This window comes from Abrus precatorius, unplaced genomic scaffold (assembly GCF_003935025.1).
Source record: "Abrus precatorius isolate BTA unplaced genomic scaffold, Abrus_2018 Scaffold4, whole genome shotgun sequence".
Lineage (NCBI taxonomy): Eukaryota > Viridiplantae > Streptophyta > Magnoliopsida > Fabales > Fabaceae > Abrus > Abrus precatorius.
In genome coordinates, this window is record NW_020874384.1 from 2,428,767 (window position 1) to 2,480,398 (window position 51,632).

Consider the following 51,632-nt stretch of genomic DNA (forward strand, 5'->3'; position numbering starts at 1 on the left):
ATAAAATGTATTAGGAAAAGGTAGGTAATTATGTTTAGAAGGTGGTATATGATGCGTTTTATTTGTAAGAAAGTGTATCTATCAAAAAGTAATAAAAGGTTTTTGAATTAAGTGTTCTCAAATTATCGTTCTACAAAAATTATTTTCAAATACCAAGAATAATTTAATTTAATTATTTAAACATAACTAAATTATAACAAATAAAAAACAGAGCTTAATGTTAACAATAAATTAAAAGAATAATAATAAAACGTATAAGAAAATTTGGATGAGATGAGCATAAGACATATGAGTTCACCTACTACACTTCTTTATGTTATAATTAATTTAATCCCGATATTGGTATCCAAATATTTGCCAACCACTCATAATTAGTTCTATTAATACCCAATGATTATGCAATGTTAATATTCTTTTTTCTGAGCAAACATTTTCAATGATCATGTAAGGTAATTGATCGAGAAAGCATGAAGATCCTATGAGTTAGTTAATTTAATAACAGCTAAAAGAAAAAAAATTAAGTGTGATTAATCTAGTCCTTTGTCTCGTTTTATCTTATAGTTCTGTTAATTACACATCACACGATCGCCTATAATGCAACTAACTATTGGATGCTAAGGGTAATCAAATATTAACATACACAATATAATCTAATAGAATAAAAACCAAATATTAAAGAAAAATCAATACCAACATTAAAGTAAAAATCACACAAAGTTTGTAGTAAGATCCACCATAGCCTTAGTTATGGGTTTAATTACTCATAATAAAATAAACTTGAAGAATGTGGTAAATAAACTCATAACCACAAAGGAAAACTTAAACAAAAGAAACATAGAAAGGTAAAAGATGAAGAGAGTTCTCGTTCTCTTCAAAGGGCGTTCAATCACTTGTTTGGACTCCAAGAAAAAGCTTGTCATCCTTGCCAATGATTTTTAATGACTCTAAAAAATGAGTTTGGTTAGAACTAAGAAAGGAAAGAAGGTGTGTAGAGAAGTAGAAGTGTCTCAAGTGTGGAGCATAACGCCTTTTTATATAGGTTGTGCCCTGAGTTTCCAGTCGGTTGGGCTTTACCTTTTCAAATCGATTTTATCCATAGTCAGAATCGTTTCAAATCTTCATACCTAAGTTTAAATTTAAAATTTAAAATGCAAATTCAACTTCACATAGCACTGCTAAAGGCTAAAAATATCTACTTTTTATCCATAATATCTCCATAATGCATTAATAACAACTTCCAGCTACACTACAATAATTAATAACATAATTAGTGTAAATATATATAAAATAAAGTTTCAGTGTATAAATATAACTCATAAAATATATCAAAATATGAACTTATCACGTTTGAATTTAGAACTTTTGATCCACGTCTGGTTGATATACTTATTGTAACATCCTGATTTTTACTCCTGCCATGTTTATGTGCGTTATCATGATTTCATCTCTTTCAGAAGTAATTCAATATATCAATTTGTCTTTAAATACATGTTTGATTTATTTTTGAAAGATGAAACTTTCTAATACTTTAAATTATTTACAATCCCTTAAGTATAATTGATTTTCAAATTTCTTTCACACCAATAAAGGTGGTGTAGTGGTGGATAGGTTAGTCTTACTCATTTAGAGGACCTAGGTTCAATTCTTACTAAGACAAATTTTATTTTTTCAGATTTTTAACTATGTGAAATTACCATAATGCCCTTGCATGCATAATACATTACACAGTTCTCTTTTCCTCTCTCACCTTGAGACACATCTCCCTTACGTGAAAGTCTCACTCACTCATTCTTGGTTTTTGTCTCATCTCTCCCTACCATTTTCTCTTATCTTCCAGCAAGCTTAAGGCTGAAAACCAACATCCTTCCATAGCCAAAAACCTTGAGCATTCTCCCCTCCATGCTTTCAACAAGATTTTCCTACTTTTCCTTCTACAAAGCTTGAAACCGCAACCTCCATTGCACCAAGGAAACTCATTTCTTTTGCCCTTACATGTTGAAAGGAGTGTGTTGATTGCTCTCTGAACATCCAAGTAAAGTAAAAATACTCTTTCATCTTTCTTTCTCAATGTTTTCAGTAATCAAAGCAAGGAGATGAAGTTTGTGCACCTCCTCCATGAAAAAGCATGGAGCTTCCTGCGTCCAGCTACTGTGTGGGTCAATTTTGACCATCTGAATGTATTTTTTTTTTTTGGCCTAACCTCTGCATATTTGGATTATGCAGTGAAAAATCTTTCAAAGGCAAGTGGTTTCACTCAAAACGGACATCAAAATCACAAGTTATAGTGAAAATAGTAAAATCACTCCTTGTTTTGCGTTTTCAATGTTTCAGCAGCAAAGGAGACTATTTTTTTTAGTTCTATGATCTCCAAAACCTGACATGCAACATTCCTATGTGTTCCTTGCAAAATTATCTTTCTAACGGTGTATCTTGAGCTCAAATCCGATATCGTTTGCCCCCTTAATCGCCTAGAATATGTGAGGACCTTCATTTTTACATTTTTTGCAGAAATAGTATAAAAAAATATTTTTCATGTCCTCTGTATTGATCTATTTCAACCTGAAAAATTAATTTTCATAAACTACATGAAAAAAAGCTTTTTAACGCATATTTTTATGTTAATTTTGGACTTCGTTTGAATAACTTACGAAATAAATTACAAAAATAGTGCGAAGCTGAAAAACCTGCATGAACAGCAGCGAAGTTTGATTTTTTTGCACTTTCCTATGAATGAAAACTTAATTTTTAAAAGTTTATTTTGACCCTTAAGATCTTAGCTTTCTAACAAAATTTGCGGATCGATTTGGACTTTGTTTGAGTCCGTTAAACTTAATTTTACAAATCAAAGAGGGTTGTCCCTTAACTCTGAGATCTAGAACACATGTATTATGAGACGTGTGCTGTTTGAATTACATGTTGACATTTTTGAATATAATTATGAGTATACTTTAATTTTGACAAATTTTGATCTTTGAGTGAGAATTATTTTCCACTTGATGTTTGAGTAAATATTATTTTGTGAAAATTGTAAATTATTTTAAGTGAACTATTTACCCAAAGCTTGCCGAAAACCAAAGATCAATTAAACATAATGCTTTATTGAAATGTCCAATATGAGTAATATGCATGGTGTATTTAAACAGGATATCTTATGTGTTGTGCTCTTTGAGAATATACGGTTTAGCGCATAAAGCACTAAGAATATGCATATAGGCATATGCATGCTGAGTGGACACTATTTGTGAACTTGAGCCCTTTGAGGGTGAGAAATGCGTGATGATACGCTGAGAGTAAATTGGTATGTCTATATGCGCTCTAAGAAGTTTGGCCATGGTTTCAGCTCCAACCTTGAGTTCAATAATTGAATCCAATGACTAAAAGTAAACCTTTATGAAAACTTTGTTTTCTTTCTTTTTGAAAATAAATGAGTAGTGTAACTCTAGCCGAATAATGATTGAAACTCGAAGAAAGAGATGAAGCTAGTGAGCTTGAAACACTTAGAGAAAGTGCATTGAGGCACGAATATAAGTACTTACCAATTCTCTATATATATGTGGTTCTGAATAGTTGATGAAATTATGTGAAATCTTAAATTTGGCCAGCACTTGTGTGCGTGATTAAGGGCGTGAAACTCTGAAAGTATGCATGATTATTTAGAAGGCAAATGTGTGCGAATTCTCACTCTCCTGTAAAGGAAGTCACGAGGTTATTTTATAACTGTTGTTGGTGAAAGATAGGAAGGACCTCAACGTCTAAGGGATTTAATGGAGTTGGGTGACTTACCAATAGCCCTATGAGTGTCCTAAGCCTCGGAACTCTGGCTGAAAGTCTCCACGCAATGCTCCTTTATCCTGAATTTTTTTTTAGGCTTATGTTGTTGGTCAAGCTAGATTAGTCGATGAAGGTTCGAGTCCTATCATACATGCGAAATGTAGGTTGGCTAGTGAAACTCCCAACAATTTCCGAACAATAGGATTGTTATGGATCTAGAGTCGCATAAGCATGAAAATGAGATTTTGCCAAATCAAGAGTTATCATTTGCATTAATTATGCATCATGTAATTACACTGACAATGTGCTCCTGTTTATCAAAGCATTACCATTTTAGGTCTGCTCTATAACCTCTTTACTTGCAAAATTTAGTGAGGCTTCTGGATTGTTTTTCAACCCTGAGAAATCTAAGGCTCATGCTTCCAAAGGTGTGCTTCCTCGGTGTAAATAGAAAGTTTCAACAATTACCAATATTAGGTTTACTAACAATATTAGTGAGTATCTTGATTTTTATGTGGTTCATGGGAGGGTATTGCGTAGGGATTTTGACCATCTTTTTGATAGGGTGAATCAAGGTTTAGCCTCTTGGAAATGAAGACTTTTAAGCAAAACAGAGAGAGTTTCGTTGGCCAATTCGGTTATGGCAACCATACCAGCGTATACCATGTAGTTGAGTTAGCTTCCTCAAGTTGTGTGTAATTCTCTAGATTGTCTGTCTCGAGAGTTTATTTGGAATGGTGGAGGAGTTAGGAAGTTACATCTTGTGTAAAGTGGGACACTCTTGTTCAACCCTGTAAGAACGGTGGCCTTGGCATTAGAGTTGCACATCTCCAGAATATTTCGCTCCTTGGTAAACTATTATGGGATCTTTTTCACAACCAGGAGAAATTTTGGGTTCATCTAGTCTATTGAAAATATCATTAACCTACTATTGCTCTAATGCTTGATGTGCAGGGATCCTTTTTCTACAAGTCCCTTAGGAAGGCACTCTTGGAATTAAAGAACGGTTTTCGTCTAAAATTAGGCAATGGTCAAGCTAGCTTTTGGTATGATGTTTGGTTTCAGGGTGTATGCAGGTTCCATATGTACACATTCATAATGTAGATTTTCGTATATGTGACTTCGTTCAAGGAAATCGTCTTCAACTTTAGCAATTATATACTCCTATTCCTGAGGACTTACGTGCAACCTTAAAGCGTCTACTAGTTGTATTTCATCTTGTTGTATACGATATGATGATCTGGGACAATAATATTTTTGGGCACTATACTACCAAGGATGCTTATTTGTGGCTGTTGCACGAAAAATTTGGAACCCTAGATAATTCATGGGGTTGGTTTTGGACATTACAAGTTTCAAAAAATCTTCGCTTTTTCACCTGGCAACTTGTGCATGAAGCTCTTCCTACGCGTCATTTCATGGTTTCACGTCATTGTGAGACTTCCTTGTTGTGCTCGTGTTGCTCTAATGTTGTTGAAGACCTATATCACTTGTTCTTTGAATACTCTATTTTGTTGCAGGTGTGGCAGAGGTTTGGGGTTGATGTGCAGTCTTACTCTCGGGATACCTTGGTGTGGAAAGATTAGATCTACTTTCGGTTCATCATGACAGTCTACTTGTGATCATCATTCTTTAGGAGTTGTGATTGTTCCCCTATCCTCCTATTTAGGCTTGTTTTGAAGATTCAACATCTTGTTTATGATATTGGGCGTGTTTATCAACCGGGGGGAGGCTCTTGCTTCTCATGTTGCTAGATGGGTCTCCTGTATTCATGCGGTTGATTTTCAAGTGGCTCTCTTCATATGAATGGTAGCACACATAGGTGTCCTAAAGTTGCTAGGTTTGGGGGTCTAATCCGTGATAGTCGTGGGTGGTAGATTGTTGGCTTCTATAGAGATATTAGTGTGGCGAGTAATCTTTATGCGAAGTTGCAAACTATTTTGCATGGTTTATAGGTAGATTGGAGCAAAGGTTTCCTAAACGTTATGTGTATTTCGGATTCACAACATGCTTTAGAGTTTATAAAAGTAGCTTGGACCCTTGTCATAAGTATGTAGTAGTGATTGCTTCTATTCAGGACTATCTTTGTCAATCTTAATTGGTACTTTTACATTACTCCTTATGGAAGGAAAATCAATGTGCATATTTTTTGTCTAAGTTAGGACCTTGTTGTGGTAGTGCCTTGGAGATAGTGAAACTATTTATGCTGAGTTGTTTTTACTTCTTCAAGCAAATGAGGCAAGAACCTTGTCTCTAAAGATGTAATTTTTTTTTCTATTTTTTGTTCATGTTCCCGTCTCACATTACCAAAAAAAAAAAAAAAAAAACTCCATTGTCCACTTTTAACATCCAAACAAAGGAAATTTAATTTCTTTTCTCTTTCCTTCCTCTCCCTTCAAACTCTTTCCCTCCCTCTTTTCTAAACCCCAAAACAAATATTTTTAATAAATAAATTAATTTTATAAAATTTATATAAAACAAAATTAATAGATATTTTATCAAATTATTTTTTATTTTAATATATATTATATTTTTAAAATATAAAATTTTAAATAATATATATACAAATATTTAAATTATACAAAATTTAATATGCATAATCATTAAAATAATTTAACAGTAAAATTAGTCAATTTCACAATTTATTAAAAAATATTAAAAATATAAATATTTGAATTTAACACAATATAAAAATATCTCTATTACATTATTAATTTATTTTATGTTTTTTATTTGCCAGTAAAATAATATTTATAGAAATACACAAAGAAGTATATCTCACTCGTGATTCTTGATAAGTAAAAAATGCAGTATTTTAATTAAATATTCTAACAAATTTTTATTTAGTAAAGAGAATAATTTCACATGTAATATAATTTTTTAAAAATTAATAAAATTATATAGTGGAGATTGAAATATAAATCAAATGTGTTTTTTTTTTCAACATACCAAAGTTTAATTCTGATCCTATCAATTATTTATTATAATTTTATATTTTAAAAAACTATTATTTTTAAACTTTAGTTATTATTAAACAATGATATGTCTAACCTTATCACATGACTATTGTATCGTATGTCATTTCTTTTTAAAGTATGAAGAAATAAAAGCAATATCTTTAAAAAATAAAGACATTAATTTTATAAAGATCAAAGTTAAAATTAAATTCAGTACATTTCTAAGGAAAAAATATATATTCAAGCTTGAGAATATTGAAGATAAAATTACAAAGGAGCATAAACTGTTCCAATATTTTCGAACAAATCTAACTTTTACGTTGCAATTTTACTTTTTTGCTTCAACTTTAACATTACATAATTAAACAGTTATTAGCGTAATAGCATCTCTATGAGGTTAATTAAAGTAATTGTAGCTTAAGAGCAGGTAAGAAGCTTGGTAATTTCGCACATTTCGCAGGCTTTTTAAGCTAATTTTCATTTCAGTTATACTAATAATGTTCACCTTGGAACAGTAGGAGAGGGTAGAAGGCACTATTATTTCACAACAGTAACACCCCACAATCTAGACCTTACTTCTAACTTCTATCTGATCTCACTGCTCCACAAAAACAGGTACTAACTCACTTTCCCACTACCCATCAACTCCATTTTGTTTTGTTGATCTCAATGTTTTTCTGGGGATGAGAAAATGCCACAATCGTCAAGGAAGGTGAGGACAAATATGGTATTCATGGTGCTCAACCTCATTGTCTTCACCCTCTCATAGCTAAATGCCTTAATGAATGGTTTTGTTGTTTCCCAATGGTGCAAGAGATCACTGCTCTTTTCCAATGCTTGAAGCCTTTTTTTGTGGTAAAGATCCAAGCTTTGGCTTGTCCCATTAGCTACTGTACAATTTAGGAAAGTGGGGCTTTTGTTTTGTCCCTTGTTTTCTAAATGCCAAAAAATGAAAGGAGGAGGAAAACCCTCACCATTTGCATAATGTGGCTTTGTTTTGTACAGAAGGTCATCAACAGTTTCCCCAAAGTGATCAGGTTTTTTTGTTGTGATCATACATGGAAATCATTAGCTATGCTTTGCTAGGGTGATGGATGCATAACTTTTTTTTTTTTTATTGTTTTGGCATGTTTATGATCTTATTCCCTATCTTGTGTTAAACATGCATGAGATGGAAGAAGATTGTGATGTGGGTCTTTAGTTGCCATTTTGTCTGAAATTTGATTTCACTTTCATATCGACTTCTATGATGCCTTGGGGTAAGGATCACAAGAAAAAACAATAAGGAGAGATGCTGTCTTGTAATAAATTTGGATGGGTGTTTGTAGCTTAGTTGGCAGTGAAATCCCGATTATAGTGCATCATGTCTTCAGGGTATTAGAAGAAATGCATTCTTTTTTATGCTTATTTACTCTCTCAACCAATCAATGGTGTTATTATTATGATAGTGAAGCTGTTTGAATATCACCGCAGAAAATCCCTTTTGTATCACAAGGAAATTATTTCACTGGTATTCTAACACATGCTGGACGATCTGACCTCCTCTCCTATTGTTATAATTTGAATGATTTTAACCCAACAGGAAAAGAAGCATTACTCTGCCATCCTTCCCTCATACATTATATCATGGAAAGATTGATTTTTATTAAGGATACAATTTATTTACTCTTTAATCCTTTTCTAGTTAAATTATAGAGGTGTAACCTTTATGAGCAATGATACCTTGTCATTTATGTTCTGATAAATTCTATAAATATTTGCCTCTCTTCTACTATTAGATATGCCTAGACCATTTTCCTTTTTGTTCTCTTTGAACTTTTTCTGTTCTCCACTTTTATGTTTCATGATACTTGATATTCTTCTGGGTAAAGATATGATATCCTCAAATTTCTCCCAGGTACGTTCATTTTGAGGGCAAAATTGAAAAACCACTCTCGTATTGGGTGATGACTGATGAGCTAAAAGGACAAAACAGCTAGCAGAATCCACCTGTTTTTTGTCTGCATCACTGAATGACCGGGGCAGTTATTTTTTAATTCTTGAATTGTAAAAGAGGCAGTGCAGTTATTTTACTTTTGTAGGTGTGGTTGCTTTAGATATAACATATGGCAGTTCTTAGACCTGCAAGTTCAAGTTTTGTAGCAAAGTATTATTCTCTAGCTCCATTGAGGATTTTACGTGGTCTGGTGTGCCTGCTTGTGCTGCTTTCAACAGCATTTATAATGTTAGTGTACTTCGGCTTTATAAGTGCTGTTATAGTGAGACTTTTTAGCATAAGTTACAGCAGAAAGGCAACTTCTTTTTTCTTTGGTGCTTGGTTAGCTTTGTGGCCTTTTCTATTTGAAAAGATCAACAAGACTAAAGTTGTATTTTCTGGAGATATTGTTCCTTCTAGAGAACGGATCTTACTGATTGCAAATCATAGAACTGAGGTTGACTGGATGTATTTATGGGACTTTGCCTTGCGGAAGGGATGCCTTGGATACATAAAGTATGTACTTAAGAGCAGCTTGATGAGACTTCCAATTTTTGGTTGGGCATTTCACATACTGGAGTTCATCCCTGTGGAAAGAAAGTGGGAAGCTGACGAGTCAACCATGCGCCATATGCTTTCAACATTCAAGAATCCCCAAGATCCTCTCTGGCTTGCTCTTTTCCCAGAAGGCACTGATTTTACGTAAGTCACCTGTGATTCTTTTTCCTTGTTACTAACCTTATGGTAATGGTCTAAAACTTTGTTACATTACTGCATACCTTTGCTTGTGATCATGATGCTGGAAAAGAGTCAGGTTAATTTATTTGAGAATCATATGATTTTCTCTTGAAACAACAATAAAAAAATAGCAAAAGTATGCTGTCACCACTCTTCAAATGGTGACTTTAAAACAGAACTTGCTTCACCCCCTACCCCCAGTTTGAGTTTATGTAGCATATGTGACTCTGTTTGTGTGTGTATTCTGCTAAAAAAATTCTTGTCACCTATCTCTCTCTTCTTGTAGCGAGCAAAAGTGCCTTCGGAGTCAAAAATATGCTGCTGAGCAAGGGTTACCAATTCTGAAAAACGTTTTACTTCCGAAGACAAAGGGCTTCTGCACCTGCTTGCAAGAGTTGAGGGACTCTCTCTCTGCAGGTTGTCATGTTTGTCTGTATTTCCTCTGTTAATACAATATTATTGGTAAATTATGTAAGATATATTTTATTTCTAGTTAGTCCTTGTTCTCATCCCAGAATTGTGCATCATCAAGTTTGTCTTTTTCCTCTGACATGATCAATGGGAAGCAGTGTGCCATCTGTCTAATGTCATTTAGCACTTGTCAAACGAAAATTCTTGTGTCATTGGTTTGAGTTCATAAACAGGCCACCTATTGATTGGAGACCTTGGATTGCCTTGTATGGAATCTTTTTTATTTTTGGATAAATTGATGTATATAGTTTGTTATTTGCAAAAATATCAAAGTTATGGAGGTTGGAACATGGAAGTGTAATAATCATAAATCATATTATCCTGCCACTAAGATTTTTTCAATTTTTCATTGTCAGTTTATGATGTGACCATTGGCTACAAATACCACTGCCCATCTTTCTTGGACAATGTCTTTGGGGTGGATCCTTCTGAAGTTCATATTCATATCTGCCGCCTCCCCCTTGATTGTATCCCAGAATCTGAAGAAGAAATTTCCATGTGGTTGATGCATAGATTCCAGTTGAAGGATTGGTTACTTTCCAATTTTCAAAGTCAAGGTCAGTTTCCCAATCAAGCAACAGAAAGGGACCTCTCTGCTGTGAAGTGCATTTTAAATTGTATGACAATCATTATGTTGACAGGCACATGCATGTACTACAGTTTTTCCTCTGTTTGGTTTAAACTTTATGTGTCTTTAGTCTGTGCTTATTTGGTTCCAGCCACATATTTCAATATTCGGCCACTGCCCATTCTTGGCCTTTTGAATATGCGATCAAATTGCCTCATTTCAAATACTTGAACAGGTAGAAGGCACTGACTATAATCCATGTTTGACTGTTGTATTATTGTAAGTATTGGACTTACCATCACATGCAATTATATCTTGTTTAAAAGTTGGCCTGATTAATTAATTTGATAGAATGTTGGACAACCAAGTTTTGCTCAGTTATTGTTTTTCATTGCTTTTTCTTTTCTCTAAACGAGAAAATTAAGTTTCTGTTCATTCTTCTATGGGTACAAAAATGGTGCATGTGTGCTCCTTGCAAAGGAGTGACTAGAGTGAAATAGCCATGGCACCAAAAGGGTCATCAAACTCATGTCTTACTTGTAATTCAGTTTGAAAACTCCTCTGAGCCTGGCGATGGAGGTTGCTTCCTCAATTGTAATGATTTGCGAATCATGCCACTCTTCTTGAGTTTGAGCTTAAGATTACAAACATAGTTTTTTCCCCTTGCAACTTGCAAGAAGTCTTCACTGGTAAAGCTTGATGACTATCATGTTCCAAATGCAATTAAAAAACACACTCAGCATTGCCTCTACTTATGCTGAACATGAACTAATTTAGGAACACACTAGATCAGTTGAAGTTTATTTTTTTTATAAAAAATATTTGTCTGTGGGTAACATACTCCGTGGCTATACTATATTGATGATAAAAATAAATGGAATGGTGTAAGATAAAATAAAATCACATTAGGTTCAATTGCTTGGTTTTTTTAAATAGGATTTTTATTTATTCCTAGTTAAAATAGGATTGATTATTTTTATTATTTTTTTAATTTCATCCTTTCGTAATCAGCCCAAAAAAGTATCAATCCAAGTACCGAAATCAACATGAGTTGATGGGCCTCTTTTGGGTCCATTAACTAAAAAACAAAAAATGTATCATTAAAATGGTGGTGTTTTTCCATAAAATGAAGAGAAGAGAACATGAACATCTTTGCACAACAACAAAGTACCACCCAGAACCAGTGTTATTCTCCTTCTCATCTGACTTCTTTTATTGGTATAAAGCTCTCACTTTTCCTTCCTGTTACAAAAATTAAAATGAGTAATTTAGAAATTATAAAAATTAAAATGATTTAGAGGTATTAACGTTGAAGATAAGAGTAATTTGTGGGGGAAACATCCAACTATAGTGTACATTTAATATGTTTTTGACTTTTTTTTCTGTGTATTTGAAGATTTTTAAGCATGAATTTAATATAAAAGTTTTAATTGGTGGCTAAGTAATCTCAAATTTATAAGAATTTAAATGCAATTGAATGTGCACCTACAAAGAAAATTTCTTACACAATGAATGGAAATTATCACTTATTTTTCTAATTATTATTAAAAGACTAGGGTGAAAGATAATGTTATATCCATTGAACGTGACATTTATCCTATCATGATTAGAACGATGGGCACCTAATTTGCCATCCATTTTAAATTTTTATGCTTTAACGCCTTCATTATCAATCACCGACTTCCGTGTTACTTGCTTTTCTTTTCTATCTAATTGGTTTGTTTTACACACGGGAAGGAAAGCAAGTCATAGCTTGTAAGATTCTAGATATGCTGCTTCTTTCATCTTTCAATTGTTCCTTAGGGGCAAAGTTTATCCACATTGAACAATAATCAATCCCCTTTTGAAGATAATAATTTTATATTCTTTTGTATCTACCTTTCAATTTCTACTTTTGGATTTAACTCTCAGGAATTAATATATATATATATCATTAAATGATTGAAATTTATTTTCTTTATGATGTCATCAGTGATTGGTGATTTTGATTTCTTAATTCGATTTGGATGAATAGTCTATTGTGTTTTTTCTAATCTATTATATGTATTTATTGAGCTTAAATATTGTGTACTGAACTTTTATGTAAGACTTAATGAATGAATATATTATCCATGATAGATATTGAGTTACATGTATTGTATAAAGAAGACGTGATCCCTATTTAACTATGTGCGCTGTAACTAATCGTAGTTTCATCATTGAAATGAAAGTTATAATACAAGTGTACCAGCAAAACATTCTATTACTAGCATATGCATTTTGATCACGTGATTTCAAGAATCTCAACTAAAAAGAATGACGTCAAGAAATATGTAAGAATATTGCTTGTTTACAGCTCATTTCAACAGCTTTACTCCTCTATATCATACTTTATTTATTTTATGAATTTAATTAAAATATATCTAACATTGGGTGTAACCATCACCTAATCACAAATTATTATATTATTGAAAATTGTTGTTAGCCTCTATAATAATTACTTTTAAAATCATATCAAATGTAAAAAAAATAAATTTCCATATTTAAAAAAAATTGAAGCCTTGTTTTATAGTTAGAAAATAAATTTTAGTTTTTTTAATAAAAAACACATTTTAATGGAAATATTTGGTTTAAATTAATTTACACACGTATTCTCATCATATTCAACATTTTTCAAATCAACCTCTTGTCTAATTATTTTCTCAATGTATTTCAAGATATATAAAGGAATCATAAATTAGTTTGACCTCAGCAAACTATAAACAAAATGGAATCATAAAAAGAAAGGGAAAAATATACATTAGTAAATTGTATGAAAAGAATAAAAAATTTAGCTGCCACTGTTAAGACATACCAAATATGCCCGGTTATTATCTTCAACATGAACCTATTTGTGTGTGGATCCATGAATCAAGGAATTTCAAAAGATAGACAAGGAAAATGATGTATTCTCCAACACAACAGTTACTGGCTAGCTAGACATAAATATTGTCTTCAATTGTGGGGATGCTTTATGATTCTTTGCAGGACCACAGTTCTTGCCCTCCTAATGTCCCTGCTACACATATCAGCTTGAACTCCTAAATCTTCAACATTCTTCATAAACACTCCCAACTTCTTCTTGATCTCCCCTATTGCAATCTTCACAGCTTCTTCTTCAATTGCAAAATCCACATTATGCAACAAAGATTCAATCTCAATTTCAAGCCTATCAATGAGAATGCGAATGTTGTCCAAGTCCTTTATAGCAACATAGGTACCAGCTTGCATTGAGGTTATTACTTCCTTCTGCCCTTTCAATGCATTTTCATAGTTCCTCCAAAGAGAATCAATCCACTTTCCCGTGGAACCAATTGGGATTGAGGTGGCGGCAGCTATAGCAGCAGCAACAGGTGGAGCTGCAATAGCTGCTGCCACTACTGAGCATATCAACACAGCAGCAAAAGTAGCCACAAATATCATGCTTGAAACCTTCCTCCAAGAATGGATGTATTTCAGTTTCTTATCAAGCTTGTTCTTTCTAAGTTGTAACTTTTCAAGCATGAGTATGTGGTGCCTATAAACGGATTGAAAGATTTGAAAGAATTCTTCAGTGAAAGGGTCACCAGCTGCCTTGAAATTCTTCAATTCTTGTAATGTCCTAACATAGCGGTTGTCTCCTAACTCTGATTCCTCCTCAAACTGTTGAAGAGCCACAAGGATAAGCAACTGGCTATCGCGTGCTCGCTTTAGGCACTTCTCCAATGCAGTGCAGAAATCTAGTGTTTGAAGACTGTTCTCAAAGTACTCTTCAACCAGTTCAAACAGTTCTTGGCTCTTCCATATATCTTTCTTGCAGTCCAAGATTACCTTCACAACTTCCTGATTCATCTCCAAAAGGCATTCTGTGACTTGCTTTAGAGAATCAAATGAAAGAGACCGAACTTCAACACCAACTGCAAGAGTATTGATAACCTGATTTGTTCGAGTTTGAAGTGTGCTGTCAAAGGACTGCAAATCAGAATCAAGCTTGCAAGCAGCCTCATAAGAACTCAACTCAGTTTTGTAGTGCAATTCACTGCTGAGGCTAATAACTGATGAAGTTTCAGGGATCTTCTTGCTCATATGACTTCCCATTGAAATGATCTAACAATAACAAAAAGAGAGTGGAATCAATTTAAGTTAATGAAAACCGAATTATGACCTTTGGTGCAATTATAAGAGAACAATGAGAAAATACTATTATATTAGTGTTTTAAAAGAAAATTCAAAGGGTGGTTTATCAAAGAATTGCATAAATTAGAAACATTACCATTCCAGTCACACAAAAAGCAAAAAAAAGATGTTGAGATTATGAAGGAAGTAAGCGGATCAAACAGACCCAGATATTGAATTTGGAAAAGCTCAAACCTTTGAAAGCGATTGAAGAAGATAAGAAACCAAGGACAAGGACAACGAAGAGCGCAATTGAGCTAAGTGAAAGATTTTGATTTTGATTTTGTGATTGCTAAAAGGAGAGAGGAAAGGGAGATAAAGGGTAGAACTTGAGGTGGAAGGGGAATGCAGAATCTTAAAGAGAATTAAAGGTGTTAAGAACCAAGAAATGTGGGTAGGGTGAGATTTGAGAATGGCTTGCACGCATGAGAAAAATGAGGTATTAAAAGATGGAAAATGCGAGAAGCAATGACCCTTCTCTCTCTCTCTCTTCTGTGTCTCCCTCTTCCCGTTTACACTACATAGTGCACAATTTTAATGCGCAAAGTAACAAGGATTACCTATGAGAGAAGAAGTTAGAAGCAACCTAAACTCCAAAACAAAAAGCACAGGCTTCAGCTAATTACGACTCGTTAACCACACACAACATAGTTTCTGAACTACGGACAATGATGGAATGGTGTGGGTTTTTTGTAGAACAAGTTTCCAAAGGAAAATCAATGTACCTCAAAACACGGTCTGCTAAAGTCATTCTTTGTAAAAAATTAATTATTGTTTTACATCATTCTTTTAAAGAAAATAAAAAGAAGATTATAACTAATGATAGGATAAAGAAAAGAGAACAATAAAATCAGAAAATACTATAATTAAAAAATGTAACAATATAAGATTTGCTATCAAAATTATTAAAAATAAATATTTTTAGTTTTGTATTTATCTATGTTCAATTAAAAAAAAATAAAGTTAAGCATAATTTTTAAAATATTTTTTGTGTTGTTTATTCATTAAAATTAGAAATTTTCTTAAAAAAATTATATTCAATATTATCTTTAGTTACCAAAATAACATTTTAATTTTGATTGACCATTTACTTAAAAAACTAGTAAATATACTTTTGCAATGCACATATTTGTACAAATATATTATATTTTTATTAATTAATTTAATATAAAAATAATTATTTTTAATAAGATAGAAAGATAAAAAATTAAAATTTAAACAATTTTAATATATATATAATATAAAAATTAAACTTAATTTATGTATACCTTTAAACAATTTAAATTTTAATAATTATAAATTTAATTATAAATGAATAAATATATTCATGCATGTATATATTTGCTTATATTTTATTAAATTATTTATTTTAAAATAAATAAAAATTTAAACTTAAAACATAAAAAATAAGTAATACTAAAATTTTATTATATTGAATAATATTAAATATAATTATATTAAAAAATTTGATAAATATTTTTTTATATACAATTTTTTATATATTTTTCATCGTCTTCGATAATAAATATTTTTTTCTTTTTAGTTAATGTAAACATAAAAGAAATAAAAACAAATTCAAAGAATGGTAAAAGTGAAATTAAACAGTAAAAAAATTTAATTATTTTTAAATATAAGTAATGTAAATTTATTGTATTATTATTGTTATTAAATATTTTAAAATAAAAAATCCATCAAAAATATATACTATTGATTAAAAATATAACAATTTTTTTTAATAAATAATGAGGTTTAATACTATATTAAAGTAAGATTTATTTGAATGAAGTCTAATTTTTATTTTTTAAAAAATTTAAAATAAATATTAATATAAATTTATTCAATAAATTATGTATAAAATTATTATTTTATAATTTTAAAATAACATATTTAAACTTGATTTATAATAATTAAAATTACTCTAATAATTAATAATTTTAATTTAATTTTTTATATTTTTAAATAAGTATTAACTTTAATAATATAATATCATAAATAATTATATCAATACAAAAATATATATTTATTTTAATTTTAATTTTACTTATAATTTAATTTGTAACTTAAAAATAAATTATAAGTACATAACATAATTGAATACTTCAAAAAATATTTTAAAAGCATTTAAAATTTATTTATAATATGTAAATTTACTATTTTTATATAAAAGTGACTCTAAATATTCTAAATTTTAATAAACATAAATTTTATTATAAATAAATAAAATAATAAATATATGCAACATATATAAGTAAATTTAAACTTTTTAAATTTTAATAATAAAAAATTTGATAAATTTTATTTGAAATTTATCTTCACTTAAATATTTTTTAATATCTTATTATAATTTACTAGTCTTTTTATAAAAAAATTAAGTTAATAATATAAAATAATAATTTTATAAGTGTATTTTTAATTCAAAGTACATTTTAATATTTAAAATATATATTTAAATATATAACATATTAAAATAATTAATAAAATAATTTAAATTAATACTATTTAAATTTAAATAAAACTTAAATCAAAAATAAAATTTTATTTTTAATTAAAAAATAATTTAAAAATTTTATTATATTTTCGTAAAGATACTTTCTTGTAAATTTAATCAATATTTTTTACTCTATTTTCAGCATTTGTTAATTAATTTTTTAATATAAAATGTTACTAATTTTTTTATTAAATGTCATTTATAGAAATTTTATTATTGTCATTTTTAACATTATATAACCATCAAATTTTAATAAACTTGCTTTAAATATAATTCAAAGATAATAAATATAAAACACTTATAATTTTAATTTTTACATTATGAAAAATACTATAATTAATTTTAATAAATTTTAATTTAATATAATTTATAATAAATTTGTTTATCTAATATATTTTATAGTAATTAAATATTATTGTAAATACATAAAATAATGAGCATATACAATGTATAGAAGTGATTTAAAACTTATAAATTTTAATAATCATCAATTTTGTTATAAATGTATATAGTAATAAATAAATTAATAATTATAAATTTTATAATTTTTTTTATAAATTTACAAAGTAATAAGTAGATGTAGTCATTAGATACACTTTTATTTAATATAAAATTTTTAATAATTTTTTATTAAATATTATTCATAATAATTTTATTATTACCGTTTTTAATATAATATAATTATTAGTTCTAATAAATTTTCATTAAATATAATTTAAAGATAATAAATATAAAATAAATATAATTTTAATTTGTAAATTGTGAAAAATATTATAATTAATTTTAATGAACTTTAATTTTAGGCAATTTATAGTGAATTTGTTAATATAAAATATATAAAACTAATTAATAAAAAATTTAAGTTAATACAACTCAAATTTGAATATAATTTAAAATAAAATATATATTTTTTATAATTGAAAGGTAACTTGATAACTTTATTTGATTTTTACAAAAATATTTTTATTTAATTGTAAGAATTTTTTCATTTCATTGAATCAATATTTTTTTTATTTTTAATAATTAACAATAATTTTTTTAAAAAATTAAATATTTTTTAGGGGTTATCATTTGCAGCAACTATAAACTATAATAAAATTTCTTTAAATACAATTCAAAGATATCAATCAATTATAATTTTAATTCATAAATTATAAAAAATATTACAATTAATTTTATTAGTTTTTATTTAACACAACTTACAATAGATTTATTTATAAATTTTGTTATAAATGTATAGAGTAATAAATAGGAATAGTTAATTATATATATATATGATAAATATAGATAGATATTTAAGAAATTACATCTACATTTTGTTTTTTTAAAAAATGGTTATTAATAAGTGTTCATTAATGTAGCAAGAATATGATACTAGGCACTGATAGAACAAAATGTTGGTGTTATTGTTTAAATTAATAAAGGAAATGTTTTTATGACAACTTTTTAAAAGTTTATAATTAAAAAATAACAGTTTATTTTTAATTTTTTTAAACAAATTACTAATTTACATTTTTTTTGTTAGAATTACTAATGTAAATATTAAACTAACTACTATAAATTATTTATATTTTAATAATAATTTTATCATAACAAATTGAATTTTTACATAATTTAAATAAGCCACGACATTACAAAAACACTTTTTTTCCTGTAGCATATATCAATATAAAACTTCTTTCTTATAATCAAATAAATAAATAAATTACATCTAATTTTTTATAATATTGTACATGATAAAAATATATATAATAAAACTTGATTAAAATAAACTAATAAAATTGTATTATATGTAACTTTTTATTTTATGTAATATTACAGCAATTAAACAAATATATATCTATAACTAATTATTGCAATAATTTATATCTTACTAGTAATTCAAACATAAAGTTGTTAACAAGTGTTATATATATATTCGTTTAATTTCTGTTAGAATTGAATTTACCTATACTTGTAAGTCTGTCACAAAAATATTCTAATTCCCAAATTTCATTGGGAAGTTTATAATCATAATAAATTAGATTAAACAGAAAACAAACTATTATAGGAATGTAGCTAACTTTAAACTTCTGCTTGCAGAAGAGTATACATGTCTGTCAATATCTAACAGCTGCTAAATATGTCAATGAACTTCTAAGTAGTAATTAGTTTACTATTCAAGACAGAAGCAGTAATGGAACTATTTCCCAAAATTAGAAAAATACATTTCCAAACTTTAATAGTACCTTAGTAGTATTAGTATAAATATATGTGAGAGTAATATATATTGTTTCTTTATCAACTTATGAGAAAATTGAAAAGTAATTTTACTCTAAAATATGAATTATTAGTTATGAAAGTGGGATCAGATTAAGATCAGTTAAGAGATGAGAGTTTTGTCAAAATGAGAAAGTCAAGTAATGTTTGTGTGTAAACTGTAAACAGGTCAGTGCTATATTTTTATAATCACAAATGGGGCCTCTTCCTGCTGACACGTAATCACTAGCTAACACGTGTTGGCAACATAGTGATTTTCCATCACCCCACGAATTGAAGTTGAAAATAAAAAACACATTTCACGTTACGTTAACGGGCTTCTCTCACAATGATTGATGGTTAATTTGCTTTGGCTTATGTTGAATTATGTCAAACAAGTGCTTTCTATCTCTGCTTAGAAGATAGAAATATATTTTTTTTAAAATTAAAACTTTCTCAATCTAGAAAACTTCCAAGCCACGCATACTCTTCCCTCCTCACAACTAGTCATTTTTTTTACTTTTAATGAAGAATATTTCTTGAGGGAGAAAAGGTTTTAAAAAATGTGATAAATATTAAATAAATTAATAATGTTAAATGAGCATTGATATTAAATATTAAATTATATTTTAATTAATCTAATGGGTGACGAAGAAACTTGATATTAACCATGCATATGAAGTGGATAGAGACGGCCATCGACAAATTGACCCAATTTATCTAACTGAATAATAGTGATTCTTTCTGGCAAGATTAAGTTAAATGGTAAGAGATGGACCAAACTTTGGAATTCTCTTTTCGTTTTAATTAACTAATTTCTGTCTTCACTTTTGGCACGCAACCTGATTTCGAGTAAGATCAATGTAAGGTTATTACGCATTTGAATTTGAATCGTAGTTCTTGCACTTGCATAGAGCCAGTCTCGTACATTTAGAATAAAATGTATCCTTAATTAAAAAAAAAGGGTTGAAAGATTTGAAATTAAATAACTGGCATTTATTAATCTCATAAACTCATGAGCTTGATCTCGTCAACTATGCATGGATGTTCAGGGTTGAGATTGTGTAGTGTAACGGAACAAAAGTGGTCCTTTCATATTACACAAAAGCAATTATCTCTCGTAAAGCAGACTAAATTCATTGTCTTAGTTTGCTTACCTGAATAAATAATGTAAATTAGGCTCTCTAATTAACATTTATAAACACTAGCAGTTTTGGATCGTTTAGTTAAATTGTCTGCGAGTTAAGAGTTTGTCCATTTAAATTACAAGCCGCCTATTATTATTTGTTTTGTTCTTTTTTAATGCAATTTTAATGTGCAATGTCTAGTTAATTAGTTGAGATTGATGTTGATTTCTTGATAATTTGTCATTGATATTTGAGATAAGCTTTGTAACTAATTCATGGTTACTTGTATCTCTGTTAATGGAACATATTGTAAGAGGTTAAACTCGATTATTAACAATTCAAACTCACAACTTGACTGATTGAAGTGATTCAAAGAGGAAACCATATCTTTTTTTTTTTTTTTCATAAGTTGAGTATGTATTTTGTTTGTAGAAATTTTGACGATTAAATTTTTTTAAATGTGTAGTTAAAAATTACTGTCCCTTCGAAGCAGTTTGCTTGTTAATTCTTAAGTAATCTAATAATTATATATATATATATGGATAAGATCTTGGTGTAAACTTAAACACTCTTACACCTAATTTGAACCTTTCATTTAACTTATATCTAACGGTCAGTAAAGTAATAAATTATAACTCATTAAATATAAGTTAAATAAAAAATTCAAATTAAGTGTAAAATTTTTTAAATTTATACTGATGTAAGAAAATTCTTCACCATATATATATATGTAGAGATGAGAAGTATTAATAATAGTTGGGAAGAGAGAGAAGAAAGAAAGTGAACATTGAGATAGTAACATCAATTTTTTTTTATTTTAATTTAATAATTATTATTAATATATCCCACCTCTCATAATAATAAACTTCTCTCACTTGAAATGCTTCCTATATATATATATATATATATATATATATATATATATATATATATATATATATATATATATATATATATATAATTTCAACTTACATTAGTATAAATTATAAAAAAATCACACCGTTTGATAATTTTATTCTAAAATTTTATTCTAAAATTAATGGTTGAATTAAAAGTTTTTATCACTTAATCTGTGTCTATAAAATTTTATATTAATCTATTTTTTTATACCCATTCATGTATGGCAAAGTTTATATATATATGAAATAAAAATACTATTATATATTAATGACATGTTTATGGTTTGTACCTGCGACATGGCATATTATAATTATTATTCAGAGGATGTAATGATGTAGCTTTCCTCGTTTTGTAGCTACTTAAGGTTACTCTCCTTTTCCACCAAAAATATTATCTCAGGTAATAGTAAAACTAATTACATATGTAATTCAGGTGTAAGTGCCACTTTATCTAATTACGCTTAATTTTCGTGTTTTGTCTGGAGCTTTGGTATGTTTCAAATATTTTTAACTATCCTCATCTCGATCATCTAATCCTTGGAGATAAAAGTTTGCAGTACAGTTTCATCACATCGTTTCTCCTATCCACTTTGAAGCTTCCCCCGTGGGAATCTAATGCTATATGTTCACACTTCACATGCTACTATTGCACGTAATTAGAGACCAAAGACCCAATTTATTATACATTAAAACAACTAAAACCTCTTATATTACATGCTAAAATCCAATTCCCTTAAAGCTCCCAACACTTGCCCGTGATATATTGGCCCATGGTACTCCCAATTGGCCAGCACACACTTTGTCACGGGAGCTCTATATGCTCAATATAGTATTAATCCTGCAGAAGTTTACGCACTATTGCACCAACCTTCAATGATCACTATACTCTCTATATAAGCCCTTAGTTCTATTCTCATGACAAGCAGTGGAAGAGTGAAGTTAGAGCTGAGAGAAGATATCAATCATACAGGCATGGAGGCATACAAGAAAGTTATGATGGTTGGGATGTTAATGGCCATTGTGATGATTGGATCAACGCCCATGTTGGCCAATGGGCAGTACAGCTCATTTTGCCATATGCCCATAGAAGGGTTGAAGGCATGCTTGCCTTGTGTGAGTGGTGACAATCCTATTGATCCTCCAACTTCTGCTTGTTGTTCAGGTATTGCTAAGGCTGATCTTCAATGCTTCTGTCATTACAAGGATTCAGGCTTGCTCTCTATCTATGGTGTTGATCCCACCAAAGCCATGGATCTACCTGTTAAGTGCAAGATTGTGGACTCTTTCCACTGCCAGAAACACTAGTCATGTGTCAGAAAGGCACAAACACAAGGGCACTTAACTATGTAATCGTTGATTGCTCTTGTCTTCCCGTGTTTATGTTTTTTCTTTTTCATTTTCCGACGTGTCTGTTGTTAATGCTACGGATCATGGCATGTTTGTTTGTTTGTTGTTGTTGTAATGTGATTTGTTTATTTCGCTACTACTTTGGTTTGGTTAATTCGTGTACATTAGTTCTGGTTTGCAGTGAACGTTCTTGTCGACAATTTCTTCTTCAAAAAACCTCTACTTTAATGGAAAACAACTTCAACGAGTTACTTATATCAGGGCAAAGTGCTAACTATTGCCCCCTTTTGGAGAAAAACAAATCATAGGTTGAAACTTCAAATAAGATCCTTTGAAAAGGACGTAAAAAAAAATATTGCTAGCCACATTATGGTACCATGATCAATCAAATATTCAAAAAATTAATATTAAAAGTCATACTTATCAAATATTTTAATTAATTAACCGTATAAAAAATTTTACATTCACGTGCATAAAAAAAGTAATTTTATTTTATTTTATTTTTATAACATATTGATAAAATTAGTGCTTTTACCATTTAAAGTTAATTTTAATATATAATTTTTTAGTATTTATTTAATCTTTTAGTTTTTATTTTTATATGATAGTTATTTTTCATTATAACAATATTATGTATATCTCATTAGTTCACTTAGACCTCATCGAAAACCATAATTTTGACAACATAATAAGTCAAAGACAATTTGACTATTTTAATTCTTTATATGTAGACTATGAAACACAATAAAATTTTAAAACAAAGGTAAGCACATTAATGATTAAAAAAAGCCACATTGAGATTTATTATTATCTTGAATAAACTTCTAGAGAAATTTTCATAAAAGAAGAAAATGACTATAAAAAATGAATAAATTTTTTATAAATTAAAAATAATTTATCTTCTCAAATTTTTAGAGAAGTTAAATAAGAGAATTTTTTAAAAAAATATAGAAAAATATAAATTGATTTTAACTTATAAAAAAGAAGTTTAATTTATTTTACTACTCAATTTGTTTGTTTTTACTTTTATAAGAATTTATTAAAAAATTTATCAAAACTAAATTTTAATCTATCATCACCAGAATATGAAGATCTTATATTTAAAGCAAACTTAAGGAAAAATAGATCATAACATGCGGTTGAATTTGATGTCTTATTTAAGTTAAAAAAATCTCAATTGAGCATAAAATTTCTCAATTGACTTTAATAATTTTTAAGAAGTAAAAAATAGGTATTTAAAATTGAAATTTGATTAAAAAAATTAATACTTGGACTTCAAAATTGGAATTTAGCAAATTAGGCTTAACTTAGGCATGAGTCACTCTTGACGTCTTAGCATTTACTTGTACGTAGGGATAGGAATATGTTAAGTTAGACTTTGCATTAATAGGTTTAATTTATTTAATAATTTTGAAATTTAAGTTTAACTTATTTTCTGTTATAAGTTTTTTTTATTAAGCCTAGTTTATCCTTTTAAAAGCCTAATTTAGTCTATTAATTTTTTTAATGGTCTAATTCTTATTGAGATATTTAATAGGTCATTAAACTTCCTTATAAATAGACTATTAAATCATCTAATATACATGTCTTTTAAAAGTTATAAGACTTATATCTAAATAAACTATTAAAAAATAATATAATATAAACAAGTATATAAGATTATAAAAAGATGATGAATTAGGTGAGATGAACTAGTGATAGACATAATTGAGACAATGCAATGTAAATTAGTGTTAAAAATTATTATATATTATTATTTTAAAATTTAAAATTTTATTATTTTAAAATTTAATTAATTTAGTATATCATTGTATTATATTTTTTATATAAAATTATTTAATATATTATTATAAATTTTAAATAGGTCATTTTAATAAGTCTAATGGATTTTTTTTAAGTTCAAGCTTGACCTATTTAATTATTTAAACTTTTTAAAAAATTTAAATTAAGTTTATTAATTAAATAAGTTAGGCCAGATTAAATGTTAAAAAAGTTAGGTCGTAGGTTCACATTGACGGCCTAACCCCTATTTCTATCTTTACTTGTTGCACATTGTTTAATAAGAATGCTTCTTCTTTTTCTATTATTTTATTAAAAATATTAATTGCAAAACAGTGGTAAATTATTTATATGAAGATGTATAACTTTCTTTATGTTGCTTTAATTATTATTTACAAATGTCAAAATTTTTGTATAAATGTTTTAAAATCAATTATCTTTTTAATGATAAGGGCAAAATGCCTTTCATAATTTTTTTTATTGTATAGAAATTCCAGTTTGTATGTTGAATATTAAATAATACATATAAACGACTATTGATCTTTGTAATGATTACTTTTTTTTTATAATTACATTTAGTTAAATTACAACTTTCAATTAAAACTAACAAATAATTATATATATGTGTAAAAATAAAATTCAATTCAATTAACCTATTTTTACCTAACTCTGTATTTACAACACGAGTAAGAAAAATATTTTCAACAAATTTCTTAAAAAATATATTTTTAATAATCATTATATTTTTTTTATTATGTCACACGAATTTTATTATATTTAGCATTTAATATTTTTTAATTTAATGTTAATTTAATTTTTCATAATTTTTAAATTTTATATTAATTATATTTAATACACTAAAAAATTTATTTATTTAAATTTATGCTAATTTAACAATATTTATTCAGTGTAAAAAAAAAGCTAATAGCATATAATTAAACCTAAACCTGAAAGCCCAAGGATCAGAAAGTGAAATACAGAGGTAAGAATTAGGGTTTGGTTGGTCTTTGTATTGGTTTCTTGGGCCCAACAATATGGGGTTCAGGTTCGGGTGAACGATGTTATAAATTTGCATCTAAACCCTAAAGAAAGGCACTTACATTTACTCCTTAGACATTCGCAATCCGAACTCGGACGCAGCTACGTATGTTGTCTCTCTCATTTTTCACACGCATTTTCAGTTTCTGTATCGGCCTTCATAATCCCAGATAAGCTTAACGTTTTCGTAAGTGCTTACGCTGATTCATGGGAGGCCAAAATTAAATTATGGAAGTTTCGCTGATAAATGCCAATCTCTGATTGTTATGTCAAGGCGTTTACTAGTAACTTCACCATACACTTTCCACTTTCCACTTTTCACTTTTCACCATTTTCTCATACTTCTGCAATTCGTTATCTCAATCCAAAGGTTTAATTAAATATTCTAATACACACACCACAACCACAAGAATGTTGGATATAGGGCAGTTCCAGATTTTTTCTTCTTTTAATTATTTTCTGGAAAACAGCCTTCGAATTTAATGACCTTTCGTTGGATATGATTTCATTTTTCCTCTTTTATTATCGTGCTTTTCAAGATCAAAATTCTTCAGTAAAAATTCGAGCTGAGACTTCATAAGCATCGCAATGCTATATTTTTCCTGCCATGTATAAGTCTGATGGCTAATTGAACTACGAAGTGGTCAGCGAAACAAGGAAAGGAACTACATTTAATAGACCTACCATTCACTTGTTTCTTAATGGCCATATTGTTATTAGTACTAGACTTGAAAACAAAACAGCGTTATTAGTTCAATCTGACTTTACTCCCACCACCATTACGATAATTCGGTAAATTTGGATAAAAAATTATCAAGTTGATAATAATAAAACATTAAAATCTGCAAGAAAAATATTACATATAAATTTATAAAGTAATCGAGTACATATAAATTAAAAATAATTTTTCATAATTAAGTGTTAAATTAATAAAGGTAGGTAATTATTTATGAACATATACTTAACATAAATTCAAATCATTACAATTTATAGACTATAAAATTAATAGGGTCGTTTATTTTTAGTTGGCTGAAATGTTTTTAATTTTGACATCTTAACAACTTTTTGGTTTTAGTCTCTTTATACTAATATTTTTTTTTTGTTTTATTCTCTTTTTTTTTTATAAATTTTTATTTTTATTCCTTAGATCTGGTTTATTGAGCCAAATGTCAGTTTTTGATTTAATTATACCAATATTAAAGATTAAAAACAAAAATTTATAAAAAAGTTAGACTAATGTGTGTATATAACAAGCTGGCCAATTTAATGTGTGTATATATATATAAAATTAACAAGCCAACTATGTACTCTTTTTAACATAAATCAGTGTTTTTCGAAACCCAAATTCTAACGCGTTGGGGCTATGCCACTTGTTTTGCAATCTAACTTGAAAAATGTACTTTTATTTATGCACCCTTACGTGCGTTGCTTTAACATTAGCACGCAACCCCCCATGCCCGTTCTTAGATTTGGGCAGGCATACTTCATTTTCTCCTATATACTGATGCATTTAACATTTTTAACTTATGAAGTAAAATTTTCCATTTTTTAATCAAGTCATATATAGAAAAATTTCATATGAAATGCAACATATAATATTATTAATGCATTAAATTACATTGAATTCTGTAATTTTTAGTAAAATTTTACTATATATAACTTTTTATCTTTTACAATGTTGGGCAGGTTTTAAAAATTGTTTAATCAATAATCTTGAACCAAGAAAACAGAACCCAGCATACAATAACTCTCGCTGTTAGCATACATAAAAGGTTAGCAAATAAGTCAATCTTATAGTTAAATATCAGCAGAGCATCATGGAATGCTAAGCAATTATGCTTACTGTAAAACCAAAATAGTATGATGCTAAATTGTAAGGCCAACTAATGGGAAAAAAACAAGTAATGCATCTATATAATAAATTAGAAACATCCGTGTCTATCGTTGCCTAATCAAAATTTTCAATCTCAAAACAAGTCCGACCCCCGTACTACAGACTACAGTAAGGATCATGCAAAAGTTTACATCTACTTGTTGTATAGATGCACAACAGTAAAGATGAAGAAACCTGCCATCTGCATCAAAATCAAAAAGGTTATATTACATAAAAGTCAAGGAGAATTCTCAAGAAGATCCATTCAGTGACAGAACAGAATATACATCGATCTAGTTACAATTTCACAACTGCAAAATTCAAAGACACAATAGCAACCTGTGCAATATAGCCTGAACGTCAACCTCCATGCAAGTAAAAAGGAATTCAATAGAAGGGGCTACCCTACCCAGATGTGCATTTGAACAGTATCAGTAAGGACCAATGCCCCACGCCCCCACGGATGTATTTTTAAAGGATCTTAAGGGAAAAAAGTATAGCAAAAAGATTTACGGTCTAGAGAAGCTTTAAGAGAAAATCTACGTGGACCTTCGGTCAAGCTTTTACTCAATTGCAAGAACACTAATGTTAAGATGGTTAAAAATCATTAGGTGGCTTAGAACAGCAAACCATCTCAAAGTTTGCACACAAGCTTCGAATTAGCCGCCTGGTGAGCTAGTTTTACAAAATATGGTACTCAAAAGTGAACTAACACATGGCCCACAGAACCTGAAACAAATGGGCTGGAATGACCTATCTCCAGGTAACATATATAGTATCACCTTTTGGGATGTATAAACAGGTTTATCCAGAGTATCAAAAGCAAAAATCAAAGATCATATCCTATATATAGATTAACTCTACCCAACGAGAATTGGAGGGAGATCCTTACCATTGAAAAAGCTGCTCCATAATAGGGATAAGCTGCTGGTATAAATCTCTCGTATTCATTGTGTCTGTAGGGGCGAACAGGAATCTACATGCAATGTTCAAGACTGTTCATGAATACTGCTCACAATATTTAGCTTATTATAATTCCAAAAAGTTTCACAAATACAGGTTGCCAGAGATTGGCATTTAAGGCTGGCAATAATTCTGAAATATGACTGCCTAAACTGTACGCATAGGCAAACTGGGTACCATAAAGGTGTAACATTTAAAACAATAGTCATGGGAAAGAGGAAATTCTAAACCCATAAAGGTGGGTGTGTTTGAGTGTGTGTAAAGCTGTTATGTTATACATGGATGCACATGCAGAGATGTTTTTAGTAGAACCTGCTAAAACACAAGGGTAAATCTAAGAATGTAGAAGAGGGGTGTGAACCCTGTAAGTAAAAAAGGGGTGCCTGCGTACAATGACTCTTATTAATACTGAAATAAAATATTAAAGGACTGGCAATTACCTGCTTTGATAAAGATAAGCTTGTATATCCAAGTTTTTCGTACTCAACTTTGAATTGGAAAACCCCATAGACATCTGGAACCTTAAATGATGTGAAATAACGACCCTGAAAGAGAAAATGTAACCCAGTGAATTTCACTCGAACATTTATTAGAGAAGTTAAGAGTAAGGCCAAAAGGAAATTCAAAAGCACCTTGCTGTCAGTTGATAAAGTCTTCAAGACATATGGGCTCATCATGTAAAATTGCACTTGAACATCATCAGCAACATAAGGTTCCCAAGTTGTCCCAGACCACTCATAAATTTCAACACAGTATTCCTTTAACAAGATTTAAGAAGTGAGCCCAAACCAGAACTAATGTTTCAGTTGAAGCAAACATGACATACATCAGTATTGGAAAAATAGTTCAGTTACCAAATTATCATTGATCCTATACATGGCTGGTTCATTAGCTTCCCCAACTTTACGGTGTTGCACATTCACCGCCTTAAAGTCAAAATTTGAAGCAAAAGCATATTAATTAACAATAATGACCATGATGTCAAATATCAAAGAACTGAACAATGGCAATAAAATTGACTTAAGTATTTTTAGTCTTACCTTGAGGTGACCTCTTTCATGGAAAACCCATTTGCTAAGTTCAGTCAAGAACTGCTCATTACCTGACTTGTTGTATCTGTTATTCCCAAAATATAAAATTACTGGCCTTCTCTTTGCAAAAATTATATTTCACTAAAAAACAGAATCTAGGGGGAAACAAACATATGGCTACTTTAAGTTGGATGTGGTGAAAATAGTATGTAAAATAGCTGATGGAAACTGCATTATAGCAGTGATAAGAGAGAAGGCAGCTACTCTAGCAGAGAACAAATTTCTGACACAAAACAGGAAAAAGAGAAGAAGGCTTGATGCTTTACTCACTTGGTTGTACTCCCGGCCTTCTGCACAGCTGACTGGAAAAATCTGAAGAAAATCCAAATTTATAAAAAATGAGCTTCAGAACATACATATTAGTCATGTAGTACAACAAAACCTGATTAACAAGTGAGCATTTTCGTACCGGTTGCTGAACATGCTCAATGAGCCAGAGATCAATATCCGAGCATTATTTCTAGCCTGTAACAGCAGCCATTTTAGAAAAAAAATATTAGTACAGCAGTAAATAATACTTTTCATAAGAGGAAATGGATAACTTTGGAAGAAATAAAAATTTAAAATTAAAAATCAAACCTTGCTTTCATATTTCAGAATCAATAGAATATGGGCATGTTAAAAGACAACCAAAAATGTACATATGCGGACAGCAAACAATAAGCATGCACACAGTAGAAGGAAGAAACATTAATGTACCTGTATAACTGAAACTAATGAGATTGACGATCCAGTGAGTGATGGAGGACTTGTCAATTTAGATTTTGGGTTAGCAGAAAAGGCTGAAGGAGATGCTGAGAGAACTTTCAACACCTGAATTGAAACACGTGTAACAAAACTAAAGTAAACTTATATTGCAATAATGATAATGAATATGTATGAACTAAATAAAGAAATATTACCAGGCTATTGGAAGGATTTAACGAATGCCCAATCCCCTGGAAAAGTACCGGGGCCTGTTGCAAGTAACGAGAAAGATCAGAAAAGAATGTTGCGGCTTATAAGAAGCATTTGCTACTAACATACAAGCTACTCCCTCCCCCTTTAAAACATATGACAGAAAAGCGAAGAACAAATAAGCAAAAACAACTCGAACAGAAGCCCAAAGCCACAGACTATAGTGCTGAAAAAATAATGTTAATACATTGAACATTTACTTTGCATAATGCAGTTAATTAACACTGCACTTGCCTCAATTTTTTTGCTTCCCAAGATCACATCAGACTTGATAAAATCATCACTAGCAATCAATGTATGATCCCCTTCGGTAACAGAAACTGCATATCCAGTATGATCTATGACCATCGCAGCAGGATCCTAAAATAAATTAAATAAACGAAAAAACAAAAGCAAGGGATAAGATTAGTGTGCCCAAAATAACACAAATAATAACAGCAAAGCAAATTACACCATCAGAGAAAAGAGTCATTGACACATAACTGTGAAAAGTCAACCTCACTACAAGGAAAACTATCTGAATGAGAGAGAAACTAATTTACAAAATTCAATATAACTAAAACAAAATTGATCGTAAGCACCTCATCAAAATCCGCTCCGCACTCAGTGGCGATTTCCCGAATCAAATCAGATGCATTGCTATCGGCAGCGACTATCAAATCATGACCCGAATCAACAAAATCCAAAATAGCAGCCGCATCAACGGAACCTCCAAAACCTGCACATCTCGCAACACTCATGAGTTTCATCCAATTTAAAACACCTTCATTTCAGGCACATAAAAAATCGAAACTTTGAAACACAGACAAGCTAAAAACCACACTTCCTCAAAACCCTTTTTGCAAAACAGCAACAGAAATCAAGATCTCCGTAGTTTTATCAAAAAAGGGGAAAAAATAACAATGGGGGTTGAAAAGCGCAAAACTCACGTTCAATGGTGGGGCTGAACAAAATTAAGGCATCGTAGAGGTACTGGCCGTATCTCTGGAGCGAAATTTTGGGGTCGTCGGCGAGCTTGAAGTGGAGATCGAAGCCACGAGATTGGAGAGAGTTGAAGAAGAGAGAGTGGGAGGATTTGACGGCAAAGTCATCGAGCAAAACGAGGACACGCCGATCTGAGGGTCTCTCGGGGGAGAAGGAGCTGCAAAGAAGAGGAATGAGGGTAAGGAGGAAGACTACGATTGGCTTCGACATTGGGGAACACTCACACACCTCTCTGCTGCGAGTTGGGTCAGTCAAGAACACAGTTTCTCAAAGTCTTCATCTACTACCATGCTCTTTTCATAAATTGCGTTTTTGCACCCTTTACTATCACATTTTTAACCTTTTCCCATTTCATTTTTGGACTTGGGATTCTTTATGCTACGGCCCAATACTGTGTCCGTTACGCTTGGTCTGTCCTGTTTGAATGGGCCGTATTTAACAGGCTCATTAATACTGTGGTTCACGACCAAAAAAAAAACTGTTGTTAAGCAGGGCAACTTGTAGATAGGTTTTTATGTAGAGTTAGGATAGTTATTTTTTATATAATGAAATTAATCAATTGAATATTCAAAATTTAATATTTTTTATATTTTAAAATATATAATACCTATTAAAATAAAATAATGTGATGAAGTAATTATTTATTTTATTTTTCTACAACTTAAAAATCATTTTTTTGTAATCACAAATTGACAGTAGCTCCCACAATTTTATTGGTTAGTAGTTTTTTTACGTTTGAATCCATTGTGAGACACTGTTTGCCTAAACTTTATTTCCATCTTGAAGGTGGCAACTGAGTACCAAATTTACACTGAATTTCAAAGACAGCTATTTATGCCATGCCTCATGATTCGTATATATACCAAATGTAACATAGATTTAGGATGTTACATTCAATTCCTTCCTTTTTCAAGGAACTAGTAAGAGATCCGTGCGGGTTAATTACAATTAAATACACGATATATTTATCTTAATATTTTTTTATAAAGGTAAAATTAAACTGGAGAAAGACTGAGAACCAAAACTTCTTGTGAATTCCCATGAAATATGCCTAAATTATAAATGCATTAGAGCACCTTTAATGCTGGTTACTCTTAAAAAAGAAAAAGTAACCCATAAGGTAAATATGAAAGTAACTTTGTTTTATTGGAGAGCAATTCATTGTTGTGACTCCATAGTCTATTTGTTGAATAAAATAATTGCTGCTCTTAATCTTTGGCTGGTCTCACACCTGTAAACTAAAATTTTTTATTGCACCATAGTTACTTTTAAAATAAAGATGAATAATAATATATAAAAGTGTAATGTTGTTGAGTTGAAATAAGAAATTAATCAAATTACTTAAAATAATAAAAATAGTGTTACGTAATGAGAAAGTATGAAAAGTTATAAAATATCAATTTTAGCAACTTATAAGACTTGCTTGGATCAAGTTGTCCTTAGACAGAATCACAAATATGAACTTTTAAATTTATAGTTCGTAATTTTTTTTTCTAGATAAGAGGACAAGATTGATGATCATGCCAATTTTATTGGACTTGAATCCTCTCTCACCAACTGTTCCTCAACAAGAGGGAGAAAGAGACATGAGATAAAGTATCTCTTTCACTCTCTTGCTGAACAATATAGTTGTAGATAGTTTTGAGGAAATCTCACACCAATAACAAACACAATAATTGAAGATCATCATAACATTGAATTAGAATTTTGAGCTGTGGGCTAGGCTCGAAAACTAGTTCATCATCCCTTAACAAGGTTTTGGTGACAGAGAAGCTAGCTTTTCTGGCCCAACTTCTTGACTATTGTTGCCATGTACCTTCCTTGATACTCAGCAAGGGCCAGCTCTGTTTCACTTGCTTGCCTTGAGCCATCACCAGCAAAAACTCCAGCACCATATGGAGATCCACCTCTAATGGAGTCCATTTCAAACATTCCAGCACCGAAAGAATAACCAATAGGAACATAGAGCATTCCATGGTGGACTAACTGTGTGATTGCTGTCCATCTACAATGACAGTTCTATATGACATGTTACTAATTGATGGTTTGTCTCCCAATCATGATGCTGATTGCTGACTATTAAGGCATTACTTTACAATCAAATTAATAATATATTTTTTAATACATTTTGTCATTACATTCTTATTTATTTATTGACTAAAATTTATTTCGAAGTGCAGAAAAATAAAAGAAACTTGGTAAATTAAGAGTAAAACTCAATAATTTTTTAATAAATTTCAGCTAATAATAAAAAAATGTATTAAAAAAGTGTTTATTATTAGCATAATCTTCAACCAAATTAAGATCATCTAATCAAAAAGTGTTTCAACCATACTCCTCCACCTCTGACCCCACCCCCAATTTAATTATTTATTTTTTCAAAAACAAGACAACAATCCCTGCTCCTAGATCTAACAATTCATGCTCTAAAATTATTCACCAAGTTAAGACAATTTTTCAGTTCCACTGATTGGCACAAATTAACAGCTCATGTGGGATTATTCCAAACTTACTTTCTGGGTTTTGATGAACTATTATTGTTTAAGATAGAATAAGCACTTTTTGAAACAAGGTTCACTCAAATTAAAAATAGTTTAATGATTGTTTATTCTAAACAAAAACAACTAATCATAACATTCATATCCATAATCTCAACTCCTCACTAAACAAGTTCTGCAATACCTACTTTAGAACACCCACCTAGTTATTTATCTAAACCGACAAAACTCTTAATTATGAATTTATAATTGTTACTTTTTTTATAATTTCTTTAGCAGTCATATTTTGAACAGTTTCTGACTGATTGACAATGTAAAAAACTTTGTACTAAAGGTTTTTCATCAAGACTAAACTCAATTATACACAAACTTTTGAACTTGCATTAAAAGAGAAAATGAAGAGAGAGGCTCTAATTTTTGCATGCAATGCATGAATGAAGGGAGAATTTCTTACGCTGTGGTTTCTTGACCACCACCCTGAGTGCCAGTACTGACAAAGAAGCCAGCAGGCACACCAACCAGCTTCTGCTCTCTCCATAATTGACCTGTGGAATCAAAAAACGCCTTCATCTGCGCCGCCATGCTTCCATACCTTGTTGGAAACCCAAATAACAATCCATCAGCTTCCAACAACTTCTCTGCAGATATGAGTGGCACCTTTTCATCCTTCTCAGGTGCCTTCATGAGTTCCAACACCTCCTTAGACAGTGTCTCCACCACACGGTACAACAGCCCTTCAACTCCTTCAATTGAATCAACCCCCTTCTTCAAGGACTTTGCCAATGACTCCACATGACCATAGGTTGAGTAGAACACAATGAAAACTTTCAGCTTTTTCACTGCTTCTTGTGGTGGCTCTTCTTGGTTTGTGCTACTTGGGTCATCTCTTGGAATTAGGCTTTCAACACTGCCAGGATCATTCTTTTCTGTTCCTGAAATTGGTGCCTTTGTCTTGCTTGGAAAGCAACCACCTCCTTTCCCCATTGGAATTCACTTGGTATCAACACTTTCAAAAATATTTGCTAATAAAGCTTCTAAAACATCTAGAAATAAACTAATTCTTGTTTTACTTGCAAAGCAAGATACAAAAAAGACAGATATTTCAACAAGGAAACAGAAAGATTGATGTTATGAATCAAATGTTGGTTCTGAAAATTTGGATTATACAAAACAAAGAGACAGAGAGATGAGGAACAGTGTAACATGAACAAGTTTGGATTTGACTTCACTTAATGAGCTGTTTTAACTATTAAGAAAAGATGAATTAGAAAATGGCTATTGGCTGGCATCTAGCTCTTGAACCATAAAGAAAACTTGATATTATTTATTTAAGCTAATGTGGCATAAGCATCGTTCCTTAGAAAATTAAAATAGCCGAAGGAGACAAAAGAAATTGGCAAAGAATCAAATGATTTCGAGTGTGGACTGAATAGAGGTTAGTTGACACCTTTAACAAATAATATTAGTAAATGAAAATTTCCTTTTCATTGACAGTTTCAAACTTGAATAGCTTAAAGGATAATATTTCAATTTTTGTGGGGCGGGGCTAAGAAATTGACAATCCTGGTTATTCTTTCCTTTGAAAGATTCCAATTAAAATCTGTGAAAAGATTATGTTGTTTTTTTATCAATGTTGCAAGCCATTATTATTATCCAATTATTGGTAAGTTCTACCTAACTAATTCAGAGTTGGAATTATTCCTTTTACAAATACAAGTGCACAAGCTTCTTGCAAAATTTAAGTCAACAAAGACTTCATTTTCAGACTTTATGGTCATCAGTGACGTTTAAACATTTATAAGTGTTTGTGACAGATATATGCGTGTGTTTGTCCAAATATATTAGGAGCACCAATGAACTTGTGAGGGTGCTTCATGGCTTAAACCACATTCCTGGTTTTACTGTTGTTGAATCCTTTTTAAATTGTTGTTTCCCTAATCTTATCCTTCGTGAGTATGCAATAATTTTTAATAAATTTTTATTTTTATTTTTTATCTTTATCATGTCATCTATTTTATCTATCACTTCTTTTTTATCTGAAATTGTAAAAACTTTTATAAAATATTTTACAAGAATATCATTACTCGTTTTGAAGCATCTGTTAATATCTCAGATGCCAAATCATTGAAGTTCCTTCCCTCTGTATTCTAATAAATTAATACTGTATATAATTTTGATTTTATTTTTGGAAAAGTTAATTACAGAAGCAACTAGTATTAGTTGAAAAAGTGGACTTATGATATTTTTATTATTTTTTAAAGTGTGAAAAGAATATCAATTCAACAGCTATAGATGGCTTAACCCCTCTTCTTTTAAAAGATTAAATTTAGTGTATATTCAGATTATTAATTTTAGAAATTATAATCTGTTTCCATTAAAAAAAAAATAATCTGTTTATAATATTGTTATTTCATGTTTGGCAAAGTTGGTGGAAATCATGTCATAATCATAGATTATTTCTATTGGAAAGTAAAAGGTTTATTTAAAATAAATATAATTTTAGAAATTGTGATCAAAAGCCAACAATTTTTTTAGTTTTCTATTTCATCTCCTACAATTGATTGATTTAAATACAAAAGTAATTATTACAAATAGCTTTCATACTCTATTTTATAATTTTACTGTAAAAAAAACTAATTGTTTTAGATAATTCAAATGAAATCACTTTCCACCAAAAATATCTAAATATAAACTTGTTTTTCATAAATGATTATAACAATAATTTATATTTATACGCACACGATCACTAAAATAATTGGGTCCAAACATTGGTAGTTAACAGATTTGACTAATACGTATTTTCATAAGAAATAATACGTGTATGTATATGAAAACATCTCTGTGGCAGTACAAATATTAAAATGTCAATGTAATGAGAATTTTCCAAATGTTTACAAGTAATAAATACATAGCTAATAGTGCGTCAAATCAATCATACTTGCAAATAATTGGGCATTTTGCGAGACTTTGAATGACCCAAAGTTATATATATAATTTTTTATATTAGTATAATTCTAAAAACTATTATATTCAATTTAAATATTTTATTTAATTTATATTTAATAATTAATGAAATAATAATAATTCATTAAATTTAAATAAATAAAAACTTAAATAAAATATAAATTTTTTAAACTTACAATAATATATATATATATATATATATATATATAAAATATTAATCTATCATGTATTACGGATTATGAAGATGGGTTATTAATATGGATTTGGATGTTGAAATCTAAAGCACTTGACATTAACAAGATAAGTTAAAAAATACAAATTAATTAAATATTTATTTAATAGCGTACAATATAAAAATTTATATCATAAACTTAATTATAATTTATAAATAAAAAATTTATATAAATTATTTTTATAAAATTTACTTAAATTTTCAAAACACTTTCTAAAAGTTAAATATTTAAAGTTAGAACTTAAAATATGGAAACATGGAATGTTGAGACTTCTAGCCATCTAGCAGCAAAGAAGGGGATCAATGGGAGAAAGTTTTATAAATTTTTTATAGGGTTTTAAAAATTTGGAGAAAAGTTTGGTGTTTATTTTAGTATCTTTATATTTTACATTTTTAATAAATTAATGGAATTTAAATATATATTATATCTATCTTTTTATTATTTAATTTATAATGTTATTAAGAAATATCTCAAGATTTATCATATAGAATTAAAAATTAAACTTAAATCTATAAAATTTATCTTATTATCATTTTAACCTCGTATGAAAATATAACGTTCTTTCATCCTTAGCCATGCTTAACGAATCTTTATTTTTGTAATTTATATTTTAATATTTTATTTTAAGATAGTGTAAGGACTTTTTTTTTTAAACTCAAATTGAGGGTATTTACGTAATCAATGAATTCATATTTTATTTTAATATTTTAATCACACAAAAGTAATTATCTAATCCTTAATTATAATAATTAATTTAAATTATTATACTTATTCAATACTGTACTTAAAACAAAATAATTGTTTAAGTTGTCATAATCTTTGTAAAATTATAATTAATTTATTCTAAATGTTATTATTTTTCAATGTATTTTTTATATATGAAAGAAATCTAAATAATAATGTACACATGTTTGTATATTATTCGATATGAAACACCAATTTTTTTTTAATTAAAAAGGTATCATAGAATTTATCAAATATTTTTCTTTTGTTAATTTTGTCTCTTGTAAAATTTAAAAAAATTGAAGAAGAAAATTTTATACTAATTATACTTAATTACTTTTAATAACTTTATTTGTTTACTAAAAATATATAATAATAAATTATTTTATTTTTCCTTTATTTTCTTAAACAAATAAGGTGTCTCTTCTCTCAATTGAAATACTTTTCTTTCCTTCTTTAAACTAAAAAGTACCTCATGCAAGAAGGTTAGAATATTTTAGCATTAAACACCAAAATGTGACTTAGAATAAAACTTATTTTGAATCCAAGTTGACCTAACATCCCAGTTTTCGATCCGAGTAAAATTTTAGAGAAACTCTTATAGAAAAAATAAATTAATATAATAAATGAACTGTTTTATAAATTAAAAATAATTTATATTTTTTAATTTTTAAAAATATTTCATTTAACTTCTCTAAAATTTTAAAAAACAAATTATTTCTAACCTATAAAAAAATTATTTAATTTTATACTTTTCTCTAAGAATTTACCAAAACCTGAGTTCATCTTTACCAAATCAGTAACACATTGCTAAAGATTCTTATTTATGGGTTAATTTGAAACACAATTATCACTTATAGAGCAGAGAAAATTAGTTTGCTGATTTTCTTACGAATTTGTTTTATTAAATTCTGTTTATAATTTGAGATATTTCTCCTATTGAGCTTGCATAATTGCATAATATTATAAGAATTCACAACTAAACTAATAAATATTATTTTTATAACAAAAATTATTCGATATGTCAAAACACTTGGTGTCATTTAATCTTAATCTACATAAAATTATTGTCTATTTCTTTTTAACAGAAAAGTTATTAAATTTCAACCTATTCATTCTTAAATAAAAATGCATGTATTTTTTATATTTTTGATAGGTTTTATTTAAAATAATTATACATATTTCTTTAATAACTTGACATATTTTAAAGTATTTTTTAAATTAAAAAATGCTTATATTATACATAGAATACTTGTAAATTCTTGTGATATCTAAATTATACATACATAGAAATACAATTTGGGTAAAAAATCTGATGAAATATATTTCTTTAATTGCTTTAATTTTCTTTTAATATTTTATATAAATCATAATTTTATTTCTTCTAATGAATTAATTTAATAGTTTTTATTATTTAAAAAGTACAAAAAACTAAATTAATAATATATTAAATAATTTCCATTTTTTATTAAGTGCTTATTCTTTTAATAATTATCAATAAATATTAATTAAGTATTAAATAAAACATAAAAGACTTAATATCCGAAGAAAAATGTATTTAATGTTTATTTCATTAGTATTATGAAAGGAAAAAAATTCAAATTACAAATTGAGAAAAGTTTTAAAATTTCTATATGCTCATACCATTTAAAAATGTATTTAATGTTATATTTTTTTTATCTTGATAAATAGCTAAATATAAATTATATTATATATTATAAAATAAACGCACTCATACATAGTGAATAATAAGTATCATAAACACTTTGTTTTCGAGCCACACCACAGGTTTCTCCTCTTCTCTTCCTCTCGGATTTTCGATTCAGAGACGTAACATGTTCCTTCATATTCATCTAAACTTGTTTCAAACCACATTAAACTGGGCTTTCTCCTTTTATGTTCTTTAATATTCTTTCAATTGTGTTCTCTATTCTGCCATTCTAAAAAAGAAAAAAGAAATAAAAACATGTTCTTTATTCTGCATGTTATCTTCTGTGTTTTGATTTACTCTTAGTAGAATGTGTAAATACAACCTTTTATTTTTTGTGACATTTCTGATAATAAAAGATTCATTATTGTGGCCTTATGTTGAAACTTGAAAGATCTGTTATTTTTATTTTTTTAAGACAAGAATTAGGTAAAGTTGTTTAGGTGTAGTGGGTTCTGTTTATTAATCAAATTGATAATTTTGTTTTGATAATATGTGATAATATTAAATGTAAATATTTTACTAAAATAAAATTCTAATTTTAATTGATAAACAAGACTAACAATACCTACAAAATAACACTTAACGTTTTAGTCTTGTTAATCCACTATTTTCCTATTGATTATTTGGTTTTGGAATTGATATTATACCAATGAAAGAGGGTTTGAATGGTTTATGGTGGCTAGTTATCAGGAGCTTGGTTTGTGTTTAAATGGTTTAGTACACTTTGAAATCATGGTTCTTAAATTTTAAAAATTAAATTAAATTTATAAATTGTTATATCATTAAAAAAATTATTTTTATGATAATTACTTTAAAAGTTATATCTAATGTGTTATCTAATTAGGTGAGAATACAAATGCATCAAAATTAAACTCAAATTAAACACACAGATATATGAGGTAGAAAGAGACAAATATCATTAGTTTTAATTTTTTGTCAAGTCTATTCAATCTCATAGTCCCAGATAGGATCTGTCAAAATGAATCTACCATCCACAAGCAATCTTAATGTCAGTGGATTTGGTCATGTAATTGATTAAGAGGGAAAAAATACAAAGCAAGAAAAGCCTAAGATGTTGTGCACAAATAATGTCTGTATTCATCAGTTGCAACAGTAAGCCATAGTTTCAAATCAACCCGAGTCTCATTCGTTACTTGTGTCACATTTTTTTTCCTTAGCTTTCGTTTCTTTATGCTATTTATCCTCTCATTCCTAAACCTTTGATCTAAAAGCAATTTTTCACTAAAGCAGGTACTGAGTTCGTATCTTGATCTTGATGGAGTCGGAAGAAAACAAAAGATTTGGCGAACCCTACATAAATTCTGTGCCTCAAGATGTAAGCAAACATGTTAACATCTCAACAAAATATTTCTATCTGCAATGTACTCAGACCTGATAAATATTCTCTTGTTTTCATCAAATTTTCTTTCTCTAACAGGAAACAATGAACCTACCTCAACCTTTGCCACCACCTTGGTCTACTTCTAGGAAGGTCTCAAATTTTTTATTTTTTTAAACATCGTACACTTATGCTTATCCTTCAAGGGAAACAAACAACTGAGGCTCTGTATCACTTTTAACTAGGATTATCATGATTTTGGGTGTACTCCAACTTCAAGTCTAAATCAAGCTGGTTCTTACTTTTATCCCTCCTGGTTGGCAAATCAGGTAGTGATATACATATCCATGCATTTTATAGCTGATTGTCTATTTTAACTATGATGAAGGGACTACTCATGTGCCTTGTCTTCATGTTATATCTTGTTTGGTACAGACATGGAGCAAGCCACCTCAATATGATTCTCTTTATGATCATAGTAGGCTCTCCAATTACCCTATGGCAGCTGAGGTAACTCTAATTCCTTAATCATTTAATAAATTTATTAAGTGTAGTTTCTTTATTTTTTCCTTTCATAATTTCTGTTAAATTGAAGTTGCCAGTTGCTTTAGATTTGATGGAATATACATATTTTCTAGATTTTCTTCCACATTCTTTTACATGTAAATCGAAGTGTATATGTTTATACATTCACTAATGTATATAATACAACTATTTTTGAAGGTTGGTCAGGGCGCTCCATTAGCTTGTAAAGATAAAATACACGGGACTTTTGTCGAAAGCAACATGAATTCAATGTACACATTTAACAAGAGCTTACAACCTATTAGTGAAGTAACTGAGGAATCAAGAAAAAATGGGAAAAGATCTTTGATCCCACAAACCAACTGGGAAGGACTAAAATGGAGGTACATTTGTTCTTTTGGTGAACATAATCAATTCTTATTTTTCCTAACTTAATCTGCAAATCGATTGTGCACCAGTGCGGCAAGTGAAAGCATGGGAACACCAGTTAACAATTATTGTGGATCTACTAATTTTTCATTTAAGGTGCATATACATATAAGCAATGTATATCTATTTTGTCACCACTTATATTTAGAACTCATAAACAGTGATAATTTAACAAGGCACTAAAACATGCTAATGTTTTCATCTGTAATGGTTCAGAATGCCTATAATCTTTGTTCCTTCAGCTGCAGAATTTCCCTTCAACTGAGAAGCAGCAGTCCAGTATGATGCCTGGAAAGGGTATGTTTGAAGTTCATTGGTTTGTTATATGAAAGATGAAAATTCATGCTTTATGATTTATGAGTTTTGAGCAGGGGGAGGTGCACATGTGACTAGTATTGAAAACCGTAATGCTATTCATGAGAATAGAATTACTGCATCAGATCATCTTGAAGCAATTCTAGCTAAGCTGAATCAGAATTTGGGTACGGACCTCAATGCATCCGAAGCTAATCCTCAACTTGAAGACAAGGTACTCAAATTTTTTACGAAATTCAATTTAGGACTTTTTTAACCTCTTCAAATAAGAAAAATCATTCATATAATATTTACATTTAATATTAATTCTATAATTTTGATAAATAATATATTAAAAATTATTCATATTTTTTTAAGTAAAACGTATTTAATATTTTCTTCGTTTAAACAGAAGAATGAAAAAACACTTCATTGTTGCATGTGGTGTGATAAACACAAGACAATAATATAGATGACATATATTTATACACAAGGGGACATCTCCATTAGCTTGAGTAAAGTAATTTATATTTTTAATCTTTACTATGAGTTAGCTATAAAATATGGGGATTCAATTATTTTTGTATCCATTATTTTTATAGAAAGATTATTAAACATAAATATATGTAATGAAAAAGAATTGCATCAGCTATAAGTATAACTTTGTCATTCACCATGCTAATTATTTACTTGTCAAGTTTATTGGCATTTGCATGCAATCATCATTCTCTCTTTCCTAAATTGCTTCAGCTGCATTTACTTTGATAGGAAAGTGAAGAAACAAGACAACGAAAAAAACGGACACAAAATGAATCATGTAAAAGATCAAGGATGAAAAATAAGGTATCTATAATTTCCCAATTGAAATCTATTTTTTTTTTAATTAACACTGCTTGTGTATAATATTCCATTTTAAATGTAAATTGACTTAAAAAGAAAATTTTATTGTTTCGTACATATTTATTTACAGCATTTAATTATGTAAGTAGAGATTATATTAAGACGTACTGAATGATTCAAATTTTATCTTAACTGTCATACTTTATCATTCATTAACAATATTTTAATTATCTAGTTCTAATTATAATTTCTTCCTTCCTAAATCCTCTTCCAAAGAAGCATCCACTACTCACATACACTGATACAATACATATTTATGTTATATTTCTGAAAGTGTAATTATTATTTTTAAGTAGTAATTTTGTGATATTTTAATATATTTTATATCATATAATTAATTAAAAGAATATATTTATTCTTAAACTTTTTAATTAGGTAAATTTTTTGCGTAATCTAAAAAAAAATATATATATATATATATATATATATATATATATATATATAAAAGACAGAATCTTCTCATATCCATATAAATTTAAAAAAATTTATACTTGATCTGAACTTTTCATTTAATTTATATCTAACAGATTATAATTTATTATTTCACAAACCATTAAATGTAAATTAAATAAAAAACTCATATTGAGTGTAAGAGTTTTTAGACTTATGTTAAAAAAAGAAAAAGTTAAAAAATTTAAAGAATAGTGTTACAATGCATGCTTTAAAATCATATCTTTGACGAACCAGTAAGAAAGTAAAAAATTTTACCTTTTAGTCATCTATAGTAGTTTCTTTTTGGAAACAGATTATTTTTTAGCACTTTAATCATGTCTTTAAAGTTGATAAATATATGTATTGTTATCCGTTATTTGTATGTTTCATCTTGGCAGAAGGAACATGAAGAGCTAAGTAAAACCGTGGACCATCTTAGTCTCAAAAACTCTCTACTCAAGAAAAAGATCCATGACCTTTCTCATGAGTGTGAGGAGCTCACAAATGAAAACAATTCCTTACTGGTTTGCCATTTAAATCCCTAGTTGTTCAGTTATTTACCCTTTAATTATAGGTTTTTAAGTTGATTGACTTAAATACTTAGATTCCCATAATAAATAAATAATGAATGAATGAATGGTCCCCATGTTACGTTCAATCTTTGAAGCAGTTTGAATAGATCCAACTAATTATATACTGAAAGCTAAAACGCACAGATTTTATCTAAAAGGAGACACATGGGACACTTATGTTGCTTTATTTTGCATGATATTTAGCATCTGATTTGGTGTGTTGTGGGGACAGGAAGAACTGGTTGAGAAGTATGGGCTAGAAACAATAGTGAATCTTATGAACACAAAGCCTACGTGACTTCGTTGCTGGTGATGATTGAAGCTGAAACAACAGTTGATGATGTAATTTACAACTTATCATAACTTATCATTTTAACATTATTACAGGTCGAACAGGAGTTTACTCCTAAAATATAAACAAATGTTAAGGGGCATAGTAACGTTATTATTTATTATCTAGTAACTTTCAAAATATTTTCATAGAAATTTATAATACTTCCCAGGTTGTTGGATCAACATTAAGACCTTGTTATGGATCTTTGAGAAGCTTGTTTGTGCCAAATTTCCTTCCCTCCTTTATCTGCTGCATTTTTACAATATTCATGGAAAGGAAGATAGGATAGTGACTTTATGAAAACTTTGGGTTATTATACTATGAGCTTGGACAAAAAAAAATCAACTAGAATTAAATCAATGAATAATAGACCGATAAATTTACCAATTCAATGATCAATCCACTTTAAAAATATAGATAAAAAAACTCCCATACAAGATTTTTCACGTACTGAAGGACAAAATAGGTCAGTTACCTTAAGTTGCAAAAGGATCTTCTAAATTGCAAGAAAGAAGGGAAAAGTGTCAGAAATAAGTAGGTTAAAGGAGAGAGTGAAAATAGGAAGGTAAAATGAAGAGAAGGGAGGGCATTTTCATTCCAAGCAGGGAGTGGAAAATTAACTCCAAATTTATTTAGAACAAAACGGCATCGTTTCCGATCTATATGGGTAATCCATGTGGCACTTGTTGATACATATGTGTAGTCCACATGCCTGCTTGATGATTTCATTACACTGGCTTCATAGTTGTCAACGAAAGGATTATATTGTCAAGAATTTGTCACATTTGGGAACTAAAACTACACACGTTTAGGAACCAAATTAACACAAACAAGTTATTATTTTCGAAGACTAAATTATTCAAATTCTTTTTTTGGTATTAACTATTCAAATTCTTTAAAACTATTCTCTACACTACTTTCTCCCTCTGTTAATGTCCTCTCATTTAATTTGACGGAATTAGATCACTGCTATTCTTGAATAATAAGATATAGCCATGTTGAAAAGAAAAAGCTACTATTTTTTATCAAGTATAATCAATAGATCCTACAACTAACCCTATTATGAGTCCTTATTAAATGAAAATTGTGTCTTGTTTCCAACATGATATTTCCTATACTCCACAACAGGAAAGGATCCACATTGTAACATTGCATGTATATATTTTCCAATGTGAATATGCGGTTGAGATGAAAACAACAAAAGCTTTAAATTGGCATACAGCAAATATTACAGAAGAAATCTTACGTAAGCCCCCCTACAGCAAGCACAAAAAACAAAACAAAAGAAAAACTGAACAATATCAAATGGGGCAAAAAGCATAACTCAATGTGCTCATAAAATGATATCTTTTTTGACCTACATGTATGCTTATAACTAATAAAAGCTACTGAAAAACTGTTCTAAACAATTAAGACACCATGAGAGTATACCCTCAGCTGCAGAGGCGAGGTTACCAATCTGAGCCATCAGGGAAAGGTTTGAGAGCATCCTGCTTCCCATTAACATAGTATTCAACAATTGCTTTCATTCTAGGAAGCTTATCAGGGTGGTAATTCACATGAATAATTACGGGCTTCAATTTGCTGAGATTAGCATCATTCCTCACTGTCTTGAACAGAACCTTGCTGTTCATAAAGAGATAGAAATCCATAGTTCGTCTGGCAGCATGGAGCCCATCATAACCAGGATGTGAGGGGAAAGAGAGTTCCTCATTGAAAACAGCCTGGTCCCATGCATTCTCCTTGGAAAGTCGTGTTGCCACACGATCCAAAAGCTCAATTGAAGGGAGTGTCGGTCTGATATAGAAGAAACCAGAGTTGTACACCCATATCCTCATAGTATGAGCAAATCGAGCCCAACCCATTGCAGGTTCATCAAAAACATCGTTATAGCCATAGGCTGTCATGTTATTATGCCCATCACTCATGGATTCCACATCTGAATCCCGGTATAGATAATCAAAAGGATTCTGAAAATATAGAATGTCAACATCTGATAGAAGAACACTATATCCCAACTGCAAAAATTCTCTTAGAATACGAAATTTAAGAGCAGAGACAGCATGGTTCCCCCCTGCTCTTCCAATGGCATCAACACTGTCATCTGGGTCTCTTCTATACACTGGGACTTGATTTGATTCACAAAACTTTGCAATCTCGTCATCTAAAGCAACAACTAGATAATTGGGTATGCCAACTCTCTTGATATTAGTGAACCAGACTTCCAACATTTCCTTCACATTGCCATTTGCAAGTGCAACTATAAGCTCCCGATTAACTGCAACTTTCTCTAAGATCTTTGCCAATCTGGGGTTCACAGATTCATCAGGAACAACAGTAGGGTTGATTCTTAATCCTTTTACAGTACCAAAAGGTCCTGCTTTGGGCTGTTTACCCAATGCAAGAAACTGCTTTTGCGCCTGGTCTTTCCCTTGCTCTGCAAGCCGAAGCCTTTCAGTCAATTCCCTCACCTGTTTCTTCAGTTCAGCATTTTTCTCTGATACCGCGACAAACTCTGATTTCAACATGTTGGTCCGATCTGAGGATTCACATCCAGCTGAATTTCCCTGACAAAAAACAAAATTCACCATAAAAACGATGTTGTTATGCTTCACACCGAAAGATACTAATCCTATAAACCAATCACATTAGCCACAACTCCAATCAACTTACAAATAAAATTCCACTTTGACATGTACGCCAAAAAAGTGCTTTATAGTTTATCCCTAGGCAGGAAAATCTACCAAACAGACAGTTTTTACTTCAAGATCAACCAATGTAGGCAAAAAGGCAATATTGAACCAAACACTGAAAACTAGCATCATGACAAGCAAAAGTGACAAATGTTAAAATCTTAAAAGAGGGGAAAAAGTTTGTTTGTTTCTCCAGGGCTATAATGAGGGTGAACAGATCCAAAGTTAGTACAATCAGCAAGATCAAACACAATTCAACAATGATACAAAAGAAGCAGTTGGTCAGAACAGAGGAATTCCCAGTCAACGAAAACCAAAGAAGAGACCGAGATTGAGATGAGACCCACAAGTTGAAAGAGAGAAAGAGCAAAAGCTAAAGTCTTTGAAGAAAATGGAACCTGGGTCTTGGATCCCGCAAGTGGAAGATTGCGATTAGGGTTGGTGACAGTGTTAGAAACGAAGAAGCCATTGGGGAACAAGAAAGCGAAGATGCACCCAATAAGGATCCCAATTGCTACTGCGGTTACGACCCTTGATTTGCGTAGAAAATGTGTGTTGTTCCTCATCAAGGGTCCTTCTCTGTCTCTGCGTCCAATCATTGTCCCCCCTCAAACCCCGAGATGAAATGGTGATTTTTGTGGTTCTTGGGTTTTCACTATTTGGGATTAAGCGGAAAGAACAATGGAGCAATCAGGATTGTTGTTGTGATCATGAGCATTCCCTTTGATGTTGGTAAGTGATTGCGATTCAGCTACAAGTTTCTCAGATTCTTCTTATACCCTCACCTAACGTTTTTCGTGGAATACTTCTTCATGAAAGTGAAAGAAGACAATTGAGGAAAAGATACCAAAGCGCAAGTTGAGAGCTGAAATGCATATTTTATAGTATTTTTCCAATTAAAAATATCATATCCTCTTACCAACCTGAATACAATTTTTCAATATATAATTTCCTCTTTGAAGCTAACAATTTGTGCAAATTTATTTTTTGAATCAAATTAATATTTTTATTTTTTATTTAATTGTAATTCACGTCCGTAAGTTAATTGGAATTTAAACTAAAAATTTTTAAATTATGATGACAAAATCCTAAAATTCTAACTTTGGGGATCAAAAGCAAAATTGATATAAAAGTTGTATATGATATATAAAATTTTCAAATATAATATAAAACAACTCAAATAATATGATTCAACGCCATAATTACTTATTACAATATATTTATAAAATTTTCATTGCATTCAATAAATATGAAAGAATTATTTCACCTTTTATATTTGAAAATTTATGAAAACTGTATTGTAAAATAAATAGTAATTATTATAAATTTTAATACCAATATATATATATATATCATTAAATACTATATTTATTAAATATAATATAAATATATTTAAATAATATGATTAAATGCTATATTCATCTAGTATAATATGTTTGACTTTTTATATTTATAAAAGGTATTAAAAATTGTATTATTAAATAATTAGTAAGTATTATTTAGTCTTTAATATAACGTTATTAATTTTTTAATGGCATGTCTCACTCTTGTTGACTATGATAATAATAGTTACGAGTTTTTAAAAATAATACTATTAATAAATTATAGAAATTTGAAAAGTAAAATATTTAATTTTATTCTTACAGATTAATAATGTTTTTAATGTGATTCTATAAATTATGTAATTTATTTTATATCAATTTTTATATAAATTTTAATTAATAAATTTAATTTGTTATTATTAAATACATAAAATAAAAGTATGATGAATAAAAAATTTTGAAATAATTTTAAATTTATGTTTATATGAATTTGATTTTATTATTTCAGAATTTTTTATGAATAAATATAACTGAAAATAAGAATAGTTTTAACACATGTGTTTGAAGTTAACATAACTCATAATAAATTACATAAATCAACAATCAAACTAAGAAATATTTTTTTATTAAATTTATCAATTTATGTTTGTTACATTTTGTGCATTTATTTTTATTATTTAAAAATATTTTTTTTCTGAATAATAAGAAAAATCATAAAAATGTTAAATATGTTTCTTTTGTATAATTTTTACAGTGTGTTCTATTTATTTAATAATAAAATTTATAATTATCAAAGTAAAATATTTATTAGAAAAAAAAGTCAAATATTTAATATATTAAATTGAGTAAAATACACTTTCTTTCTCCGTAAGATATAAATGTTATATTATCATTCCTTCTTATTATAAATAATATTATTTAACTCATTTAGTTTTAAACCGTTACATATATTTTGTAAAAGATTATATATATATATATATATATATATAAATTTATTATTGACTTATATTATAACTTTTATTCGTATGTTTTAATTAAAATTGTTTTACGTTATACTTTTTTAAAAAAATATGTTTTTTTTAAATCATATATATTTTTTGAAAAAAATAATTTTATTTGAGTCAGCTATAACTTTATGAATAAATAAAAAATTTAAATACTTAACACAACTGTATTTAATAAAAATTGAATTCAAAATCATAAATTAACTTATAACAACTTACGTCTACATAGTTAATGGTAAAAGTTGTTTATACCTGTGATTTTTTTTAAAAAAATTATTTTTTATTATTTAACGGCAAGATAAGTCTTAATAACTCTTATAACAACAATAAATACTAATATTTCAAAAATAAACACATTAACCTTGTTGAATTTCTTGAAAATTTGATGAAGAAAATGTAAAATTTATTCAAAATAGTATTTTAATACAAGAAAATAGTAAATGAATTAAATTATTACGTTTTTTTTAAGGAGAAGTGTTATGATATTTTAAAATAAATAGAAGAGATCTCTCTCTCTATATATATATATATAATTGCATATCTAATTTACTTTATTTTAAAATAACCATACCTAACAAAGACAAATCCATCCTAATCTTACATTATTATATTATAAACAAGCACAAATTTAAAAATGATTGTGACTTGAAGATTAAATTGAGATACGTGCTACTTGTGAGGTGGAGGTAACCGACAATCATATATGGTGTGAAACTGTTGTCACAGTGAGCATGACTATGTGCAGTGAGCGCACCGGTTATAATTTGAAATAGAATGTACGGAAAGTGTTGTTTGTGATTGATTATGTTTGTGTAGAAAGTGTTAGAATACATGTGGAGTATATAAGGTGAGTCCCTATATTTTTCAGGTGACTAAGACGATCAGCACTGGGCTCAATAAAGAGATAGATGAAACTGCTATAAGGCTTAGATTTTATTTTGAAATTACGATATAATTGAATTAGTCTTGTAACAGTCATTGATATAAACTTGTAATCCTTTATTATTTTGAGATGCTTGATAAAACTCTGATGAAAAATTTTATTATTCTTATTTTATAAAATTTATTATTTTAAAATTAAATTAAGGTGTTACATTTGTGATAAGTCCTTACAAATTTTTTTGTTAGGATGTAGTTTCTAAAAAGTTAGAAATTTAGAATTTAGTCCTCTTACTATCAACTTTTTTTTATTAAGTGTTGTACTGACGAACAGAAAGTCAGTTCAGCACTACTACTTGTCATGTCACATCATTTATTTTGTAATATTTTATTATTTAAAATAAATATTTATAAAAAATCCTTAACATATTTTATATATTTATAAAACAAACATTCTTCTTCCTCCCCAATCCCCTCCCTTTTCAACCAGCGGAAGCTCCACTTTTCTCATCTTAACCCTTATCTTCTTCAGTCTCTCCTTCTCAACCCCTCCACGCCTACCGTCAACCTCCCCGCAGACCTTTCTCATCCCCTACTCCCAAACCCACTCCAACCTTCACCCCTTCACTATGACCTCACGTTTACTCCCTTCTCCTCAACCCCTCCACCTCCACCTCCACCTCCACCACCAAACTCCCGCTGCAGTCCCTATCCTTCCTCTCCCTCCCTCCCCATTCCCCAACTTCCAAACCCATCTCAAACCTTCACTCCTTCACCATGACTTTCACATTCAATCCTTCCTCCTCAACCCCTCCATTCTCACCGTCAATCTCCCTACAATTCCTCCCCATCCTCCCACTTCTAAACTCATCCCCAACCTTCACCCCTCCGCAAACCTCCTAAGAAATTTTAATTACCTAATCTCTCCTAATTCGAGTTAAATTTCTAGTAAAGCAATAAAACTATATGTTCACAAAGTTCGTGTGTGCGATCCCAAATTCAAAGCCACTTTTCGTTAACAAACACCAAGCAACGTGCTTAAAAATCCATTCATTTTTAATGATAATTTGAGTGAGGAAGGGAGGAATTATGTAGAAAGAGTGGATCCGGGAGGTTGTGGACTATCTAAGAGACTGCTATCATAGCCGACCTTACAAGAGTTAGAGCTACAGAAGAGAAAAGAAGAGGATCTTTTTATAAATTTTAAAAATTTGTCAAAGTTTTTTTATAAATATTTATTTTAAATAATAAAATATTATAAAATAAATGATATGACATATATTACTGAATTAATTTTTCATTTACCAGCTTAACACTTAATAGAGAAAAATTGATAGAATAGA

The 51,632-nt window shown here is 29.2% G+C and overlaps 7 protein-coding genes and 1 non-coding gene across 10 annotated transcripts; 4 read left to right on the plus strand and 4 right to left on the minus strand.

Moving 5' to 3' along the window:
• Positions 1-8,601: 8,601 nt before the first annotated feature.
• Positions 8,602-10,804, plus strand: LOC113865420 (probable 1-acyl-sn-glycerol-3-phosphate acyltransferase 5). Of its 2 annotated transcripts, XM_027499946.1 has the most exons (4): positions 8,602-8,918; positions 8,988-9,405; positions 9,728-9,858; positions 10,269-10,804. In XM_027499946.1, exons 1-4 carry the CDS (start codon positions 8,834-8,836, stop codon positions 10,709-10,711), a joined length of 1,077 nt encoding a protein of 358 aa, XP_027355747.1. In that variant the 5' UTR covers positions 8,602-8,833; the 3' UTR covers positions 10,712-10,804. The 2 variants fall into 2 exon arrangements, with proteins under 2 accessions (XP_027355747.1, XP_027355746.1); XM_027499945.1 differs by having other exon boundaries at positions 8,602-9,405.
• Positions 10,805-13,453: 2,649 nt separating this feature from the next.
• On the minus strand, positions 13,454-14,575 carry LOC113865918 (UPF0496 protein At4g34320-like). The gene has a single exon (XM_027500726.1). The coding sequence runs from the start codon at positions 14,573-14,575 to the stop codon at positions 13,454-13,456; it is 1,122 nt and encodes a 373-aa protein (XP_027356527.1).
• Positions 14,576-22,377: 7,802 nt separating this feature from the next.
• LOC113865173 (putative lipid-transfer protein DIR1) lies at positions 22,378-22,710 on the plus strand. Its single transcript, XM_027499565.1, has one exon. It carries the CDS (start codon positions 22,378-22,380, stop codon positions 22,708-22,710), a length of 333 nt encoding a protein of 110 aa, XP_027355366.1.
• A 3,022-nt stretch (positions 22,711-25,732) lies between these two features.
• On the plus strand, positions 25,733-25,872 carry LOC113866418. The gene has a single exon (XR_003505057.1). It is a non-coding gene; the product is annotated as a small nucleolar RNA snoR83 (small nucleolar RNA).
• A 1,439-nt stretch (positions 25,873-27,311) lies between these two features.
• Positions 27,312-31,727, minus strand: LOC113865292 (dolichyl-diphosphooligosaccharide--protein glycosyltransferase 48 kDa subunit). Its single transcript, XM_027499749.1, has 13 exons — positions 31,383-31,727; positions 31,035-31,171; positions 30,688-30,813; positions 30,399-30,452; positions 30,196-30,309; positions 29,906-29,961; positions 29,767-29,808; positions 29,446-29,521; positions 29,260-29,331; positions 29,038-29,163; positions 28,846-28,950; positions 28,335-28,418; positions 27,312-27,644 (listed from the first exon to the last, which is right to left on the minus strand). Exons 1-13 carry the CDS (start codon positions 31,645-31,647, stop codon positions 27,597-27,599), a joined length of 1,305 nt encoding a protein of 434 aa, XP_027355550.1. The 5' UTR covers positions 31,648-31,727; the 3' UTR covers positions 27,312-27,596.
• Positions 31,728-33,169: 1,442 nt separating this feature from the next.
• On the minus strand, positions 33,170-35,056 carry LOC113864944 (probable NAD(P)H dehydrogenase (quinone) FQR1-like 2). Of its 2 annotated transcripts, XM_027499207.1 has the most exons (3): positions 34,892-35,056; positions 34,390-34,774; positions 33,170-33,442 (listed from the first exon to the last, which is right to left on the minus strand). In XM_027499207.1, exons 1-3 carry the CDS (start codon positions 34,917-34,919, stop codon positions 33,211-33,213), a joined length of 645 nt encoding a protein of 214 aa, XP_027355008.1. In that variant the 5' UTR covers positions 34,920-35,056; the 3' UTR covers positions 33,170-33,210. The 2 variants fall into 2 exon arrangements, with proteins under 2 accessions (XP_027355008.1, XP_027355007.1); XM_027499206.1 differs by having other exon boundaries at positions 34,390-35,056.
• A 5,786-nt stretch (positions 35,057-40,842) lies between these two features.
• LOC113865175 (G-box-binding factor 1-like) lies at positions 40,843-44,355 on the plus strand. Its single transcript, XM_027499567.1, has 10 exons — positions 40,843-40,902; positions 41,005-41,058; positions 41,151-41,234; positions 41,341-41,415; positions 41,629-41,813; positions 41,889-41,955; positions 42,102-42,156; positions 42,231-42,388; positions 43,884-44,009; positions 44,290-44,355. Exons 1-10 carry the CDS (start codon positions 40,843-40,845, stop codon positions 44,353-44,355), a joined length of 930 nt encoding a protein of 309 aa, XP_027355368.1.
• Positions 44,356-45,577: 1,222 nt separating this feature from the next.
• Positions 45,578-47,931, minus strand: LOC113865221 (arabinosyltransferase RRA2-like). The gene is made up of 2 exons (XM_027499629.1): positions 47,483-47,931; positions 45,578-46,958 (listed from the first exon to the last, which is right to left on the minus strand). The coding sequence occupies exons 1-2, from the start codon at positions 47,681-47,683 to the stop codon at positions 45,843-45,845; spliced, it is 1,317 nt and encodes a 438-aa protein (XP_027355430.1). The 5' UTR covers positions 47,684-47,931; the 3' UTR covers positions 45,578-45,842.
• Between the last annotated feature and the right edge of the window lie 3,701 nt (positions 47,932-51,632).

What these genes read in the sequence shown, in the direction of transcription:
- LOC113865420 (XM_027499945.1), top strand. Translation starts at nt 8,834, where the DNA reads ATGGCAGTTCTTAGACCTGCAAGTTCAAGTTTTGTAGCAAAGTATTAT. An exon ending in CCAGAAGGCACTGATTTTAC is followed by an intron (nt 9,406 to 9,727) that starts GTAAGTCACCTG and finishes CTCTTCTTGTAG; the next exon opens with CGAGCAAAAGTGCCTTCGGA. An exon ending in GAGGGACTCTCTCTCTGCAG is followed by an intron (nt 9,859 to 10,268) that starts GTTGTCATGTTT and finishes TTTCATTGTCAG; the next exon opens with TTTATGATGTGACCATTGGC.
- LOC113865918 (XM_027500726.1), bottom strand. Translation starts at nt 14,575, where the DNA reads ATGGGAAGTCATATGAGCAAGAAGATCCCTGAAACTTCATCAGTTATT.
- LOC113865173 (XM_027499565.1), top strand. Translation starts at nt 22,378, where the DNA reads ATGGAGGCATACAAGAAAGTTATGATGGTTGGGATGTTAATGGCCATT.
- LOC113865292 (XM_027499749.1), bottom strand. Translation starts at nt 31,647, where the DNA reads ATGTCGAAGCCAATCGTAGTCTTCCTCCTTACCCTCATTCCTCTTCTT. An exon ending in GCGGAGCGGATTTTGATGAG is followed by an intron (nt 30,814 to 31,034) that starts GTGCTTACGATC and finishes AATTTATTTTAG; the next exon opens with GATCCTGCTGCGATGGTCAT. An exon ending in TTGAGCATGTTCAGCAACCG is followed by an intron (nt 29,809 to 29,905) that starts GTACGAAAATGC and finishes GATTTTCTTCAG; the next exon opens with ATTTTTCCAGTCAGCTGTGC.
- LOC113864944 (XM_027499206.1), bottom strand. Translation starts at nt 34,919, where the DNA reads ATGGGGAAAGGAGGTGGTTGCTTTCCAAGCAAGACAAAGGCACCAATT. An exon ending in GGTGGTCAAGAAACCACAGC is followed by an intron (nt 33,443 to 34,389) that starts GTAAGAAATTCT and finishes CTGTCATTGTAG; the next exon opens with ATGGACAGCAATCACACAGT.
- LOC113865175 (XM_027499567.1), top strand. Translation starts at nt 40,843, where the DNA reads ATGGAGTCGGAAGAAAACAAAAGATTTGGCGAACCCTACATAAATTCT. An exon ending in TAAATTCTGTGCCTCAAGAT is followed by an intron (nt 40,903 to 41,004) that starts GTAAGCAAACAT and finishes TTTCTCTAACAG; the next exon opens with GAAACAATGAACCTACCTCA. An exon ending in ATCCTCAACTTGAAGACAAG is followed by an intron (nt 42,389 to 43,883) that starts GTACTCAAATTT and finishes TCATCTTGGCAG; the next exon opens with AAGGAACATGAAGAGCTAAG.
- LOC113865221 (XM_027499629.1), bottom strand. Translation starts at nt 47,683, where the DNA reads ATGATTGGACGCAGAGACAGAGAAGGACCCTTGATGAGGAACAACACA. An exon ending in TTGCGGGATCCAAGACCCAG is followed by an intron (nt 46,959 to 47,482) that starts GTTCCATTTTCT and finishes GTTTTTTGTCAG; the next exon opens with GGAAATTCAGCTGGATGTGA.